Source organism: Mytilus edulis, chromosome 12 (assembly GCF_963676685.1).
Source record: "Mytilus edulis chromosome 12, xbMytEdul2.2, whole genome shotgun sequence".
NCBI lineage: Eukaryota > Metazoa > Mollusca > Bivalvia > Mytilida > Mytilidae > Mytilus > Mytilus edulis.
In genome coordinates, this window is record NC_092355.1 from 39,616,190 (window position 1) to 39,688,278 (window position 72,089).

Here is a 72,089-nt window from a genome sequence, read left to right on the forward strand (position 1 = left end):
TTTCATCAAAAGATTCAAGAATTTCAAATTTATCGTATCTAAATTAACGGGATCTATAAAGAAAACGTAACGATTTCAATGTGATATGTCATTTGAGATATGACTCTTTGAAGTAATGCTTAACTTAAAACTTCATTTTTTTTATCTATAATTTTTTTTTTAATTCGATCACACGTAAATGCAGTCATGCCTGACTCAATTACATGTTTGTTACACGGATATAATGTACATTGAAATATAAGACGTCACTTAGGACATGGGTATAGGGAATGGATTGGAAAATATAAGCACTATTAGAACACAAAATGCAGAATGAACCTAAGGAAGACATCGGTTTGAAGAGTACAAATATGTGCAAGATACCATCATCAATGCGTTGATGGTTCGCTGTATTAGATCTTAATTAAAAAACAAAATAGTTATTATAGATATAGGAAGATGTGGTGTGAGTGCCAATGAGACAACTCTCCATCCAAATAACAATCTAAACCATTATAAGTAAATGTACGGCCTTCAACACGAAGCCTTGGCTCGAACCAAACAACAAGCTATAAAGGGCCCCAAAATTACTAGTGTAAAACCATTCAAACGGGAAAACCAACAGTATAATCTATATAAAAAAAAACGAAAAACGAAAAACACGTATAAATTACATAAACAAACGACAACTACATCAGATTCCTGACTTAGGACAGGTGCTGCGGGATTGAACGTTTTAATGATACCAAACCTTCTCCCTTTTTTTGAAACAATAGCATAACATCACAACATAAAAAAATACATGATAACATATCAATTGGCAGGCTTAACTCAATCAAAAAACGTAAATTAATACACTATGAACGAATAAATTTGATACATGTACGTTATCTAGGGTTTATATCTCTTGCAAAACACAGGACCTGTGATTAAGAATGTTATCTAGGGTTGATATCTCTTGTAAGACAAAAGACCAGTGTTATGGGAAATTTATCGTGTGGTCATACTCCTCGAATAACTCAGTACCAGTGTTTAAGTACGTTATCTTGGGATCACATCCCTACAAAAACTCAGCATCAGTGGTATATGAATGTTATCTAAGGTTTATACACCTCGAATAACTCAGTAACAGTGTCATATGAACGTTATTTAGGGGTTATACACTTTCTAACAAAAATCAAACTGGGAGACAAATATGCTTGACCAAGTAAAATCAAGTGGGGACACGTATGCTTGTCAAAGTAACATCAATTTAGGACACATATGATAGATTCTTACTAAATGAGGACCTTGTTTGTGGAATTTTTGAGAAAGCGCGATTCTTTATTTGTACGTTTTGTATAGATATAGCTCTGAAAAAGGGTCAATTCAAGTCTTATACAAACATGATTCCAACGACATACTCCTTAAAAATTAAGTACAAGTATCAGTGTTATATGCACGAGAACGAGAAACGAGAAACACGTATAAATTATTATATCTGAAAATAAACCGTCTGTTTTCTGAATCCAATCGTGACATTTAAAATTGAGAATGGAAATGGGGAATGTGCCAAGAGACAACAACCCGACCATAGATAACAGCAGAAGGTCACCAACAGGTCTTCAATGTAGCGAGAAATTCCCGCACACGGAGGCGCCCTTCAACTAGCCCCTAAACAAATATAAACTAGTTCAGTGATACATGTAATAAACGCCATACTAATTTCCAAATTGTACACAAGAAACTAAAATTAAAATAATACAAGACTAGCAAAGGCCAGAGGCTCCTGACTTGGGACAGGCGCAAAAATGCGGCGGGGTTAAACATGTTTGTGAGATATCAACCCTCCCCCTATACCTCTAGCCAATGTAGAAAAGTAAACGCATAACAATACGCACATTAAAATTCAGTTCAAGAGAAGTCCGAGTCTGATGTTAGAAGATGTAACCAAAGAAAATAAACAAAATGACAATAATACATAAATAATAACAGACTACTAGCAGTTAACTGACATGCCAGCTCCAGACTTCAATTAAACTGACTGAAAGATTATGATTTCATCATATGAACATCAGGCACAATCCATCCCGTTAGTGGTTTAGTATCATACCATCATAACATATATGAGAAGAACATAACCCGTGTCATGCCAACAACTGTTTTTTGAATAAATGAGTTTAGTTCCGATGCAAAGACCCTATAAGTGAATCAATATTAACGCCAAAATATGCAATCTTTAATGACTATATTAAGGGAAAATAATGGCATAGCAACACATTATATTTTGAGAGTAATAACAAGTTAAGAATTTAATTGAATTGGTTGATGATGTGTTCTCATCGTTTTGACCGTCGAGATTGTGTTTTCATATGAGAAATATGGTCACACTAATATTATTTGATTTGAAGCTTGAAAACTGTCAGTAACTGCGAGTACTCTAGCTTAGATCTGTACTGTGTGTCTTTTTTGTTGTTGTGAGATGTATAAATACCCTGTAACGTCTGATCTGTGAGAGATGTATAAATACCCTGTAACGTCTGATCTGTGAGAGATGTATAAATACCCTGTAACGTCTGATCTGTGATTTTCTACTTTTAATCGATCTGATTCATTAAGCACATTTGAACTGATTTTAATAGTTTGTTCTTATTTTGTTCTGTTACACCACTGTCTCGGATAAGGGGAGGGTCAGTGCCTTCAAAAATGTTTAACATCATCTTTAAATGCCTGTCCCAAGTCAGAAGACTGTAGTTTAGTGGATATCGTCGGTTCAATCTTTCATATTTGATTTTCGTAAATTGTATTGTTACAAATTAGGCCGTTAGTTTTCTCAATTGAATTATTTCATATTTTCATGTCGGAGCCTTCTATATGATATTGGTTTTTTCTCGTTGGTAAATGTTGTACGATTACCTTAAACTGCTTATATCCGTCGTTTCATTTGATCGGTGGTGGAATGTTGTCTCATTAGAAATCATATCACAACTTCATATATCTACATATTTCAGATTTTTGCTGAAGTATCTTAAAGTTTGTGTTTTGGGGTTTACTGTCTTAATAAGCTTATATCTACATCTCCACATTTTAACATTTTTTCAGTTTCAATTTTTGGAAAGGTCTTGTTCTCAATTCAAGTTTATACTGCAGTTATCTCCGATCAAAAGACCATAAGAGTTTGCTTTGACTGGTTAATGAGTAAAATCATCATTAAGTTTAATTTAAATATCCTGGGATTAGAGGTAACCCTTTCCTTCCAATTCTTTTTTTTTTCACAAACGATTTGTTGCAAATGACTTTTGTGTAAACATTCTGTCAATAGGTTTCTGAGCACTAAATATAACTAGCGAAAATATTATTAATTTTTTTTTGTGGACGAACAGTCCCAAATCAAAAGATCTAGGTCTCTATAATAATCAATTTGCGAGTTAAAAATTTCAATTCACTAATGTCATATACATAAAGGTACATTATTCTCATATGGAACTTCATGATCGCTTCAGTCAAAACTACTGGTAAGTGTGACACCCTAAGGCTGTGGCGATTTATTTGGGTCACCAAATTGTCAATATCTTTCATGGTTGTGGAGGGGTAATAAAAAGAATAGGAACAGTGTTTTGGAAGATACCTTTTACAATCAAAAGTTTTTTTCATTAAGTAGTGTTGATTCTAAAAGCGTATTAACAGTTTGATATCATGTACCGAAATATGTGAGTAAGATCTTGCAAAAAAAAAAAAAAATAAACAAGAAAAAAATATGCGTAAAAATAACTAAATGTTCAGAAAACAATTAATGATCTTTCATAATTATCATATTCGATCAGAAAATCTCGGCGAAAATATGAGCTTCTGGTTTTAGAAGGTATGTTATTTTACACGAATAAAAAAAAATACATAGATAAAGTTACCTGTTTATTGAATGAGGGAATAATGAGCAATATCAGTTTTTTTTTCAATGTCACTTCCGGTGCAAAATCATTTTTCGCCATGTTTTCTTTAGTATGTTTTCGACTTATCAGTTTGAATGTTCTTGTTATTTCGCCTTTTTTTTTCTAATAATATAAAAATGATTCGTTTGCTTTAGATCTTATTTAAAGAATCTCATCTTTTTTTTTGTGCGGCGTATAAGTGTTGCCTGAAGCACATTTTGTGGAAGCGCGTCATGCTAAAATGTGCACACAATCAACGCGTTTAGTTTTACTGTATAAAAGACAAACAAAATGCATTCAACTTATATAATTCATTATATCCTATAACCATAACATTAAATCAAGCTTTTCGTTTGTTTTTTGGTTGCTATGACATTGTTATCAGGATCACGGGCAGTCATAAATGTTGCATTTCAGGGAGTAATAAAATATAATTGAAAAAATATAGTGGCCATTATTTGTGTGCAGCAAGCGAACTATGTGTCCATATTAAAGTTAATGCCTTAGGGAGTACCTTAACGCGAAGAAAATGGCATTCGTACAGCATGAGGTATTTAATTACGCGTTTCGTCAATACAATTACAATGATACTCTTAAACAAATGTAATCGTAACATCAGTACATAACTGTGAGATATGAACACATCAAATTTTGTGTAAAAAAGGACAGTCCTATCTTCTTCTCTAACGTTTAAGATATAGATAATCAATACTGATTAGTTTTTCAAGTTGATGAAAGGTTAATTGAGAACACTTCAAGCATAATTAGAACTAGGTTAAATACTTGAAGGCTTTACACAAATGTTTCGACCCGGATGAAGGGTGGGCTGTTTTATTAGCACGGGAAATATAGTGGCCATAATTTGTCTGCAGCAAGCGCACTACGTACCTTCTATTTAAGTTATTGCCTGAGGGAGTACCTTGATATGAAAACAAATTGGCATTCTTCCAACATGAAGTATCGAATTACATTTTTCGTCAATATAATTGAAAAGATGCTCTTAAACAAATGAGATCGTACCATCAGTAGATAAATCGTGAGATATGTACAAATCAAACTTTACGTAAAGAGAAAGACATTCTTATTTACTTTTCTAACTTTTAAAATATATATACTGATTTCCTAGTGTTCTAAAAAACATGAAATATTTGCCAATGGATATTAATCAATCAAAGCAATAATCAAGCAATCAACTAATTTTGTCTTATTTATTTCACTGCATCTATTTATTGAATATCTATTTGTTCTGTAATCATTATATTTTTTATTAATCCATCTCCATCACAATTTATTCGTTATCCGTTCGTGAATGACAGTATGATTTTTATATCACGTAAATTATTAATGCGTATTTAGATACAAGAGGTTTGTTTACATTATTTTCTGATTTCAGAATGATCGGATGTAAATACTTATACATTTTCAACCACTTCTTATAAAGATGATGTAATTTATAACCAGCATTCGAACTTAAAACTTAAAAGACACAGCAAAATATCAAACGAGAAAATGAACGTCCTTTTACTTTTCCATATTGCTGGATTTGTCACTTCTGTTTTATGCGGAGACGACAGTTCATGTCAAACAGAATCATGTAACAACAAAATGACAGCGCGATTGCTTGATAATCAAAACGCACCTCTTGTAGCGATGATCGACCTGTCGAAAGCTGACGAACACGTCAAAGAATATGTCAACAGAACTATAGAAACAAAAATGACAAATCTCGTTAAAACCAAACTTGAAGATGTTTTCAAATCATTAAAGCTTGAGGAAGATGTTAAACTTTATGTTGACGAAGTTAAACAAAATGTGACATTAAACATCACGGACGATATTAAACTAATCATAGAGGAGGTTCTACAGGGGAAACGTATGTAATTTAAAGTTATTTTTTTGTCTTGATATTTAAATAAATATTTCTTATTTTGAATTTTTTGTACAAAGTTATATACACATAACAATAAGTTAAGGTGGCTCGTGGGTACAAAAACTACAGCAAAAAATTAAACCTTTATTTTTAAATTACAAATTTTATTTATTACATTATTAGTTATTACTTAATTATATGGTACAAAAATCAACCCAACAAAACGATTCGGTTTGGTCCCAGATGCCTTTAAAAATGTTTAAATCATTGAAAAAGCCTCAAATTATCTCCCTTTGGTACAAAAATGCCATTTTTTGGCATTAAATTTGAAATATCTTTTTTAACTCATCGGTGACCTATATTTTTTATTATTGTTTTCAAATAAGCTGAACATAAATTAAATAATTGTAAAATTTAAGCGATTTCTGTAATAAGGTTATTTTTTTTATTTCGATATTACCTCTATTTCTCCTATTAGCTCAAAAGAAAAAAAGGACATTAACAATAATGTATGCTTTTCCCTGAGGCAGATTGTGAGCTTAAATGAACGGTGACCCCATGTTTTTATTTCATTTTTCTTCTAAGTATTTGATAAGGTTCATTTAAAAAAAAATATAGCGAAATCCTATATTAGAAAAAAAAATTATTTATACCCAGGAGTCCCCTTAAGTTATCTAAGATGTTTTCCCAACTATTGATATACAGTGAATTTCCAGTATTAACTAACTTTCTTACTGCATATTTTTATGACCACGGTGTATACTTCATTCGTTTTATTTGAGAGGCAAAATGCGTTGACTGTTTAATTTTGTGTGATATAAAGTCACTGATCGTATAATTCGCCTACCACTTTGAAATTTATAATGAAATGTATACACTTCCGCTAGGCGGTCACTGACATAAACCCGTTTATCCACATTTTTCCTTACAACAATCATACAAGAATATATTTTCTTCTTTTTTATTATTTGATAAAGTTGTTTAATTTCGTGATATTTATTTCTTTTTGTTGATATTCTGATCTGAAATCCGCTGCACTTGTTCTTCCAACAGCATGAGTTGCATGATTTTAACATCGAATTTTAAAATATGACAATTTCACTCTGGCAAACTGAGAGGCGTTTTCTAAGGTTAACCTATAAAAAGGGGTATAAAACTGTTTGAGATTGCAGTATAAAGTCAAGAATAGTGTAAAACGTATTTTTCGAAATACTAAGAATATTCTACCCAAAAAAATAGGTTACCATAGCTGTATTTGGCAAAGCCTTTCGGAAGTTGGGTCTGGTATCTATGATGAGTTTATTTACAATCACTGGATCAATGCCACTGCTGGTAGATGTTTCCTCTCCGATCCGATGGTTTCACCACCCCAGTAGTCAGTCCTGCTGTGTTGACTAGAACTATCATTGATATGGAAATAATTATAAGTTAACTGTTAAGAAAACTTTTTTTCTTGATTTCTTCCCCCGAAAGAGATTCCATATTGGTGACCTTCTGTTTTTGTTTTTTCCATGGTTGGGTTGTTGTCTCTTTGACACATTCCCCATTTCCATTCTCAATTGTATACCTTATCCTTATTTGACATAACCTTCAGAATCTTGGGTCTATAACCTTTTATTTTTTTTATATTCAAGCGTCACTTGTGAGTCCTTTGTAGATGACACGCGTGTCTTGTGTGCAAAATTGTAAGCATAATACCGATGGTGAGTTTAATTATTGATTGACATAATAACAATATAAGGTGTCGGCATGAAACGTAGAAAATGCATCACATTTCCCCGTTACAAAGCCGTATTCTTATACCGTTATTATGTCAAGTAAATACACTAGTATTGTCCATTTATTGACCAAATAATCATCTCCCAAAAACGTAAATGACCAGGAACGAAGCTGATTTTCAAATTGGTTTTGGGATAATAATTTTAGAATTATGACATGATCATGTAAAATTTGCTACCCCCCCCCCCCCCCCCCCCCCCCCGTCTTTGTTTTAGAAAAAAATCAATAACTCTAAATTAAAATAAGGAATCATCACGACAAAGTATACAGATCTTCAGATCAATATAACTAACAAGTGTGTGAAGTTTTATGCAATATTCATAAATAGTTTCTGAGATACGACGCTACATGTGAACCCCCCCCCCCCCTTTTTTTTTAAACCCAATAACTCTAAAATAAAATTTTGAATCATCACCAAAAAGTATACAGATCTTAAGATTAATATAACTAAGAAGTGTGTGAAGTTTTAAGCAATATTCATAAATCGTTTTTGAGATACGGCGCGACATGTGAAAAAAACCCACTCCTGTTTTAGTTACAAAGTGCCGTACCTCAAAAAGTTTTAATCTGATTTTCACCAAAAAGTATACAGATCGTTTGATTGTCATAAGAAACAACTATGTTAAGTTTCATGAAATTTTGATAAGTTGTTCTCAAGTAACGGTGTGACATGTGCACGCTGGACAGACAGACGGACGGACGCCGAACATTTGTATACCATTATACGTCCAGTCAAAATGTTGACGGGCGTATAAAAAGGACACTAACCCAGTTGACTAATTAAGCCATTACACATTCTTACTGGTATAGACAAGGCAAACAATATTACCGTTTTGCACCGGGCCTAACCACTGAATAGTTTAAATAAAGCCTGCACAAGTTTAGTTTAAATCACTTCTTTCGTATACAGCCAATAAAAACGTAGAAATTAATAAAAAAAAAAAGAAGAAAGAAAGAAAAATCAGAAATTATACACTATGATTAAAGGGTACTATATTGACAACGAAAATAGGGGTAATTAATTGTGATATTAGGCCAGTACCCATTCGATTAATCATATATGAATACACGAGAACTATTTATAGTATATGTATAGCAAAATTTAAGAGCTTTAATAATGACCGTGCTGGTAAAGTTTTGGTAATTATACAAATTTATATCAATAAAGAACAAGAAGGACTATCAAAATGCCAACACACGTAAAGCTATGATATACTACATAGTGTCTTTTTCTCTTTCAGAAATGAAGCCTGCTTTCTTTGTAACGTTAAAGACCAATCAAAACCTTGGAAGAAATGCCGTGTTAAAATTTTCAAACGTAGTAACCAATATTGGAAGTGGTTATGACGTCAACACGGGAATTTTTAGAGCACCAAAGACGGGTGTATATGAGTTCTCTGCAAATTTCTTTCAAATGGTAACAACTGGTTAGAGATAACCTTAATGAAGAATGAGCATTTGATAGCTCGGGGTCATTGTGCAAAGACACATGGCGTTGCTGGAACACTGCAAGTAATACTGGAACTTCTGAAAAATGACACGATATATCTAAAACATCTGCGAGATTCCGGATCGATTTTCGGTGCCGATTACTCCATGTTTTCTGGACACATGCTTTGATAAGAAGAATAACTGATCCATGAATTAATTTGATACCATTGTGTTGTTGTGTTGCACATTTATTTGATTGCCATTGCCTATAATATAACGCTTTGGTACTGGCATGATTTAACTGTAATTTTTCATTTTATGAATTATGGAATTGTTTGAAAACTGAGGTTGCAGACAAATTTGATCATATTCTGTTTTTATTTAGACCTGCTGTTGACGTTTGTCAGTTTGACTTTTTTTTTAACAAACCTTAAGAATGATTTTCCTTAAACATGTTAAAGAAGTGTCTTTCGCACTACAATTGGTATACTATTAATGCCGAATAAATGTATATATCTATATTAAAGATCAATCTGAAACTTTTCCTCTGTTAATCGAGATACTTAAAACAATTTATATTCACAGAAAATCCAGTTGTCTATAAGTTTCAAATACGTCAATTGATCAAGACAAAAAGACACACGTAATTACATTTAATATTCTAAGTATATTGCTCATATTTCATTATGAACTTTTTATTAGATTATATTTAGCGTCATATTCAAATTCAGTTTGATAAATAATCTATTCCTTCTGTTCAGCATTTTAGAAGACGGACAAAAGATTAGTTGTTATGATAAAGTTGATTTAAAACAGTAATAATATTATTGTTGCACATTTAAGAGCTAATTATTTGTCAATGAATAATATTTGTAAAGAAAATTGGTTAGAAAAATGCCTTCGCTCTTACAAGCGTAAAATGAGGCAGTATATTAAAACATTTTATTAAAGACATCCATCTTTGTTGAAATTAGTTCATCTACTTAGCGCTGAAAATGTCAATGATCTGTGAAATTTTGGCTAAATCTTGTTTATCAATATATTCACATGATTATCGGAGGACTTATGTGCTAAAAAACAAACACTTTTTTTTAATATTCATATATAATGCATGCTTTTCTGAAGAATTATCGCAGGTAATGTAATATATTGTGTTGATAATGTCATGTACTAATATGCAGTCGCATTGGGAATAGATCCTCCCCGTTTATTTCAAATTTTCCAATAAATCAGATAATTTATCAACTCCAAAAATACAAACCTTTTCGTTTTTGTTTTTGTTTTTTTTTCTTTTTTTTTCTGGTAGATGGTTTGTATGTTCAATCACTCAACAAGCTAGAAATTACAAATTTTAAATGCTTGATAGAATTTTTTAAAAATAAACAAAAAAAGGGGGTCCATTCCCCAACCGCCTGTGTTCTAATAAGCTTCATCTGTTTGAAGTGATAATTAATTGAAATGAACTGAAATATCTTAACGCCATACATTGTATTAACCACTTACTTTGAATACATCTTGTAACTAGTTGGTATAATGTAATAAGCACACATTTTTAATAAAAACATTTGTAATGTCATACCAATGAATCATCGGGAGATGCGGATATCATAGATTGATGCAAATTATGAATACAAGTACTGAATTACATAGAATGATCGTATTAAGGATACAATCTTCAAAATGAGTAATTGATGATAAAAGGTTACAAAAGCACTAGTACATGTACATTGTATCATCTTGAAGATATATACAGCATATACAATCGCTGCTACATAGAAATGGAAAGTTTGAAATGCGAAAGCAAAAATCATCCCTTGTATCGTAAAATTGTGTTTTCAACCAAAAAAATGTACAATATCTAAAAGTAAACCAAGAAAAAACAGTCATATCTGGGTGGTGTCATTTATTTCAAATTCGATTGGATGATGGCATTCAAATTAATGCTATGCTATTTCTCAAGGGCTATAATATAAGTATTGATTTGCATATAACTGTGTTTAACACTGTTATATTGATTAAATTCTCTGAAATTTGCATAATGTCGCATTTATCATTCTTGTATTTTATTTTATGATTAGAGAGGGTCTTTCATCCTTACTTCAGTGAAAGTTATTGTTTTTAATCTTATAATTTCGAAATCCTCCGAAACAGTTGTGACACCTGTTTTACCACACACAACAAAGTACTTGTATGTTTATTTTTATTCATTTCTATTATGTCAGCCGACAAAGTGGTTTGTGTGAAATTTTCTTATCATTTACTTTTCGTCCATTGTCCGTCGTGATTTTTTTTAAAGATCTCCTTCGTTACCGGTTTCTTTGCTAAAAAAAAGTGACATGAGACATTTTCACTTTTTGTGATGAATGTCGTATAGTGACCTTTAACTGCTTACATTTACTACACTAAACTCTGGTTCATGATTGTCTCATTGACAATGATATCACATCTCGATAGTTTTATGTACATGTTGTACAGCAAAGACAAATTTTTGCCTAATACGGAATGACGAACGGACGACCTGATGGACAGACCAAATAACGACCGACCGAAGGACCAGCGAATAGATGAACAATTGCACAAGTCATGTCGTTCTTGACTGTCCATGGCGTTAAAGGACTAAATCCCGAGGATGTGTTTTAATAGATTCTTGTCCCTGATGCATGATTTTTTTTTTATTTATTGTTTTTGGCTTTTAAATAGCTTTCAGTAATTGCAAGTACTCTCAAATCGTAAGTTCGTGTTAATTTGACCTGATTACACAATTTGTAATGCATTTCTGTAATTTAATAGATATAGGAAGATGTGGTGTGAGTGCCAATGAGACAACTCTCCATACAAATAACAATTTAAAAAGTAAACCATTATAGGTTAAAGTACGGCCTTCAACACGGAGCCTTGGCTCACACCGAACAACAAGCTATAAAGGGCCCCAAAATTACTAGTGTAAAACCATTCAAACGGGAAAACCAACGGTCTAATCTATATAAACAAAACGAGAAACGAGAAACACGTATATATTACATAAACAAACGACAACTACTGTATATCAGATTTTACTTATTTTTTGTTATAACTCGTCTAACTTTTTTAAATATGTACCACGTTTGATAAATATTTTTCACTTGTTTACTCGTACCGTGAATAACAAATTATTTTTGTAAAAATTGTATCCTTTCTCCTAACAACAAAATTATTTACCTGTGTACGTTGTTTAATGCCATTTTGTCCCAGGTTAGAGTTGTCTTTTTGACACGGTTCCCACATCTCTTTTTCATTAATATTGTATCTATATTGTGTCATAGATCAAACTTGTTCGTTGTATGTTTACTTGTTTTTGTTTAAATCTCTTTTTGATTGAGTTAAGACATTTTAATTGATATTTTATAGTGTGTCTTTTTATGTTGTAATGTAACACTACTGTCCCGGGTTTAGGTAAAGGTTGGTGCCTGTTAAAACGATTAAACCCGCTGCGTTTTTATTCCTCTATCATAACTCCGTAGCCTTTTGTTCAGTGGTTGTCGTTTGTTGGTGTGGTTCATAAGTGTTTCTCGTTACTCGTTTTTTTTTTATATAGATTAGACCGGTGATTTTCCTGTTTAAATTGTTTCGAATTCACACTAGTCATTTTGGGGCCCTTTATAGCTTGCTGTTTGGTGTGTGCCAAGGCTCCACGTTAAAGGCCGTACTTTGACCTAAAATTGTTAACTTTTTATTCATTATGCATCGGATTGAGAGTTGTCTCAATGGCACTCGTACCACATCTTCTTATTTAAAACTAACATACATCGGGTATCGACTATCGTACATTGTCAACAAGTACAGGCTACCAAAAGACAAAAGCGGTTTATAGAAAGGGAATATGATCAAACTAGAATAAACCTGGATTGCTAACTAGACAAATTCACCTTATTTATCAAAAGAAATTCAATTATGACAAAAGCTGCTGTTTGTATTGCCTTCTATGTCCTCAAACTACCAAAAACATTTTACCTTTTAGTTGCAGAAGAGAAGAGTTTTGATAATTTTTAATTAGAACATACGTCTTTCCTAGTAAAAACGTCTTAACAAAAACACCAAACTCCAAGGTAAGTTCATAAATGCGGACAATATGCAATGCTCGACTATATCAAATCTTCCAATCAGCTGTCCTCTACCGTTTCCGAACAATCTGCGATGCAATTTTGGAATTTTTTTTTACATTGGCCAAACAAAATAAAGATTGCCGCGGGCATAATGTTTTGAGAGAAGCAACTCACAGGTGATTTCTTAAAAATGGCAGTAGAATCAACATCTTTTCTTTCTGCAGCCAAGCTTTACAAATAGGCAAAACAAAGTGAAAATTTTAGGGATTGTGGGTCCTCGATATTGTTCAACTTTGTACTTTATTTGGCCGTTTTAACTTTTTTTATTCGAGCGTCACTGATGAGTCTATTGTAGACGAGACGTACAAAATTTAAATTCTGGTATCTATGATGAGTTTATCTATATCATTCATATAAGGTTTCATAAAAATTGTCGAAGTACAAGTGCAAAAATGTAGAGTCTCACAGAATACGAGTTAACGTTGGATCAACAACTTTGCGCAACAGATGACACAAATGTTGTCATTCCCTTAACATTGAATAACATTGAATAAATGTCATTTGTAAAAGGTCTTTCGATCAAAGTTCGAAAAAAAGCATTTCGCCTTGTACTTTATTTGACCGTCTTAACTTTTTTTTATTCGAGCGTCACTGATGAGTCTATTGTAGATGAGACGTACAAAATTTAAATTCTGGTATCTATGATGAGTTTATGTATAACATTCATAATATCTATGTAATCTTGTACCTCCTTGTGTACAAAGTACAACCAACTACCCGTTGAGAAATGGTCATGATATTATTGTTCCATTTTGTAGACTTTCCCTTACTACTGAATCGTTTATTCCCTCTACTATACGTGAATGGAATAAACTTGATCCAAAAATTCGCAGTGTCGACTCTATTTCTAAATTGAGGAAAGAATTAAAAAACGATAGTCTATTATGCAAAATTGAAACGTTTTATTTGTACGGCCCAAGGAAATTAAATATTATCTTAACGCAATTGCGATGTTTCGTTTCATTCTTAAACAATGACCTATTTAGAGCTAACATTATAAATGATCCTTCTTGCCATTGTGGGTCCGATATTGAGGATGTCTACCATTACTTCTTCGTTTGCCCAAATTACACACTATGTAGAAAAACCTTATTCCATAACCTTAACTGGCTATCTGAAAACTTTGTCTTAGATACAAAACTATTAATTTGCGGACACTTGGAACATTCGAACGAACAAAATATTCAAATTTTCAAACATGTTCAAAATTTCATAAAAAGGTCAAACAGATTTCTTATGCCTTGATAGAGCGTTATTATTACTGACACGGAACGTCATCGTTGTCATCAATTCACAAGTCATCGTCACAGAATTATACGATTTTTCAAACTTTCGTTTTCTCTTTTTACTTTCTCTCCTCTTTGTTTACCTATGAAAGCTAGTATTATATTGTATAAACTGTTTGTTTTATATGCATGTCCATTATATTATACTATTATTGTAACTTTATATTGTATTATGGAGATGACTTCATAAGTATGATTTACTTGTGTCTAATCAATTTTGCTTTAATTCAGCAAATAAAATATGTTTAAACTAAACTAAATAAGCGTTTCGTAAAAATATTTACAAAGATACGCGTTAAATATGTACATTTCAAATTTTTTGTAAATAGAAAGACAGTCCTACATGAAATACTTGCCAACGAACACTTATCAATCAAAACAACAATATGGCAATCAATCTGACGTTGTCTTATTTATTTTAATGCATCTATGTATTGTGTATCTTTTTATCTTTATTAAAAAAAAATTATATACATTCGAATCTTCATTCATTTGATTTCAGTTTTTGTATAAGGGTGTGATTTCCTTCATAAAATATGAATTATTAAAAAGTATTTACACACAAGAAGTGTGTTTACATTACCTCATATCACGCAAATTTCGGATGTATGTATTTCCGACCACTTCAGAAAAATGTGATATAATTTATAATCACTTTGCACTTGGATTTAGAACTAACAGCACGTAGCAAAATTTTAAACGAGAAAATGAACGCCATTTTACTTTTCAGTCTAGCTGGATTTGTCATTTCTGTTGTATGCGGAGACGACGGTTCATGTCTAACAAAAGCATGTAACAACAAAATGACAGCACCATTGCTTGATAATCAAAACGCACCTCTTGTAGCGATGATCGACCTGTCAAAAGCTGATGCACACGTCAAAGAGTATGTCAACACAGCTTTAGAAACAAAAATGGCGAATCTAGTTAAAACGAAACTTGAAGATGTTTTCAAATCATTAAAGATTGAGAAAGATGTTAAACTTTATGTTGACGAAGTAAGACAAAATGTGACTTTAAATATCACGGACGATATTAAACGAATAATAGAGGAGGTTCATGAACGAAAACGTATGTAACTTAAAGCATTTGTTCTGTAATTGAAGAAAGTTCCTAGTGTGTGTATTTTCTTTTGTATAAAAAATTATATTCATTACACCTAACCATAACTTATCTTAATGCGTTTCCCATTTATTGATATACAATGATTTTCCAGCATAAACTAAGTTTCTTAGTAAACTAAGTTTCATAATGATCAAGGTGTATACGTCGTTCTTTTTTTTTCAGAGTCACATAGGATTTATTTTTATATAATATAAAGTCATGGATCGAATATTTTGTCAGACGATGCTTTCGCAACCGACGACACTTTCGCTAATCGGTTGTTATAATAATTTTCAAAAAGTTAACACAAGAAGAGTTTTAATCTGCTTGAGACTTCAGTATAAACATGATAAAGTCAACAAAAGTGTAAAACATTTTTTTTTTTAAACTTAAAATATTTTACCAAAGCAATGGGTTCCGGTAGCTGTATTCGGCCAAAATTTTGAAGTTGGGTCCAGTACATGTCTTTATTACAAGTTTATTTGTAACAAATGGATTGAATTCGCCTCAAATGGTATCACAACCCGCGCTTTATAAAACTTTGAATGTGTTTTTCTACCCAGGAAAGAGATTATATTATCTTAATTTGACATAATCTGCTGAATGTTTGGTCCTCAATTCTTTTCAACTTTGTACTTAAGTTTATTATTTTAATATATTTTGGCGTCAGTCTATTGTAGACGAATTGCATGTCATGCGTACACAATTGTAAGCATTGTATGTTTGGTGAGTTTGATTGTTGATTGAATGACAGGTAGACAACGCGGGATTTTCTCGCTGTTATTGAAGACCCATTAATAGACTTCGGCGGTTTTCTGCTCTGCGGTCGGGTTATTGTCTCCTTGACACATTCACCATTTCTATTCTATTCTCAATTTTATTGCATGTTTTCCCGTTTGAAAGACGTAGCATTAAAACGTTTCATGTCCTTATTTGTTCTTTGCACGTGGTTTCATTGATTTTGATAAGGCCAAACAAAAATGTATAAAAATGACAAATTAGGTAGGTGGGGATCTTTTTTTACATTGAATCTATAGGAGCAACATTGTGACTTTAACGGTGCTTATTAAAAAAACGGCCAAACAAACTTTTGGGCAAGGGATAAAAATTAGGGTAGTTAGGGGTACAATTAACACACTTACTTTTTTGGCCTAAGCCAGATTCTAACAGTTAGAAGGTTACAGACCAAAATAAGTTTCCTTTATTTGTTTTCTATAATGTTTTGTCTCAAATTTATATATCCTGTTAACGATTTCTGTATTTTTTGGGGTGAATTTTGCAATTTTTAGTATAAGTGCCAGAATCTACTTGAAATTTAGAAACAGGACACTAATCGATCCCAGTTGAATGATTTTGCCAAAACACATACTTTCTTGTATAGACAAGGCAAAATATATTTCGAAAACTGTAGATATTACCATTTGGCACCAGGCCTAGCCACTTACAGTAAGAATAAAGCATACAAAAGATTAATTCAACTCCCTTCTTTCATTTTCACCACAACAAAACGTAGAAATAAACGTTAATAATAAAACTCTCTGATTAAAAGTTTACTATGACGACAACGAAAATAGGAGGCACTAATTGTGATCATAGGATAGTACTTAATCGATTCATTATCAATGAATACACGGGAAGTATTATAGTAAATGTAAGAGCTTTCAATAATGACCGTGTTTATTAATGTCTGGTTATTGTATCAATAAATACTAGAAGGACTATCAAAATGCTAACACACGTAAAGCTATGATAAATATCATTGTGGTTTTTTTTTCACTTTCAGAAATGAAGCCAGCTTTCTTTGCAACATTAAAGACAACTCAAAACCTTGGGAGAAATGACGTGCTAAAATTTCCAAACGTAGTAACCAATATTGGAAATGGTTACGACGTCAACACTGGCATTTTTAATTCACCACAGACGGGTGTATATGAGTTTTCTGCAAATGTCATTACAAATGGTGACATGTGGCTTGTAATAGACTTAATGAAGAATGGACATATTATTGCTCGGGCTCATTGTGCAAAGACACATGGCGTTGCTGGAACACTCCAAGTAATACTGGAACTACAGAAAGGTGACACAATATATCTACAACATCCACGAGATTCCGGATCGATTTTTGGTGGCGATTACTCCATGTTTACTGGACACATGCTTTGATAAGAAGTATAACTTATCCATGAATTAATTTGATACCATTGTGTTATTGTGTTGCACATTTATTTGATTGTCATTGCCTATAATATAACGCTTTGGTACTGGCATGATTTAACTGTAATTTTTCATTTTATGAATTATGGAATTGTTTGAAAACTGAGCTCGAGGTTTCAGATATATTTGATCATATTCTGTTTTTATTTAGACCTGCTGTTGAACTACTCTAAAGTATTTTGTCATTTTGACTTTAAACTTTTTTTCAAACAAACCTTAAACATGTTAAAGAAGTGTCTATCGCAGTACAATGGGTATACTATTAATGCCGAATAAATGTATATATCTATATTAAAGATCAATCTGAAACTTTTCCTCTGTTAATCGAGATACTTAAAACAATTGATATTCACAGAAAATCCAGTTGTCCATAAGTTTCAAATACATCAATTGATCAAGACAAAAAGACCCTAGTAATTACATTTAATATTCTAAGTATCTTGTTCATATTTCATTATAAACTTTTTATTTGATTATATTTAGCGTCATATTCATATTCAGTTTGATAAATAATCTGTTCCTTCTGTTTAGCATTTTAGAAGACGGACAAAAGATTAGTTGTAATGATAAAGTTGATTTAAAACAGTAATAATATTATTATTGCACATTTAAGAGTTAATAACTTGTCAATGAATAATATTTGTAAAGAAAATTGGTTAGAAAAATGCTTTCGTTTTTACAAACGTAAAATGAGGCAGTATATTAAAACATTGTATTAAAGACGTCCATCTTTGTTGAAATTAGTTCATCTAATTAGCGCTGAAAATGTCAATGATTTGTGAAATTTTGGCTAAATCTTGTTTATCAATATAATGATATATTCACATGATTATCGGAGGACTTATGTGCCAAAGAACAAACACTTTTTTAATATTCATATATAATGCATGCTTTTATGAAGAATTATCGCAGGTAATGTAATATATTGTGTTGATAATGTCATGCACTAATATGCAGTCGTATTGGGAATGGATCCTCCCCGTTTTTTTTTCAAATTTTCCAATAAATCAGATAATTTATCAACTCAAAAAATACATACCTTTTCGTTTGTTTGGGTTTTTTTTGTATTTTTTTTGTAGATGGTTTGTATGTTCAATCACTCAACTAGCAAAGAATTTTTAAAACATAAACACAAAAAGGGGATCCATTCCCCAGCCGCCTGTGTACTAATAGGCTTCATCTGTTTGAAGTGACAATTAGTTGAAATGAACTGAAATAGCTTAACGCCATACATTGTATTAACCAATTACTGTAAATACATCGTGTAACTAGTTGGTACAATGTAATCAGTACACATTTTTAATAAAAACATTTGTAATGTCATACCAATGAATCATCGGGAGATGCGGATTTCATCGATTGATGCAAATTATGAATACAAGTTTTAATTAATTTTAATTACTAGTAGATGAACTAATTTCAACAAATTTTATGCTTAGAGAGGGTCTTTCTTCCTTACTTTGGTGAAAGTTATTGTTTTAAATCTTATAATTTCGAAATCCTCCGAAACAGTTGTGACACCTGTTTTACCACACACAACAAAGTACTTGTATGTTTATTTTTATTCATTTCTATTATGTCAGCCGACAAAGTGGTTTGTGTGAAATTTTCTTATCATTTACTTTTCGTCCATTGTCCATCGTGATTTTTTTTAAAGATCTCCTCCGTAACCGGTTTCTTTGCTCAAAAAAGTGACATTTTCACTTTTTGTGATGAAGGTCGTATAGTGACCTTTAACTGCTTACATTTACTACACTAAACTCTGGTGCATAATTGTCTCATTGGCAATGATATCACATCTCAATAGTTTTATGTACATGTTGTACAGTAAAGATTAATTTCCGCCTGATATGGACGGACGAACGGACTACCTGACGGACAGACCAAATAACGACCGACCGAAGGACCAGTGAATAGATGAACAATTGCACAGGTCATGTCGTTCTTGACTGTCCATGGCGTTAAAGGACTAAAGCCGTGGTGTAGTGGTTAGTGCATCGGACACAAAGGTTCCTGGTTCGATTCCAGTCTGGGATGAAAATTTCAGGGACTGAATTTTCGGCTCTCCCTTGACACCATTTGCGAGTATGGTCTTGAGGAAACGACGATAGTCCGTCGGAAGGGGACGATAAATGGCTGACCCGTGTTAAAAGAGAACCATATATCTTGCACGTTAAAGACACCCTTCTAGATTTCGAAAAAGAGCAGGCTAATGCCGCTACAAGGCAGCACTCGCACCCGCAAAGTGGAAAGGGATTTATATAAGTTGCAAAACTTGTTTCCGAATCCACTATAAATGAATATGTTTAAACTAAACTAAAAAAGGACTAAATCCCTGGAATGTGTTTAAATTGATTCTTGTCCCTGATGCATGATTTTTTATTATTAATTGTTTTTCGCTTTTAACTAGCTTTCAGTAATTGCAAGTACTCTCAAATCGTACCTTTATGTTAATTGACCTGATGGCACAATTTGTAATTCATTTCTGTAATTCAATGTTTACTTATTTTTTGTTATAACTCGTCTAACTTTTTTTTAAATATGTACCACGTTTGATAAATATTTAGTATGACGATAAATTTTCACTTCTGTACTCGTACTGTGAACAACAAATTCTTTTTGTAAAATTGTAATCCGTTCTCCTAACAACAAAATTATTTATCTGTGTGCGTTGTTTAATTCCATTTTGTCCAAGGTTAGAGTTGTCTTTTTGACACGGTTCCCACATCTCTTTTTCATTAATATTGTATCTATATTGTGTCATAGATCAAACTTGTTCGTTGTATGTTTACTTGGTTTTGTTTAAATCTCTTTTTGATTGAGTTAAGACATTTTAATTGATATTCTATAGTGTGTCTTTTTATGTTGCAATGTTACACTATTGGTTGGGGTGAAGGTTGGCGCCTGTTAAACGATTAAACCCGCTGCGTTTTTATTCCTCTATCCTAAGTCCTAAGTCAGTGGTTGTCGTGTGTTGCTGTGGTTCATAAGTGTTTCTCGTTCCTCGTTTTTTTTTTATAGATTAGACCGGTGGTTTTCCTGTTTGAATTGTTTCACACTAGTCATTTTGGGACCCTTTTTAGCTTGCTGTTTAGTGTGAGCCAAGACTCCACGTTTAAGGCCGTACTTCGACCTAAAATTGTTAACTTTTTATTCATTATGCCTTATTAACCACATCTTCTTATTAAAACTATCGTTCATCGTCAACAAGTACAGGCTACCAAAAGACAAAAGCGGTTTATAGAAATGGAATATGATCAAACTAGAATAAACCTGGATTGCTAACTAGACAAATTCACCTCATTTATAAAAAGAAATTCAATTATGACAAAAGCTGCTGTTTGTATTGCCTTCTCTGTACTCAAAATACCAAAAACATTTCACCATTTAGTTGCAGAAGAGAAGAGTTTTTAAAGTTGGTAAATTAGACCATACGTCTTTCTGGTAAAAACGTCTACACAAAAACACCAAACTCCAAGGTAAGTTCATAGAGTCCATAAATGCGGAAAATATGCATCGCTCGACTATATCAAATCTTCCAATCAGCAGTCCTCTACTGTATTTCCGAACAATCTGCGATGCAATTTTAGAATTTTGTTTGACATTGGCCAAACAAAATAAAGATTGCCGCGGGCATCATTTTTTGATAGAAGCAACTCACAGGTGATTTCTCAAAAATTGCAGTATTATCAACATATATTATTTCTGCAGCGAAGCTTTACAAATATGCAAAACAAAATGAAAATTTCAGGGATTGTGGGTCCTCGATATTGTTCAACTTTCTCTTTATTTGACCGTTTTAACTTTTTTTATTCAAGTGTCACTGATGAGTCTATTGTAGATGAGACGTACAAAATTTAAATTCTTATATCTATGATGAGTTTATCTATATCATTCATATAAAGTTTCATCGAAATTGTCGAAGTACAAGTGCAAAAATGTAGAATCTCAACAACTTTGCGCAACAGATGACACAAATGTTGTCATTCCCTTAACATTGAATAACATTGAACAAATGTCATTTGTAAAAGGTCTTTCGATCAAAGTTAAAAAAAAAAAAGGATTTCGCCTTGTAGTTTCAGAATTAAAAAAAATGTAATGTTCTTAATTGGATCATCGGAATCATAGATTGCATATGTTCTTCAAAACAAAACAATATGTATAAATACCAGCTTGAGACTTTTACATTTATTTAAAGATGCCGATTATTTAATGTCATATATTTTTGGTAACAATTTATCAGTGTTATAATTAGACATGAATGATCGTTTTATGTTGTTACTTTTCTCTGACTTCCTTTCTTCGCACCTGAAAAAAATCGAATTTGAAAATCATTATTTTGCTTTTTCCTTGCTTATTAAAATGAATGTACTGAATAAGAGATATTATTTTATCTTTAAATAAATATTTAAAGCTTATGTTTATCTAAATTATGCAAAGGAATGAAATAGATCAATATGACGTGTTCCACCTATGGGATAGGACTTGCTTATAATTTCCGGAACACTAGAGATCATTGGCGGTTTTTGATAAGGTTTGTTTTGCCTTTAGATTTTAGGTTGTTTTTGTGTAAAAATGTTTGGTTTTTTTTTTTGTCGTTTTGGGGGAATTTTTTAACACGATGTTTTCAAATTGTCTTTAAATAGTTTGATTAAAAATCCCATTGGTATCTTCCGCCCCTCTTTTCCTTTTTTCTTAACATGATAGAACAAATACTTATTTGTTTACAAATTCATACCTATATGTATTGCCACCATGGGATCATCTGAACTACTCCTGATATTGAAATGAGCGGTTCCATCTCCATTTACATGCACTTCTGTACCAGTGCATTTGCTACCATCATAACTTCCGGATATGACATCACAGTAAGTGCCTTGTGGGAGTCCAGTTTGTAAATTTCTATTCAAATCAGATGTTTCTACATTTATCGCAATGAATCCTTTATTTCCTCTGGAAAACGCTATTTGGTAGTTACCATTATCCCACCAATGTTGCATATTGGTTCCCATTACAACATTTCTGAATGCCACCATGTTATAGATTTCACGCCATCTATGCTCGCATACCTGAAAAATAATCGATGGTTGCATGGTTTGAGGTCAACTGTTTAATGACAACTGCGGCATTATTATTTAAATGACCACGTTTTTTTCAATCTTTTAAAGTTTTCTTTTAGTGTTGTATTTGTTGGCCAGTAAGTAACCACCATTTCATCTTCAATTGGGGCGCATTTCTATAAATTAGTTGATTACAGATGTCTTTAAAAAAACATTTCAGAAGCGAGGAAAAAAACACAACAGTTTGTTTTCATTTATTAACGAGTTACAAAATAACCTGCTCCTGTACGTTTATGTAAAAAAGCAATTTGTTTTTTATTAAAGTGAAAACATATCGTTTGCTAGTAGAAATAATGCCATGCCCTAATAAAAATGAATGAGCAGTCGGAATAGCAGTTTTAAAGCGAATTGTTTGGGTTTTAACCTAACTAGTTTTCGAACATTATGGCACAATGGGTACTTCTAGTTTATCATGTATATTTTTGCAAATGTCCGATTCAAAGTGGAAACAAATATATAAAAGAAAACATGTGTCCCAGGTATGAAAGCTTAACCTACAATGCACATACAGATTGTAATTTGTGCTCTTATGAATTCATTGGAGAGGATTTCTACAAAAACTAGTATACACGCCGATTTATCCTTATTAAATTATACACACGTCTTTTATAACACATTTGGATAATGCAAGTCAAGTCATCATTCGATTTGTATGATTATAAAAGCAATTCATCTGAATCATTTGTCCTGTACATACATCATGTACATTTTCCCTTTGTAGTTTGAAATTTGTTGACAAATAACCCCAATTTGCGTCAGTCTTCGATGTTAAAGTAGAACGGTATCGACGACTAGCAAATCGATAAAACGGACCATCATGAATGTGACTTACCGAATTAGACTATTTACTGGATTTGTAATCACATAAGCAACACGACGGGTGCCACATGTGGAGCAGGATCTGCTTACCCGTCCGGAGCACCTGAGATCACCCCTAGTTTTTGGTGGGGTTCGTGTTGTTTATTCTTTAGTTTTCTATGTTGTGTCATGTTTACTATTGTTTTTCTGTTTGTCTTTTTCATTTTTAGCCATGGCGTTGTCAGTTTGTTTTAGTTTTATGAGTTTGACTATCCCTTTGGTATCTTTTGTCCCTCTTTTTGTACTTGAAGCGCGATGTCACATTGTGTTTTCTTAGTGAGGTTCTCGCTGTAGCGTAATGAAGAGATGAATAACAGCAAGGGCTGTTACATCTTTTTTTTTGCTAACTTTATTAGATATTTTGTCTCTTGAATATATACACCATTGCTCTTCTTATTTCAATTATAAATCTGTTATTTCTTACGAGTTTGTAGCCATAGTTTTATTATCTTATTAAAATGTAAACATAACATACCCAACCATTGCCACAGCTTAAGTCTGATATCGATCCCCAGTTAACATTCTTTGTAGACATATCTCCGTTATGAGGAGGTCCTTCGTCGGAACTATATAATATATATATGATCATTTTATTGTTTTTCTCATTTGCCTAAGAAATTGTATTAAAACAATCAACCAAAATGCATGTAGTTGTACTTCAGATTGTAAAAAAAAATCAAAAGAAGCACAAACAAGCAACACTGTCAACATTTTTATGAGCGCATCTACGTTTTACCTCACATTATTTTTTTTTAAATGAATTATTTACATGTTGAGAATATAAGTTTAGGCAACTGTGGTTTACCGAGCGTTTTCTACTATTCATGCACCATCTGCAAAAAAAAAAAAAAACTCATTTCGAATTTCCCAATCAGGAATAGGGCTAAAGTAGAGATATGAGGGCTATTCTAGATTCTAAAGACCTACGTCCGAAAAAACTTGTCACTAGTGAGTCGAGGCAATAACACATCGTATCGGTTAACCAATTCGTGATGGTGACCTGAACATTTATGAAGTGGCCGTTTCAGTCGTTCTTCCTGTGTCATTGTGTTTGAAATTATGAAGTATGGGTATGCAAGACTCGATTATATATAACATGTAAAATCGCTCCATGTTGACGTAATCTATTAACCGTATTTTCTAAGAAAGTTGATAAACACTATTTTGTGGGATAGATAATGGTTAAATAAGTGATGAGTCTTATATTGCAAACATGCTTTTTATGCGTGAGACAAAAATGAATAATCCGTGTTAGACTAGAATTTTTAGAAAACAACAAGAATGTGTCCATACTACACGCACTATCATTTTCTATGTTCAGTGGACCGTGAACTTCGGGTCAAAACTCTAATTTGGCATTACAATTAGGAAGATCATATAATAACATGTGTACGAAGTTTCAAGTTGATTTGGGCTCAAACTTCATCAACAAATACCTTGACCAAAAACTTTATCCTGAAGCGGGCACTATATTTTTCCATGTTCAGTGGACCATTAAATTCGGGTCAAAACTCTAATTTGGCATAAAAATTAGAAATATCATATCATAGGGAACATATGTACTAAGTTCCAAGTTGATTGAACTTCAACTTCGTCAAAAACTACCTTGACCAAAAACTTTAACCTGAAGCGGGACAGGCGGACAGACAAACGAACGAACTAACGAACAGACGCACACACCGAAAAACATAATGCCCCTAGCCTATGTGGGGCATAAAAGAATGGTTGATTTAAACTTACCAAAGATTTAGAAAATTATGTAACTGAAATAAGAACTACCTTCTCGATAGAATACTATACAAGATAAATTACACATAATTGTTGTAACTTTTATTTTCCGTTTAGTTATAAAGTTTTGACATAGTAAGCTTCTTTTTTTTTCTCGACACCAAAGCTCAAATGATATTTAGACATGTTCTGTGATTTTTCTATTATTTTTGGGGGCGGGAAAGAAGTCACTGACTTATAGTTTAACGTCCTTAATTTTATCAAATGCAATATTACTTAGAATGGATAGTCTAATCATCATCATTTTACAATTTAATGAAACTGTGGTCAAGGCTAGCCTAGGCATTTAAGTACACAACCCTCCCCTTTTAATTAACTTATTAGAGAATGAATAATGGAACATAGAAAGGGATAATAAAAATGACCTGCCAAAACTGAAACTGCTCATCACTCTTGTGAAACCATAAGGATGTGCCAACATAAAAGCAGTTGCCATTTTATATCTTTTCGGGTCGCTGTGTGTCAGTACACCTCCTGAAAAAAAAACCATATTACTGTTCATTAAATTTTAGGTAGTGTCATTAAAAATAATCTGCACTGATCCCTACTTTTCTTTTCATAATTTTATTACATATAGTTTAAAAAGTCATATTTAAAATTGCTATGAAATCCTTGTTATTTTTTCATATTTTTTTTTAAGAAAAAGGATGCCTGTGTTAAATGTATGAACGGTCTAGAGAGTATAATTTTCCGCCAAATTATCAATGGCTTATATATGTCGAAAACAAGCATACGGTCCATTTAATTTTTTTGGGGGCTTTTTTAGTTATATTCTAATAATTTATAATAGTCTTTGAAAAAGCTTATTGTATCAAAAATATGGTCTGGATCAGACTATGTCTTGTCAATAGGTCTGTAGCAGTCTTAAAACAACAAATTTATGTTTGGTCTACCAAAAACGCTTTAAAATTCAAACGTCATATCGATTTGAACTAGTTGATTTTTTGACATCTTCAAATTCCCTCAAACTGTCAAAATTCAATATATATATTACAATATATTAAAATAACATCTAAGGAGACGTGGTATAAATCTAAAGACAACCATAAGAACAATTACAAGTCACATTACGACTTTAACAATGAGAAAATTCCATATTGGAAACCCATGTTTGACAAAAAGGAACGAACAACTTTATTAATACTTAAGAATGTTCACAACTCTATTTCAAACCAGGCTAAACACACATTCATACAATATATGTTTCATCCAAATTCATAACATGTGCGAAATGTTCATATGACTCAAATAATAAACATTTAGTTCCTAACGAATATTAAATACACATTTTGGTTATACACACCTCCCCCGCCATGTCCTCTCTGGTTGTCATGGTTGTCAATGAATACGACCACGTCAGTTGTTTTTGGCATACTCCATGCCTCTCCCCAGGTCCGTAAATATTTTGCCGCATTTTGTCTTCTGAACACTTGCGCAAGTTTAATTCCAAAGATGAAATTCGTAACACGTGCAAATCCTGTGTATTCCGATGCGCTGATAGCTTCATTGCCCTGATCAATTACCTCTTGGAAAACGAAAGGTCTCGGGGAACCAGGGAAATACTGTGAATTTAAACCATGAAGCTTTCCATATATAGCTTGTAGGTCACCGGGCCACATGTGTTTAGCAGCATCCACTCGGAAACCAGCAACACCTATGGAGATAAGGTGGTTCATATATTCTGCGATCTTGCTTCGTACGAATTCTTTTCCTAGTTTTAAGTCTGTCAAGGACACCAGACGACAGTTTCGTACTTCATCTTTGTTGTCATAGTTATGGATATTCATATCTCCAGAATGGCATTCATTGTTTCCGTTGAAATCCCACGATGAAAAAGGAACGCCTGGGTAACTTAGCGCGCCACCATCCCAGTGGGATCCGCCTGTTCCTGTTCCCTGCCCACCGGCTCCTGTCATATGGTTTATTACAGCATCCACGTAAATCCTAGAGGAAATTTAAACATATTGATTTCGTAATAGTTTGCCCATTAAGAACGCAATATATTTAATTTCGTTTGATATTCCTCAATATAGAAGAAATAAACAATGCAAAAAGCCAAAAAAGTAGATGCATGCTATTCCCGCATGTATATGAATTTCTTTAATAATTCGTATGGATAATATGGTGTATTGCCAGTCAAACAATCATTTTAAGAAATACTCCAGAGATCAACAAGCTTTTGATTACGACATGAAAGCTTGTAAATAGTGTAAGACCTGTAGCTAAAATAACATATCCATCCATGTTATCAATTGGTCATTGATTCATATTTTTTTTTAAGGTTTTATACTATCGATGGAAGACAATCTGAAGTCTACATATATCATATAGTTCCCAAACAATACCGTATGTTGACCTTTAAATCTGTTTGATGGTTTCTGTCTCATTCATTATAAAATAAATGTGTAATTCGCCGTTTCAGAATCTAATGCATCCTGGGTAATATTTTCAAAAGTGTACACCACAACGTCCTGATTGGTTAAAAATGTCATAAACAATGGGAATTTAACCAATGAAGTGGCGCTATTTTCACTTTGGGATACGAACAATGAAATTACCCATGATGCTTTAGAGTCTGAAACGGCCTAATGCTCTTTAGCTCTTTAGGCTTACTAATGCTACTTTATAAGAGCGTATGAATGAAAGATCACAGTTACAATTAGCTTGATAATTTTCTCACCTCACATTAGCTTTATTACATCTCTGTACCATCTCAGTAAATTGAGCCTCGTTACCACTTCTTGTGACTAATTTATAACTGACAGGTTGATATCTTTCCCACCATGGTCGATTTGGTGATGTCACAACACGGTTCTCGTTTGGCGGAGAAACCTTAATACATCATAAAAATATAACAATACTTAAAGATTGATTGAATGGTTGATTAATTGGTTGATATATTGATGTTTTACGCCACTTTCACCAATTCTGTACTATTTCGTGGCTGTCATTTTTTTTTTGTATAGGTGGAGGAAACCGGAGTCCCCAGGGAGAAACACCGAACATTGGTACGAAAATTGATAATCCTAGTCAACTAAGATATGAGTTGAGAGAAGATGTATTAAAATTTAATGTACTGATACATGTATAAAAATGAGATGTGGTATCAACGTCAAATGAGATACCAATTCACCAGAGACCACACAACTGAATGTAAGACAGCGTAGGTTTTCGAACTGCAAACACCAATGTGTAAAAAACAGTACAGTATTGGGTATAATAAACCCCGACATAACAACGGCCCAATTTGTGCTTGAACAATAATCTAAAAGCAAAATCTGAAAGACATTTATCAACCACAACAATGATTGTTATACCTTACATATATTACAATCAATTCTATTTGGTAACACGTTATCATGTGACATGGATAATTCTGAAAGACATTCATCAACGACAACAATGAATAACAGACTCATTACTTTGGCCTGGCTTCTGAAGAATGTGGTTGTATTAAACCAAACTCCGAAACAGTGGTGACGTTGCTTCGCTCAACTATCAAGTTAAAGTCAACGTAGCGTAGTAAAGAGGACGTAATCACTGTTTCGGAGTTCGGTATTAAACGTTTTCAATCCTGCCCTTACCGGGTAAAGTAATGTTTACAGCACAACATAAAAAAAAATTATTTTAAATTCAAAGAGTTGGACACATCAGGTCTAAACAAAGCAGATAAAACGACAAAAAGAACAAAAGACACTACGAACTGGTGTATAGAGTACAAGTAGTTCAAATAATTAATTCGAAAACTTTGACGTGCGCCATCACAAGTTGGTTGACCGTTGTGGACTAAAGATTACGACGAATATGTTCTAATTGTCTAAACCACTATTCCGTCCTTTTTTTCTCGAATGTGACTTAACGAATTCGACTTAAAAGCGAGTTTGTACTTACTTGAGCAACACTACGGGTGCAAAATGAAGAGAAAGATCTGATCACAGTTCCGGATCACCTGTTGTTTTGTTATGACATTGTCAGGTTTTTTTTCGACTTATCAATTAGAATATCACTTATGTATCTCTCGCCTCTTTTTTACTGAAAGTCAGGTTCACATTAATTTATAAATAAATCATGTTTTCCTATATAAGTTCACCAATCAGAACATACCACATAGGTGATCACCTGACAAATCTGCCTAATAACTTTATAAATCAATTTATTTAACTGATGTAGTATACCGTCATTCTTAATTCGATCGTAATGCAACGTTTACATTTATTTCTAATCATAACATTATAATTTAAAGATGTATTGAATTTGATAAAACGGTAAACTTATGTTCCTTCTGATTTAAGTTTACCAGGTGTACATGTACTAGATAGTGCTTATCTGAATGAAAGGTTAGAAAGTATGTTTGAATTAATACACTTGATATTTCTCACTGACAGACTTATCTTTACATGATCACTGACAGAAACGGAAAAAATGTGAATCTACCGAAGTGTGTCCTTTATTTTGTCACTATAATACACATGAAATAAAATAGCTATTAGTAAATTATTATTATTCAAATTATCATTATAGTTATTATTATTAGTAGTAGTAGTAGTAGTAGTAGTAGTAGTAGTAGTAGTAGTAGTAGTAGTAGTAGTAGTAGTAGTAGTAGTAGTAGTTGTAGCATTATTAGTATTATAATGATCATTATTATTATTATCAATTAGGAATTACACGAACTCAAAATTGAACGAAATTGAGTCAAATTATTTTGTCATACCAATCCAGACTCAGTAGAAGATGTCAATACATAAACATAATTAATACAAACTAACTTACCAAATAAAACCACCCTTCAAAGCCGAATATATATGTAAATATATAGAGGATAATATAAAAAAAAATCAATAAGAAACCAATCGCAAAAACAGGCAATAACACATATTGGTTTATTCACAAAAACAAAGTTTCGAAACATATCGTTTGTCTGATACGTACTGAAAATGTTGTTCGTTTAATCTTAGTTGTCTTTTTTTCTTTAATTAGCTATTATCAATTGCAACTGCTTTAAACTTAATATTTCTTTTAAAATGAATGTTCTTAAATTTAAGACTCCTAAAACATATCAAGATTTGTCTGCATTGATCTTTTGCTGTTTTTTTTTTTTTTTTTGTTTTAATTGCTTTGTACATTTTAACTGTACCTGTACGCCACAATAACCGTAAGGTCCAAGAAATCTCTCGCATTCTGCTGCAATATCCGACCATTTCCATTCAAACAGATGAACAATGGTGTGCCGTCCAGGAGCACAATTAGGATTACTCCATGTTCCAGCAAACACTGGTTAAGATAAATAATTTGTTAAGGTGGTACCAAACACCTTCACTAAAATTAATTTGGCTCGTTTAATTTTTCCAAACCACTGAAACTGTATTTCAGTGGTTGCTGTCAGTTGGTACCTTCCATATTGTATTTTGTTAATTGTATAAGAACTATTCATAACGTTTGTTTTCTTATTCTATGGATATTCGCTCCTCTTGTTTTTAAATTTTTGCCAGATATTCGGAATCCTCTGGTTTCATCCGTTAAGTGATATTAAAAAAAATTGCCAACATACCCCTACTTTTCTTTTCATATTTTTTTTACATGTAGCTTAAAAGGCCATAATTGAAAATCTTATAAAATCTTTTTTTTTTTGTTTTTTAAAGAAAAAAGGTACCAATGTTTTAATTGTAAGAAAAATCTAGAGAACATTTTTCCCGCCAAATTTTCGATGTCTTATATCTCAGAAACATGCACACAAACCCTCAATTCTTTCTGGTTTTTTTTTACATCATTTATGTATATACTTTCAGTTTATAACAGTCTTTCAAATAGGCGTTATTTTAAAACAGAGTAGCGAACATCCTTAATAGTTTCACATTTTTTTTTTCATTCCGGGAGTTTTTATAGCTTACTATGTGGAATGTGATTTGCTCATTGTTGTATTCCATAATATGTTCTATAAAAGATGTAATAAGTGCAGCATACCACATCTTCTTAATTTTACATTGTGTTTAACAGAAAGTGGTAGGAAAATAATTAAAATTATATATTGCTTACGCTCATGCATATTGACATGTTTTAGTTCTTCCTTTGTTAAAACGAGCATCGAGCATGACTTAAAATAAATATCTTGTGAACTGATATTTGATGACGACAACATATGTTCTTTCAAACCGACGTGAATGACCTGTACTTTCAATTTGAGTTTAATTAGAGACGACGTAAACACGTAAAAGTAATTAGATCATGTCAATCTTCTGTTAATTGTTACATGGTGAAACATCACACAACTAAATTATATATTCATTGGTACACTGTAACTGGCTATTTTGTCAATTGAAAAGGAGCACTTTTGTCGAATAACTTAAACTTGACCGAATAGTTACTGCTTGATTTCTAACTAGTTATTTGTGGATGCATCATTTTGGTTCAATGAAAAACCCTAAATATATGTATTACCTGAGGAACAAATACTAAGTAAAGATATCCAGGTAGCTAACATGGCGTTCAAAAGACCTGAAATTCCGGATATTGTAAAGTTCTTATCAGACCTTTGTCTGATATGCAGTCGATCGATTACGAATATGGGACGAAGTCAAACGGCTTTCATGTTAACAAATTTAAAATTATAGGTTATAAGTTAGGTCGAAACATAGTTCTGCTCGTTCTAGTTTTTAACAATAATGATGAAGATCATCAGCTGATCTTCTAAAATTTTCATATTTTGAACTTTCAATGCTTTGCATGTGCCTTATCGTTTTAAACAAAACCAATTAACATGCACTCAATTTTAGAAGCTAACATACATCTACACATGCTATATGCTACAGGGAAAATCTTAGTGAAATGCTATCACAAAATTCATCCTGACTTGATACGAACCACTTTTTAAATAAGTTATTTTAATTAAATGAAATTGAGAAAGGAAATGGGGAATGTGTCAAAGCGACAACATCCCGACCATAGAGCAGACAACAGCCGAAGGCCACCAATGGGTCTTCAATGTAGCGAGAATTCCCGCATCCGTAGGTGTCCTTCAACTGGCCCCTAAAAATATGTATACTAGTACTGTGATAATGGACGTCATACTAAACTCCGAATTATACACAAGAAATTAAAATTAAAAATCATACAAGACTAACAAAGGCCAGATACTCCTGACATGGGACACGCGCAAAATTGCCGAAAGGTTAAACATGTTTATGATATCTCAACCCTCCCCCTATACCTCAAGCCAATGTAGAAAAGTAAACGCATAACAATACGCACATTAAAATTCAGTTCAAGAGAAGTCCTAGTCCGATGTCAAAAGATGTGACAAAAGAAAATAAAAGAATGACAATAATACATAAATAACAAATACTAGCAGTTAACTGACATGCCACCTCCAGACTTCAATGAAACTGATTAAAAGATTATGATTTCATCATATGAATATCAGACACAATCCTTCCCGTTAGGGAATTAGTATCATACCATCATAACATATATTTGAAGAACATAACCCGTGTCATGCCAATAACTGTTTTTTTTTTAATAAATGTGTTTAGTTCCGATGCAAAGACCCTATAACTGAATCAATATTAAAGCCAAAATATGCAATCTTTAATGACCTGACAACAGTATCGTAACTATATCCCTTCTTAATAAGTCTGTTTAAAGGTTTTGTAAGCTTCTGAGGTGAATACTGACATTTTTGTGCTTTGTAAAGAATACTACCATAAAAGATTTGATGTGAAATACCTGAACGTATAAGATGTCTGCATGTTGAGCTATATTTACGAATTATTTCCTTATACCGGTGATAAAATTTAGTAAATGTTTTGACCAGTTTGTGATATCGAAAACCCTGGTGTAATAATTTTTCAGTAATACATAAATTTCTCTCGCTAAAATCTAATACGTTGTTACATACATGAGCGAATCGTACAAGTTGAGATATATAAACACCATAAGATGGTGACAAGGGAACGTCACCATCTAAAAATGGATAATTAACGATAGGAAATGAAAAATCATCTCTTTTATCATAATTTTTTTGTATTAAGCTTCTCTTTAATGATATAGATATCAAGATCGAGGAAAGGGCAGTGGTTCTTGCAAACCTCTCAAAGTGATTAAGCGATAATTTTTTTCATAAAACAAAAAGGATGAATGCTTCGGATATATCAGTTTCAAATATTGGCCTGAAAGATTGTGGAAACGCATATAATTTTTTTTAATCTAACAACACCTAATGTATGTTAATTTTGGAAAAGTTTTGTCACTTTTTCGGAAAACTCCGCCGTCTTTAATGAAAATATCACTTGTGAAGTATGGCAATATTACTATTTAATCATGTTAAGATAGCCTGTCTGTCAGAAATATTAAGTGTATAAGTTCACACGGACTGTCTAACCTTTTGGAACTAATTGTATTATTGATACAAATAATGTTCATTTAGATAAGCAGATAAGCACTTAATATTTAAACGTACGTTTAAACGGAATAGGACTTACGTAGATATGTTAGCCTCAAATCTATACCCGGTCTCAAATGTCCCTTACTCAAATATGTGTCCTTTTTATATTGCATCATATACGTCCAAAATTTATGTCCTTTTTCTTTTCAAATCTGTGTCCTTTTGAACAAATATTTTGACGTGAGAATCAACAAGACGACATTGCGTAAAGGTCATTACGGCGAAGCTGGACACGATCGAAAATGAATGAAACATTTTATCAAGCAATAATAAAATCGGTATGGATTGATAATTGTGTTTTTAGCCTATACTTTAAGGTATAGGTTTACATTATTGATAAAGGCCGTACGATTGGTGACCATAAGGTCCTTATATTCATCTTCTTTATATATAGTATCTGGTAAATGTGTTTTGATGTTTTTTGTTTGTTTTTTGCCATGACAGTGTTAGATTGTTTTCGACTAATGAGTTTGAATGTCAATTTGGTATCTCTAGCCTCTCTTACGCTGCCATTCATTAACCATTAAATCCTGATTAATTAAGGTGGTACCTAACACTACAGGGAGATAACTCTGTAATATCAGCTAAACGTTTTTTAATCACGTTGTATTGTTAAGGATGTTCGCTACTCTGTTTAAAAATAACAAGCTTTTTAAAAGACTGTTATAAATTAAAAGTATATAAATAAAGAAAAGAAAAAAGCAGAAAAAAATGGAGGGTCCGTGTGCTTGTTTACGAGATATAAGCCGTTGAAAATTTGGCGGGAAATAATTCTCTCTAGATTTTTCTTTCACTTAACATTAGCACCTTTTTTGTTTAAAAACTTTGAAAAAATAACAAAGATTTCATAAGATTTTGAAATATGATTTTTTTTTAAAATATGTAAAGAAAAGAAGGGGTTAGTGGGCAAATTTTTTTAATGTTAATACATGGATCAAACCAGAGGATTCCGAAAATCTGGCAGAAATTCAAAAAGTGGAGGAGCAAACATCCTTAAGGAAAGACTAAGCTTCTTAATGATCAAAACTAGTCTTTATCAAACTGCTATGTAACCAGTGTAATTTTTCTGATAAAATGGTTGGTTTAAATTATTTGAAATTTTTTATATTTTTGTCAAAGGGTCAAAGTAAATACTTTGTCAAAATTTTATGAAAATTAAACGAGCCAAAATAATTTTAGTGAAGGTGTTGGGTACCACCTTAACTACGAGTACCCAAACTACTAATACATTGATGTCCTTGAATTGCGGTTTTGCTTTTTTGTCTTTGAACTCCAGGAAAAAACCCGATGTTTTCAATTGATTTATGGCTGCCGTGGCAATGCTTGATGTCGCAGGTCTTATTAACGTTTAAATTTGTGAGTGTGATAGTTGTCACAAAGTGAACACCTCTTAGTAGATAAAAGTTGTTGGACACGTTTCAGCGGGAATTATTAATGAGCACTTTTTGAGGGAAGCGAAATTGGACACGTTTGTGCAATTTGTTATTTTAAGGACACGTAGGGATGGACACACGGAAAAGTGATGCATACATGGAACGGATGTTTGGGAATATATGCCGATGAATTAGTCTATTTGTTACTTTATATTCAAACAACCAATTTTGCAATTGAAAATCTATGTTTTACTTGTTTTCAAGGAACCCATCTTTCAAAGTCAAAACCTAATTTTGGTTCTACATCTTATAAATCATACTATAAGCAGACAGAGTAAATAAAATAAATATAGCAACACCCAGTGTAGCTAACTTTTATGAATTTCGTCTATCTTATATAGGTAATTAATTCCTTGGCGTGTTGTATATCTATTGTTCGTTCTTATCGAGGCTGCAACATAAAAAAATATTCAATTACCATTTATATGGTATGATAGCTAATGAGTTTAAGATGCTGCGTACGTGATGTTGAACATGAATACCAGCATACAAAGGTATAAAGGTTTCATTATCTCTCTGTTCACAAATTTCCGTTCATTATTGATATCGCTTGCTTGAAAATATGTTTTAAATGAGGATGTAATGGGAGATTTTGGATAGTATACGTCAATAAAATAAAGAAATAATTGGCCTTGGGTTTGGACATATGTTTTTTTTTAAGACCGTTTGTTAATCTAATATGTTTTATATCAGATTTTAGTGTGCTGTTGCTATCACAATGGCAAGATTGTGGTATAGTATGGCGATCCGTTCTCGTCAAAACTATGTTTAAACCCTTTTTTCGAAAACAAATACACACTTAGATTTAAAAACCTAAAATAACACACTGAGAAATCGAAATTACACACTGAAATTTAAAAAAATAAAAAACACACACTGAGAATTCAAAATTACACACTGAGATTTTAAAAAGACACACTGAGATGAAATAAATTGAAAAACACACACTGAGAATTGTTAAATACACACTGAGATTTCAAAAATACACACTGAGATTAATATGCAAATTACTAATGAATATTCATGAGATGAATAATTCAACAGATACATATCTTGATCTCAAGAACTCTTGTCATTATAATGAAATGCAATTCCTTCAACCAACATTCGTAATAAATTTCAAGACTTAATATCGCTCATATTCATAAGTTTGTTTCCTATAATTCAGATCATTACTACCAGTGTATCGGGATTTTTTTTTACTTAAAACCGTTTAAGCATGGGTCCCTTTTCAAAAGCCTTCCAACTGTTACCCTGATTTCGCAAGGTAATCTTTTATATTTTTGTTACGTTTATATGCTATAATAGACACTTGAGTAAAAATTTTGCATTCTTTGTTTTTTTGCAGATTGTTCGAATGTTTTCTGATAATTTTAATAAAGTTTTTCGCCATTTGGTTATATTTTGTAATAAGAGTAAGTGGGTATTTTTCTTATTCTTGTATTTCAAAAGTTTTTTTATAAATAATTTGGAACCAAATCAAAGGACTAACGAGTTCTGTCCCCTAGTTGTTTTAAGCTTGTAAAAGATTCAGATTAAGTATGCTAATTAAATATGCGCGCACAAAAAGTGCGCACAAATCTCAGTGTGTAATTTTAAATTATCAGTGTGTAATTTTAAATTCTCAGTGTGTAATTTTAAACTCTCAGTGTGTAATTTCAAATTCTCAGTGTGTGTTTTAAGTTTATTTATTCTCAGTGTGTCTTTTTTTAAATCTCAGTGTGTAATTTTCAATTCTCAGTGTGTGTTTTTCATTTTTGTAATCTCAGTGCGTCTTTATGAAATCTCAGTTTGTAATTTTTAATTCTCAGTGTGTAACTTTTTATTCTCAGTGTGTGTTTTGAAGTTTTTAAATCTCACTGTGCTTTGTTGTAATTCTCAGTGTGTAAATTTTTCGAAAAATGGTTAAAACATAGTTTTGACGAGAACGGCTTGCCATAGTATAGCAAAATCTCCTTTAAGGAAAATAAATATATACCTGTGTGGGAATGTTTGTGTCTGTGTGTGTTAGTTAAAATGTAAACATACGACAGCCGTATCTCGAGTGAGCAGATGTAAAATACCAGTCATTTGCATTACATGTTGTATATGGTCATTCGTCTCAACTCGGTCGATTCCGTACCATTGAAGGAGAGTAGCGGATTCTACCGAGGATTGCCGAATAATACGGTTAGTGACGCTCGTAGAGTAATAATTCCTTACTCGACTAGAGCACAAGAAATCATCTCTGCATTCAGAGCTAGATTCATATCGTTTAGTACTCATGTTTTTTCTGCCCATGTTTTGGTTCCATTCTTTGCCTTATCAACATTTTCGTTTTAGCCATTCTGTCGTCTGTAATTCAATTAAATAATTAAGATTGCACAGTTCTTATCTTCTTGTTATTCATTTATCCCCCCCCCCCAAAAAAAAAATCGTCACTCTATTGGTAGAGAATATCATTCCGAACTCAAATTTAGGGAAAACAAATGTTGGTACGATTGGAATTATTTTCTTTGAAACAACTAAGAAAATGTATTAGATGAATAATAACGAAAACAATCCTTTTTATAATAATATTTTAGGACACAAATATTTTTTATGAGAATAAAGACAAAATCACCGTGGCAATCATGCTTAGATTAAGGATTCCTATCAACGTATGAAAAACGTGTGATAACTCCAAAACATTTTATTATTATAAAATATAAAATTATGTAAAAGTGATTTATTACGTGGTAAAATACTGTCAATACACATTTGATTTACACGAATATATGAAGCAAAAGAAACATAACATTTCCAAACACAGGCATTTTCAATTAAATTGTTAATTTCCGTTTAACAATAACTTAATCATTTTCAATGAATTTGTGAACATAATATTAGACATTATAAAGAAATAAGAAAAAGCAATAATGCCTTCAGGAACCTCAATTGAAACGCTTTGCTTACGTAAATGCTTCAAAGTAACAGGATACTTTTAAAAGGAATTAATTGGATGTTATTTTTGAAATGCATCCTGATGAACATTCTTCCAAGAGCATGTGTCAGAATTAAATGTTATTTTGCAACGTAGATGAGGAATCGTTGTCTAGAACGCGATAAATTATGGTTTGTCTTTACAAAACCAACAGTGAATCTTATACTTAACAATAGATATAATATCTGTATCATTGGTAGTCTAAGAATGAAGAGCGAGCTATTTTCAATACTCCGAACACAAAGGAAACAAATTAAATAGATACTAAAACGTAGTTTATTAAATATCAAAACAGTTAATTTGAAATTCATATTTGAATATTCAGATCTCAGTGATTTAACGACTGGAATATCTGTACAGTTACCATACAAGCAATTTTCAATAAATATTGCAGACTTCATAATCGCATGAAACAAAAGTTAACTGTTATAAAATAGAAAACAGCCATGGTTTACAGTACGATTCCCTATATGCATGTTGCATACGTCGTACTTGCGTTATCGTCTTGTTCAACGAACGGACTGCTTGTTTGGATTATATTTCGGAAACGGCGTCTTCGCACGAATAGTAACATTATCATTGCCAGTCTATCAATCAGCGATTTCTTATTAGGAGCGACAATAGCACCTGTAGAAGTAGCCCACACTCTACAGACAACCTTTACTATTGTTGGGTATGGTTGCTTAGCACATCAGGTCATGATGATATACATACCACTTGTATCCATACTTCATTTGCTGGTTGTTGCATTGGAACGATTTGTGAAAATTGTGTACTCGCTTCGTTATGTTAATATTATAACAAAAAATAGAGTTGCCGTATTGATTGTCCTTGCTTGGACTTTTCCACTTTGTGTGTCTGTAGTACCCTTTACAAATTCAGACTTGTTTTCTACCGGAAACGCTTCCGACCAATCATGCTCTACGCTTGATCTACTTTCCTGTCCTTATATTGCATTTGTTTTCACAGTAATTGGCACTACTTGTATACTAATGACTGTCTTATATGGAATAATATTAAAAATAGCTTGTCGTCATGCCATGGAAATTCGGTGTATAAATGTTCAAACCTGTAAACAGAAAAGCACTAACAACAAACGAGAGTTGAAAATTGTCGGTGTATTAATAGTAACTGTCGGGTATTTCATAATATCATGGACACCTTTCACTGTTGCTGTTTTTGAACAATGTATTTCATCCAGATATCCACCATACTGGTATCCTGTTGTGTTTCTTGCTTATTTCAATTCTACAGTTAATCCGATGATTTACGGGATAGGAAACAGGGATCTGAGAATGTCATTGATGGAGTTATGTTTTGGTAGGAAGCATGATGCACAAATTCCTAGTAACTTGACAAAAGTTACAACAATTGCAAAATACGAGGACTCCATTGGAGATACAGCTTTTTAAATTTGTAAAAAATTAGGAAATATTACAAGGTGTATGTAATAATGTATTATGATAAGATTGAGTTTATGTAGGATCCGTATTGTTTTATTGCTGTGTTTAAGCTCTAACCCGGAACATGTGAAACGAAAATGTTGGGATTATATGTTACCAGAACAAAACTATATTATCATAAGCAACATTTGTTACATGAGGTTTTTTTTTAAATGCATTACATTATTGAAAAAATTTCACCATTATTATACTGATTTTAAGACACAATTCTGTCAGTACGTGTACATGCACTTTTAAGCTGTGGAATATTGATTTCATAGAAATAGTAGATCATAAACTTAAATTTAAATACTATCTTGTTCACTCAGTGGCATGAAGCTATAATGGACAACTCAAAAGAATAAAACACCTTTCTGGCGGATTAATATTGAATCATTATGGTAGATAACTCATACGACTGTACTTGAACTAGTTGGTCTTGACTGTGGAAAGGAGGAACAGAATGTGACTGTTTTGGGAGTACTGAACACCCACCTAGCCGGATAAAGTGGTGCAATAACATAACGCACATAAGAATAAATCAGGTTGAAAGTTCTTGTCTCATCTTTTAACGTAGGTACTGAGCACATACATAACTAACCATGCTAAGAACACATACAATGTACTGAAGCAATCTCCTTGTAAAAATTTGATATTAAATGCATTATTTTCATTTCAACAAGAAAAAAAAGTCAAAAACGGAGCAGTCGTACAATTGCAGAGATGGCCCAAAAAGTCACATAAAGAATAACAGAAAAAACCTTCAGTGACATTTATAAAACACATTTAAATTGTATAAACTGTAAATTTGCTCGGGTCCTGAATATGCACAAAATATTTGCCGCCAGACTTAAATCAAAACGTCATCAGTAATACAACCCTACTCGTAAAAAATTACCAATGTATAAAATAGTTAATAACATATTGGTAGTGGAAAATGCAATGGAGCATAGATTACCTTTTAAATAGAAAACATTTATATTGTTTGTGTAAAATTGATTAAAAAACATTTTACCATGTTGAATTACCCTTTCATAGCACCCTTGATCCGCCATGATTGTGGTGATATTATATTGTGATTTCACAATCATGACAATGCAATGTATATCCTACCAAGAAGTGATCTGTATCATAAACACTGAATTTGTTTAGGGGCCGACCATTTGATTCGGGGGCGGGTGAGGGGGGTAGTTTTTGGGTCACTTTTTGAGGAAAAGCAAAAAAAAAACTCTGGCTCTGGTCTAAATACAAAAATAAACAATATGGTCGCATTTAAGTGGAAATAAATATTTTGACTTCATTAAATTTGCCATCCTCCCCCTTTAAATGGTCGTCCCCTATATGACATTCCACATGTTCCAGGCTACTCTCAAGTGATACATGTAACGAATCACGTTCATAAATCATAAGTAAAGGTTGACATATTGGGTATTTACAAAATAAGGAGATGATAGTCAATTTTGAAGAGGACACGTTTCGGGTGTCTTACACATTGCAGTAGGCATTATTGGGCGTAGAGTAACGACATATGAACACGTTTTAGGGGATGGACACAGTTTAGGGAATGGCCATGTTTATGTTTATTTATTAATGAAATGCACATTTATACAATACAAAACAAATATATACACAATGCAAAATTCATAAAATATTAAACATCATATATAGTGGTAGTAAAACAAGTAATAATATGTATGCTGGTGTTGTGTCCATTCTCTATGAACGGAACAGTAAGCCGTAAGTGCTACATATTTGTTTGACGATAATGCGATCCTCATATGACTTACCAGTTTTAAGTAATGATTGACTGCCATATCGATCCTTGACTTGTTACTAACACTATTCAATCAAATATACGGGTTTCGCATCGTTTTAAACATGTTAAAAGTCCATTTTCTCATTTCCGACATTGTTTCTAATTTTAGATTATTGTGGCAAAGGGACACGCCACCAAGGTAAGATCTACTGTATCCTTGTCTGTATACATAATGTATTTGTATGACTAAATTGACACTCATTCGTTTATATTAATACATTAATACACTTTCTTTCCAATCATATCAACTTTTTATACATGTACCATTCGACTAAACAAAACAAGACAGAACGAATTTGGTGGAACCATAGAGAACGATAGAATAAACGACCTTTTGTAAGCCTTTGAATAGATGGCATTTGCAAGTTTGCATTATAAAATGTTGAATAATGATAATCAACCATCAACACTGAAGAATCGTAAACCATCGCTGACAATCATGCCACCACTTTCATATATACAAACTCTACAAAATAAATTGTAGAAACAGTTTGAGAATACTAACTAGCAACCATAGTTGAAGCCGTTATATACAAATAATGTAAATGATGACGTACAGCGTATAAAAATAGTAAGACGTGGTATAATTGCCTATGAAAGAACACTCCACCAGCGACCATATAACGTAGAAATTAAGCAATTATTGGTCACCGCACGGCCTTCAACAATAAGCAAAACACATACTGCAAAGATAGCTATAAAAGGTCACGAAATGACAAATGTAAAATAATGCAAACGAGGAAACTAACGGCCTGGTTTTTTTAACAAAACAATAAACGAAAAGACAAAATCATATACAGCAGCAAACGACAACCAATTAATCACAGGCTCCTGACAGGGTTGGCATACACATAATTTGGCGGGGTTAAATATTTTTTGCGGGAACGTGAACCCTTCCCAAAACTAGCACTGTGGTGTAACAGCACAAAATAAGAACAAACTATAAAAATTACTTGAAAAGAAGACTTTTTAAAAGTCTGTAAACTAGGACTTCATTAAAAAGGTTCTTTATTAATTTTATCGATAGAAATGTTTGTAATTGGTGTTTTATTCGATTATCACGTTGACTGAACTATTGTGAAAAGTCACTACATTCTTAAGTCGCTTCCTTTTTAGTTTGTACAAGAGGGACGAAAAATACCAGAGGAATAGGCAATCTCATAGATTGAAAATAAACTGACAACGCCATGGCTAAAAATAAAAAAACAAACAGACAAATAATAGTACAGTAGACACAACATATAAAAACTAAAGACTAAGCAACACGAACCCCACCAAAAACTGGGGTGATCTCAGGTCCTCCGGAAGGGTAAGCTCCTTGAATTGGGTATTTTTCTTCAAATGGATTGAATTGAAACAATGCAAGCATGAAATCAATACAAGGTTTGTACTTTAGTCGCTTCCTTTTTAGTTTCTGATTATAATTATTCTTTTTTTTTCTTACATCAAATTTTGTCCTTGGGTTAAATTTTTGTTTCACCATATCTCGCTTCGATATTTCTTGAATTGTATGGTACAGTTTATGCGCTTTTAAATTTCAACCTGCTCAGACGAACAATTTTCTTTGTAAGAGTTAAATCCCCATTTACTGTTTATCTTGTGTGTACATCTCCTTCGTAACAAAAAGATATCGACAAAATTCTTTTTCTAAATTGTTTGTTACATCCTTTTTGGCTGGTGTAGATTGAAGCGATCCAGTGAAATCTTATTGGAGTTATCTACATTTACCATATAAATTTGTCGTATAAAATATGAGTCTTTTAATTTGAGGTCATTGGGTCCCAACTAAGAAAATGAGGTCAAGGTCAAAGTCAAGATCATGTTCTCAATTTTGACTTTTGCTTGATTTTGCAGTTTCTCTGACACTTTTAAAGATATATCTAAATGAACTTGTGCAAAATGTTTGCTTTATTGTGATGAAGGTAGAAACATTTAGTCTAAAACAATCTATTGACATCTAAAAGGAGTTATTGCCCCTGAAATGTTTTAATATAAGGTTAACTGATTATAACTTCTACTTTGTTCATTATAAATCCGTTCAGTCTTTTACAAAATGTTGGGTGACATATGACCTTGAAAAAATATCAACTGAAAGTAATCCTTGAGTAAACTGGAAGTAGTAATTATTGCCCTTTTTTCATGGAAAAGTATATAGAAACCATATATTTTTAAAAAGGCATATATAAGCTTATCATTAGAGACCGTATGTGACCACCAATTAACTGGAAGTTGCTAATTATCTCCCTCATTATAAGCAAAAGTAAACAGAAACCATATAGTTTTGGAATCAGTGTATACAAAGCTGTCATATGATACCGGAAGTGACATTTTCTAATTTTCAATAGTTACTTTAAGTAAACCGGACGTAGCTTCTTATCAATAACATCGATAATTGATATGGAACGACCTTCATTTGTTCTCTGAACATTTGGTTTTTAATTTCTATTTTCTTTCGATCGAAGTACACAGAAATATTTCCCTGAGGTAAATTGTAATATAATTTGTAATGTAATTGATCTGTCAGTCTCAATTTGTTTTTAATTATGCATAAATAACATTTGTTTAACTATTAACAAAACACAGGAACCTTTTTGCATGAATAAAAGAAATGTAAAAGAAGGGTATTCGTCATATGGGAATGGTCCCCTTAAAACAGAAAAAAAACTCAGACAATCGATTTCCTGCATTCTTTCACATTTGAATTTCAAACTAATACACCATTGTCATAGTTTTTCCGTCTTAGGGATAAAACTCGTCTATGCTTGTTCTCACCCTTACAACATACGAGTATCTTGGTTACCTTTTTTGTCCATAATATCTGCCAAATCAAAACAGATGAAAGGCAGGGGAATATTCTAACGTCTCCTATGCCAGCGGATTCAATTTGTCTGTACGGGATGTAAAAATACACAACCACGTTCGGTCGGAATTTGCACGTTCAGTGCAATGCATTTTGTAGGCATAGAACCACGTTCTGTATACATTAAAGAAACCTTGCATCATCTATTTGACAGGTACCTAACTGATGTTTTGCCAAGCAAAATTTTAACCCCTAGAAAAATCCTTTATGTCGTACATTGCTGCAAAACCTACCTCATGCATTTATTATCTATTATGCATGGAACATTTGCCACTGAGCATCAAAAGATCTAGAGCAACAATCATCCATCCGTCAAAAGATGTAGCATTGATATCATTTAGGCGATAATATGTTTAACATCAGAAAATCCCTCATTATTAACATATTCTAACTATAACAATGTGCGTGATGAACTCATTATACTTTTATACCCATTAAATAATTTCCTTTCTTGTTCAAACCGTCTTTGAGAATTAAATTTTCATTGCTTTTAAAGATGTAAAATTTAATTGATGATCTTAATATATATAAATTACCTAAACGTTAAGCTTTGCAACGGAAAATGTCTTGAAACCAAAACCTATCAAGCAGAATCTTTATATTCAGGATCTGATTGACGAAAATAACTATTTGGGTGATAAGCCAATGCGTTTAATGGTTTGTTGTGTTCATCAATATTACTTCAAAGACATCGCAATTATCTTGCAGAAAATCAAAATATAGTTTTCAAACAATGAAGTAATAACAAATCAAAACAAATCAGCAATTTGGTGTTTAAAAATAATAACTTAGAGTTCATTGTAATAAATATACTGTTTATTCATTAGTAGGGCTAGTGAACAAACAATTTAAACACACTTAATGTAAGCAAACTTGAACATTATCATAACTTATAATTTAAGGTTTATTTAAAAATTGCAGACATCGGCTAAATAGTCCAGTAAACAGTGTCAGAATTTTCGAAACTTATTCTTCAGAACTACTACACGGCCATATAAAGAAAATGTGTGTTCTTTAAAAATCAATTTGGTCATCAAAAGAAAATATATTTCAGTTTTTCAGAAATCAAGATCAAAGCCACTAGTCATTCTTATGAAGAAAAAAAAACATATATAATTCTAATTTAGATACTCTCACGCATCAGAATTATTGCAAACTTGTTTCTGTTATCATCCTTATTCAATTGCTCATCAAAAAAGGGGAAAACCATCATCAAATGACTTTCCCGATGAAAACATACGTCAAACTAATAGGCCACGCCCCCGTTAAACTATTTCAAACTGGCTTCAATTGTTTTAAACATCGTTGAGACCCGAGCTTTGTAAAGGTAAATCACTCAAGCAAAACAACCTTGATTTATGTTTCGTTTATCTTTTTTCAAATTTTATCAAATTTAGTTAAATGCGTGTATTGTTAGTAAAGTCGCATGCTTCACAATTTTTATCAAATGAATGAACAATACACGTGACATTTAAGAAATTTAAATAAAAACATTAAAATATTGATGCACGGTTTAAAAATGTGAATCTGTTGAAAATAAAATAGTAAGATGTATAACATAATTTGAATTTGCCAAAATGCAGTAGATCTTTATCTCACATATTCGTTTTAAAAATTGGTAAGTGCTATGAGAACTCGTGGAATGTAAGTAACGTGTGGTCCCTTGCAATTGCTTACGAAACTTTAGGTATTCCTATATATTTACCGTTTCTGTTTTTCTGTTTAACTATATTTTACTCGTAAATTAAATATGTCACGGAAATAAAAGTAACTTTACAGAAATTATTCATTGCGTATATAATTCAAATCTTATATTTTCGGTAAACAACAAATATTCACTAGCTGTATATTAATATATGAAATGGCTTGTAATGAAAAACAATGTTTTGTTAATAAAATTGATGAAGATAATGTTGACATTTGTTGAATTTAATAAACAGTTAGGTCTTGCTCAAAATTGTAAATGAAGTAGCAGCTCAATGAACTTTTAAAACTGTGTTAAATTGTTATACCGGTCGCTGGAGCAAAACAGGCGTAAATTGTGGAAGAGCAGCAAAATCAAACTAGCATATTGACGCTTTGTTACGATTCTGGAAAGGTATATTATCGTGCTATCATGCACCGTGACGTACAAAAATTCTTGTAATAAATGAACATATATCCTGAATATATGAGATAAATTTTAGCTGGCGATAACAACGGGTAGGTTCAGGTTAAACGATCTTGACTTGCTATTAGTCGGCATTCTCTTACGCCTTTTAATACATTTCAAAAAAATGATTTTGACGTTTGGGACATCTAATTCTACCTTATAAATTAAAATGACCATACACATTGTAAAAAAACAAGAATGGAAAAGAAACAATTTTGCAATGTTGCTCTCAAAATATTTTATTAGCTATATTTAAGCGGTAATTTCTTAATAAAAACTAATATTTCATCTAGGTGCTCTCGTTGAAGTTCGCGTTACATATTGAAATGAATTTCATTGGTCTGAAAGTTTGCAAACTTTCAATCTAGATGATCTCATCGAGGTCCGCGTTCATGTTTCAATTTGATACGTAATATGAAAGTCCAATATAGTACAAATGGACTCTACGATGTCCGAGTTCTGGCCGCAAAAATAATTGATAGCATTTATAAGACATAATGTTAAAATATTTGTCTTGTGTTGAAGTCGACACGTCTCCCTCTAGATGTCTTTCGGTTATTTCTGTAGTTCGGTTGCTGTCTCATTGGCGTATACCTTACATCTCCTTTTTTTCATGCATCACTTATCATTTGCACTGATGGCTGAACAAAAATGTGATCATATACATCTGATAGCACTGCCTGTCGCGTTTCTTTTGCATCAAATAGAGCGGTTTGATTTGGATTTGAATGTTTTTTACTTAACGTCTAGTGGCAAATATTTCACGCATAATACAGACATTATGTCAGTAAATCCAATGTCAAAGCTAAGGCACATCTGACCACAGATTACAAATTGTGTTTTTACTTAAGTTTATTAAAGAATGATATGCTGCCTTATACTCTAATATCAGTTACTATACTTCTGAGAAAATCCCTAGAACAACAACGTCATAAACAGCACAGAAGGCCATATAAATGAACGAGGATCTGCATGGGGGAGGGGGGTCTTTCAATTTTGTATTATTTATTATGTTCATGTAGCTATTTTCTTTATTCTTTATAAATTTAGCCCATTATTCTCTATTCTTTATTCCTTTATTCTTTACACCTGTACTCAATTGTTTGTCCTATTTTTCTCTATTCTTTTATTTTGAGTCCCATATGTATCTCCTCTGTTTTATTATGCACGTTTCATCCACAATTCCCTATTCAGTAAACCCCATCCAGATCCTCATATTATGTGCAATGCACTGCCACTTATTAAACTACATAGCCTTGTAAATAAGGTAAATGCAGGTAAATAGTATAAAACATATATTTAAAAATAGACTTTTGATAAAAAAAAGTTTTTGTTTGCAAAATTGAATATATTCCTCAGAAATCAGTCGACATTAAACCACACAAGTAGTGGTATAACCTTAATGAAACACAGATATGTTATGTAAATAAACGTTATCATATACCTAATATGAAACATTAAAGAAAACAGTTTACACTGGAGCTATTCTAAGCATTATGCAACTATGCACCCTCTAATTGAACGTTATTTTATCCAAATAATTAAATGAAATTAATTGTATATTTAATTAGATAAACTAAAAGAATAGCTTTGATATTTCTTTTTATCAATCAATAAATTGCAGAACTAAATGGAATACAGCATAATTAAAAAAACGTACAAACAACTAAAAGCATTTTAAAACTTCATAACGCGGATGCGTGAAATTTATAAAATGTCGTTTTGTGATGGAATCAAAACGTAGGGTTGTGAATGATTTTTTTTATATGTGCACTACTTCCGGCCTTCTGACTTTAGTGCAAATCTGCAGTTGTTTCGTGTATTTGAAATGCAAATTATCACAACTCTAGATCTAAAAGGATAAGATGGATGAATTAATAGCTTATCGTTTAACGTCCAGTGGCATATATTATAGATTCATCAATAGGGGAGAACAATAGTTATGATTCAATCATGAACATTGGCATTCATACCACATCTTCTTTTTTGTAAGGATGTATATGTTTGTCTTTTTCTTTAAACGACACAATCCCAGAAGTCAAAGCCGAAATTAAACTTTAGTTTTCTGCGACCTACAGTTTATTGTTAAACCAATGCAAAGCAAAACAAATAATACTGTTTTGAGCTATAAAACAAAGGCAATCCTTATACAAGTCAAAAGTTGCTGGTAGGGTGGTCCATTAAAGTTGAAAAAGTTGGCTTTGTCACTCCATTAAATGGAGCTGAAACCTGAATTTGGTTACGATTCTGTAAAGGGATTATTGAACAGATATATCATGTTATGGAGGGGTATTTGCGAAAAATACCAGTCAAGGGACTGTGAAATTTCCCGAGCCGCCAGGCGAGGGAAATTCTGTCCCAAGACTGGTATTTTTCGCAAATACCCCTCCATAACATGATATATCTGTTTAATTACACCGAATAGATTTGGATTGAAACTCTCTGTACATGTGCAGATAAATACTATCAAGCTGCAATTCATAAACATGTTTATGCATAATTTAGGGTATAAGTGGATATTATCATAGAACCGCGGGAATTATACATGTTCTAATACGCGTTAGCTCGCTTTCATTATGTAACGTCATATCCGAAATCTTTTGGCGGGAAGCTGCTCGCGAGGGTAAAAAAGGAATATCCAAAATGGCAAATACCATGGTATTTGAGGCAAATTCACCGGCAGTGTTGAAAAACAGGCAAATTCGTTTGAAATGAGGAAAACATATTAGAATATGCGAAAAATACACTGGCTATCAACCAATCAAAATCTTGCTTTCCTATATAAAGTGTAATTATGTGCTAAATGCACCTTGACGTACAAAAATTCATGCAACAAATAAACATGTATTCTGTTTATTTGAATAAACATGTATTCTGTTTATTTGAGATTAATTTTAGTCTGCGATAACGATGGGTAGGTTTAAGTTTATTAACTATCTTGACTGGTTCCTAGTCGGCATTCTCTTACGTCTTTTGTGGGATTTCAAAAAACTTATATTTACGTTTGGGACATTTAATATAAGTCTAACTATCAAATTAAAATGAACATAAAGAAAACAAGAATGGAAAAAAAACAATTATGCATTGTTGCTCTCATATAATTTTATTAACTATATTTAGAGGTATTTTCTAAATAAAAACTAATATGAATAAATAAAATATTTCATCTAAGTGCTCTCGTTGAAGTTCGCGTTACAAATTAAAAAGAATTTCATTGGTCGAAACGTTTGCAAACTTTCAATCCAGCCTTTAATACATTTAGATATTGTGAAAGTGTCGCTTGTTCAATCCAAAACTTAGATAATCTCTTAGCTTTTAAGCAGGATAATTTGATTATATCGCACTAACTATGCCAATAACTTATCTTTAATGAGTAATTCAGACCTCAAATGACATCTGTATTATCATCAAGGTTCTGCCCCTTGGCTGGACTATAATTTTTCGTATGAGCAAGATGCTTAATGTGAATTTGCATAGCGGGCGCAGGATGCACGGCATAAAACGCTTACTCTGTTAACACACCCGGTCGTGCTCCTTTTGGAGTTTTTGGTTGACTTGGCGATTCCCGCTTTTTTTTTTTGGTCATTTCCTAACTGATTTGCGAAATTTGAACTTCAGTTAATACTGTCGCCTTAATTGAGTTCCATTTTGATGTACGTCAAAATCGGTTCAGAAGACACCATAGCCTAAAAGGATTGTTAAGTATACATTATGTTCGTTTATTTCTTTCAAGAATGTAGTAGGGAAAGATCAATTGAATAGAGCTGTGCCAAAATTTATTTGACAAGGTTATTAAAAAATTATTTAACCACCCATCTTTTCTAATTGAATTCGATGACCAATTTTGAAGCCATGTGGCATCTGAACGAAGTCGATAGATTTGCTTTATTCATCTATTTTCCTATTTAAGTACATGTGCATTAGATTCTGTCCCAAAACAGTATCTTATCAGGACTTTGAATTTCGTACTTAAGTCCTTTCAGCACAAAGGTAATCAAAATCAAATGTACATTGTATATTTTCTGAAACGTTGATTATTTTTTTCAGACCTCATAACAAAATAATTACCTAGTTTATTTATTTTAGGGATTTAAAGATTTAAATTACCAATTATTCTCCAAAAAAATTCCCTGTTTTAAAAAGACACTTTTATGAAAGATTAATTGAATAAAGCTGTGTCCAAATTTATTATTAATACAAAATATACAAACATTACTTAACCACACTGTTTTTCAACTGTATTCGCTGACCAATTTTGAAGCCATATCGCATCTGGACGAAGTCGATAATTTTTCAAAATTTTATGTTAACAAGATAAGTATTGGACAAGTTTATAAACAAGATGAATCGCACTTAGCAACAAATCACTCTGTATCAAACAAAAATTTCTCTGTCACTGACATTGTCTAGATGCTTGATTTTTTAATTGACAACATTTTTGTTACGTTTGGAGGACGTGTTTTTCAACAAACTATCGACATTCCCATGGGAACCAACTGTGTTCCTCTTCTCGCCGACTTTTTTTTTATTCATATGAGACTGACTTTATACAAGACCTTCTTATGAAAAATGAAAAGAAGCTAGCAGTATCCTTTAAATTCACTTTCCATTATATAAATGAAAACCTCTCACTTGATAAGTTTGGTGACTATATTTAACGCATCTATCCCAACGAACTTGAAATAAAGGATATAACAGATACAGTTAAGGCTGCCTCATATCTTGACTTACATTTAGAAATTGACAATAAGGGTCGCTTGAACAAAAAATATACGACAAACGAGATTATTTTAGCTTCCAATTGTAAACTTCTATTTCTATATAGCAACATTCCAGGGGCGATTGCATATGGAGTATATTTATCCCAGCTTCTACGATAATCTAGGGTTTGCGTTCCTTGTCACGATTCCTTGATAGAGGGTTCGTACTCACAAGAAAGCGATTGAACATAGAGTTATAAGTGATAAAATTGACACCATCCCTTTGACAATTTTATTGGCGTCATCACGAGTTGAGTGACCGTTACTGATTACCTGACAGAAACACTATCCCGCCCTCCTTTTTCTCGGATGTGACCTGCCTAATTAAACTGCTTTCTATTTTCATGAACAACACAACGGTTGCCACATATGGAGCAGGATCTGCTTACATTTCCAGAGCACCTACGATTACCAGAGATCACCTCTAGTTTAGTTTTAAAGGGGTTTTGTTGCTCCTACTTAATTATTAAGTGTTGTTCTTTGTGTTTTTTATCTTTTGAATGCATGTGACGTTTATACCGGTAACAGTACTATATAGCATTTGTTAAGAAACAGTTGTTTCAATTTCAAAATGTCGCATTCGGTTATGTTTCAGGGTTACAAAAATTAAATGATCGATTGTTTATGAATGTGGTGATGTCTTAGGGTTAGATTAAGAGTATATTACCAATCCGCTATTGCGTGATGCCTTACAACTTGATATGACGTATCAACATATTTTATAGGAGTAACACGACGAGTGTCACATGTGTAACAGGATCTGCTTTCACGTCCGGAGCACATAAGATATCTCACGGTTTTGGTAGGGTTCGTGTTTCTCATTCTTTAGTTTTCTATGTTGTGTTTAGTATACTGTTGTTTTTTATTTTTTTTATTTTTTTTTTTTTTTTGCCATGCCAGTTTATTTTCGATTTATGAGGTTGAATGTCCCTTTGGTATCTTTCGCCTCTCTTGTACAACTTTTATTTTATTTGAAAGGATGAACTTTTTCAATATTGTTTAATTATCAATTATGTCTTAATTATAGGGCAAGTGTGTATTTGAACACAATTCTCAATTTTGCAAAAATATATTTTAACAATTATTTGACAAGCATCGATATGATTGACTCATATGACATGTGCATCTATTTAAATAAAAACGAATTCTACAACCAAAAGTAGAAGTTAAACGGTGTAGCCCAATGCCCTATATATTGTTTTTTCTTATCTGTTTATAATTTTGTTCTTTTTCTTACTTACTTTTTTTTACTAGTTTTGGTAGGAAAACCGAAGTTGTTTTCGTTATTTATTATTGGTTCTTTCACATTCTTTAAAAGAAAATAATTACGGTTGTGATGTTTTTTGTTCGAAATTTCATATAATCTAACAAATAATAAGGTATCATCTATGCATGTACAAAAATTGCTTTGGACGGTTAGCTGAAATTTGACTTAGAACATGTTCCTTTCTTAAAATTAAGTAAAATATCTATACATAAAAAGTATGTCTTATTTTGCGAATTATGGATATATCTCTGAATCATAATTATTCAATGCAGTTTAAATGCGGAAGTGCTAGTTCAAAGAAAAAAATAAAACAAAAATTAAAATTTGAAATAATAGAATATAGTCAAGCATGTTTCTACATCGCCAATAAAATTAAGCCATTATTCATACATATTTTTTTTATTCGATCGAGAAAAGATTTCCATTGTAGATATTTCTGGCTATCATACATCGAAAACCGTTAATTATATTCACTTTCCATCGTTGATATTCCTATTTAAAAGTTGTATATTGAAAGACAAATGTATCTAATTTAATAAAAATCTTTTAATACTTATGCCTTTTTACTACATGTATTTCAAATGACTGTTTAAATGTTGAGTTTCTAAAAATTTGCGGTGGATATTTTTTATTTTTTTATTTCTATTTTTTTGTTATGTCTCTTTATAGATTACCTTAGCTGTATTTGGAAACACTTTTAGGAATTTTGGATCTAAATGTTCTTCAACCTCGTACTTTATTTGTCTTTTTTTTTTTTTTGATTCGAGCGTCACTGATGAGTCTTTTTTAGACGAAACGCGCGTCTGGCGTATATATGAAATTTAGTCCTGGTATCTATGATGAGTTTATTTAAAAGTCATTGGTTTTGTTTGTCGCGATTTTACTATTTGTTTTAATCAAACTTGAGTTTAACTTAGTGAATAACAAATATATTAGTAATACAAATATCTCTATAAAAAAAACGTAACACCACTGGGTCGATGCCACTGCTGGTGGACGTTTCGTCCCCGAGGGTATCACCAGCCCAGTAGTCAACACTTAGGTGTTGACATGAATATCAATAATGTGGTCATTTTTATAAATTTTCTGAAAACAAAACTCTAAATTATTTGAAAAACTAAGGATTTTCTTATCCCAGGCATAGATTACCTTAGCCGTATTTGGCACAACTTTTTGGAATTTTGGATCCTCAATGCTCTTCAACTTTGTACTTGTTTGGCTTTATAAATATTTTGATTTGAGCGTCACTGATGAGTCTTATGTAGACGAAACACGCGTCTGGCGTACTAAATTATATTCTTGGTACCTTTGATAACTATTTACACCACTGGGTCGATGCCACTGCTGGTGGAAGTTTCGTCCCCGAGGATATCACCAGCTAAGTAGTCAACACTTAGGTGTTGACATGAATATCAATAATGTGGTCGTTTTTATAAATTTCCTGAAAACAAAACACTGAATTTTTTGAAAAACTAAGGATTTTCTTATCCCAGGCATAGATTACCTTAGCCGTATTTGGCACAACTTTTTGGAATTTTAGATCCTCAATGCTCCTCAACTTTGTACTTGTTTGGCTTTATAAATATTTTGATTTGAGCGTCACTGATGAGTCTTATGTAGACGAAACGCGTGTCTGGCGTACTAAATTATAATCCTGTTACCTTTGATAATTAATGGGATACAAAGCTGCATTCGTTAGAATTTGTCCTATTATCCGGTACTACAATGGGCATGTTAGATTACTCTGTCTATAAATAAAGAAATCGCAAATTCAGTTTTTGGACGGACATGCCGTCATTTCAGATAACGAATGGCTTCGTGAAATGTAAACGGAATTAATTATGAACTATCAATAACCTTCCTAACGCTCGAATCTGTAATACCGTAATTTGTTTACTTTAATTAGCTAGCCCAGTGATAAAAAAAGATTATATCCTGTTGTTCGTAAAATTATATCTATCATCTACACAGTAGTATTTCCGCAATAATATGAGATGAGTCATCATATTTCACTAATTCCTTTGTTAGCAAGTAATGTTCATTTTGGACGTACGTAAAGTGATACATAATTGGAAAATGAAAAATCAAAAATAACAAAAATATGATGAGGTCGATGCAATTATATATCTAATTTAGGATTTATGACTTGTTTTTGAAAACAGCCTCTCTTATTATCATTAAGTAGATTTTAATTAAAAATTGATATGCCTGTACCAAGCCAGGAACCCGACAGTTGTTTGCCATTCGTTCTTTTGTTTGACATAGTCTGCCTGTACCAAGCCAGGAACATGACAGTCGTTGGCCATTCGTTCTGTTGTTTGACATAGTCTGCCTGTACCAAGCCAGGAACATGGCAGTTGTTTGCCATCCGTTCTATTGTTTGACATAGTCTGCCTGTACCAAGCTAGGAACATGACAGTTTGCCATTCGTTCTGTTGTTTCACATAGTCTGCCTGTACCAAGCCAGGAACATGCCAGTTGTTTGCCATTCGTTATATTGTTTGACATAGTCTGCCTGTACCAAGCAAGGAACATGACAGTTGTTTGCCATTCGTTCTGTTGTTTGACATAGTCTGCCTGTACCAAGCCAGGAACATGATAGTTTTTTGCCATTCGTTCTGTTGTTTGACATAGTCTGCCTGTACCAAGCCAGGAACATGACAAATGTTTGCCATTCGTTCTGTTGTTTGACATAGTCTGCCTGTACTAAGCCAGGAACATGACAGTTGTTTGACATTCGTTCTGTTGTTTGACACAGTCTTACGTTTGATTTTATCAGATTTCATAGACTTTCCCCTTTTTCAATTTACCTTTGAGATCGGTATGTTTTCTTCATCTGGTCTGTACACATATACTTTTGAATATTGTGAAGTTCATAAAGCATCAGTATTCACATATTTTTACAAAGGAACTAAACAACAAAAGAAACCAAACAGAGTTGCACCTACTTTAGTTTTAAAATATTGAGATGATACGTTTCATGAGTACCACATATATATGGTATCACTACCGAACTCTTTATGCAGATATATATTCTCTGCATTATCGTATGATAGCTACGAGATGAGGAGCAGTCATCATAATCATAATCGATTGGCTTGGTCATTCCCATTTTTTGTGAAGCTGCTACCTTTTCTTGATCATTGGTTACATAAGAATATGTATAATACATATTTCATAGATATATCATGGGCCACCTTAGGTATGCTACCATACCAATAACTGAATTGGTATAAGGCTAGATTGGTTAAATTTATGTCATCGTGGTCTTTTTTATACAGTGATTATGAAAGTTGCGGACAAAAATGCCAAAAAAATAATAGTTATATTTGTCCCAAGATCAAAGGGTTAAACTTGAAATCGTCCAAATTGAAGGTATTACTTGTATTAGGAATGGAAGTGATGCACTTTTTCTTTTCGTGGGCTCCCTTTAATGTATCTATTAAAAAAATGTGTATGTGGAAGAGAGACGCTTATATTTATTTTAGTACATGTTTTAATTGATATTGACTACATCATTTTGACTCCAAGAATCAAAGAAGTCAATAAACAACTAACTTATTTACTGTTTACATTATATATATATTTATTGTAGCAAGCTAGTGGTGAAACATGTTTTCCCTAAATATAGACCTTTACCCGATTTCGGCACTTATTTCAATATCTACTATGGAATTCCATGTAATCTTGAACTTCATGAAAGGTTATTTGATATTTTGGGAGGGAAAGGTTTTTTTCAGAATTGACTATTCATTTGCATATGATGCTACGCATCCTTATTTTTTTCACTTTCATACACATTTATCTCCATTATTTTGTGTTGCAGAATATTCATTTTCATCCTGTATTGGGCAAAATTGTTATTTGTCAACTCTTACAATTCTTTGATATTCATTTTCAATTTTCTTCTGCTCCACTCCCCTCCCTAAAAAATTGAATAGTCGTCCCCAAAATAAGTTTTTTAGTTGGGTTTTGTTTGTTGTTTTTTTTTGTGTTCTCAAAGGGCTAGGTCCCCTCGATAACCCAATGTAATATGTGAAATGAAGATAAATATAATAAAAAGAAAATAGTCAAAAATTGCAAGAAAACCATCGAGAAATAATAAAAACAATCTGTAAATGAAAAACAAATTTACACCCATCGTGTTGATAATGCGAAAAACATATGATAAATATCAGTGAAAAGGATTTCGAACCATAGTTGATATGTAAGTAAATGTGTCATTTCTCAGCCATATGACATGACCAAGTTCGAAGATTGAGTAAACAAACGATACTTTTCAATTGAACAAACAGACAGAATAATAACAAATCACAACAAACAACAAATAACACAGAAACCAGGTTCATAATTTGGTAGGAAAGACGCGTGTTTCGTCTACTAACAAGTCATCAGTGATGCACGCATAATAAAAGTAAAGGGCAAATTAAAGTACGAACATGAAGATCATTGTGGACCCCAAATTTCGAAAGGTTTGTGATCGTTTGTCTAATAAAGCTAATAAGTTATATATTCGGGGGTTCAACAATCCTTAGTATTTCGCATAATTCAAAGTTATATTAACAGTTAATCTATATATATCACCATATTAGGGATATTTTATGTCAACACAGAAGTGCAGACTATAAATATGCATTATAATAGTAAACAAATTGGAACATGCTTTGTGCTTTAGAGGTAACAGCCGAAAACAACTTATTCTTTTTAGAGGAATGTATACTAAGTGTACATTATAGCAACTACTTTCCTAAAAAGTGACACAGTTGTCATTCAAATTGTTGGTTCAAAAGATAATGTATAACTTTAGTAACTTCAACCATCAACAATTACCTCATGAACATGACTACTTTAAATTAAGAAATGTTTACGATGTTTTACCACTGCAGGAAAAGCGACGGGGTCAATTTTGAAAAACAAAAACATTCATTTTGAATTTTAATAGCATTGACTAATATTTGTATTTAAATTTCTGGATGTCAGAATATTTACTCTCGCATTTGTTTTGGAGCTCAAAAATCGCAATAATAAATGCACTTCAAAAATTCGAAATTGACGCCGAATTTTATTAAAAGTAGATTAATCTGTAGTGTTTTCAGCGAAAATATCATATCATAAATATTAAGAAAAAGGGGTATCAAACTCAACGATTCATAGATCTAACGGTCACTTACCAACCTTAAAAGTCGTAAACGTCTCAATGAAATGTGTGTATGGTGGTGTTATAGGTGTTATATGTTGTGGTGTAACAGCGTATGGTGCATCGGGAATAGTATTTGGTTCATTGTGAATTTTGACTTGCTTTTAAAATTTAGTTCGTTTGATTTAAGATGTATTGTCAATAACTCAAAACAAGTTATATTGAAGGTAATTGTGTATGGTACAAATTGTGTATCAGTCAGATTTAAAAGGAAAAAAGGTAAATGATTAATGGTGTAAGGGGTTGAGGAAGGGGGTTGTCGGCTGTAATATTTCTAATGCATGATCGAATGGTGTATGGTATACTTTGGACGTTTACACCATTCAGGGACTGTACTATGATAACTGTTACACACTGTATATTATTATCGTACTCACTACATTTGGCTTTTATAAGGTCTTTTTTGGTCATAAAGCTCTTCAACTGCTTCGGTTCTTATATATCCTTCGCTTTCGAATAATTGGCCTTAAACGTTCCTAGTGAAGATATATCCAGAAAAGCGCGGCGGATGCTTGCAATTCATAACTAGTTATTTTTACTTTTTAGTACATTGGTTAGCAAAGTCAACTAAGCATTTTATATAAATCGTGAAATTACGAATGAAAATTGGACTATTTGCCAATATTTTATTAAAGAAAGCATACATAAGTATAGAGATAACAAATATTTGCGTTTCTAAACTTTTGAATTTAAAGACTCGTTAGAATGTTGAGATATATGAACAAAGATTTATACGAAACAGGAAGAAGTCAGAGTTGTTGCTGTACAATACTAATAATGGGTGTGTAACTTCCTCCACTACTAAAACAAAACTTATATGGTTGGCAACGGATGGGTTTGACATCAAGTAGCTTTATAAAAATGCAAACCGTTATTTATTTACTATATGAATTTATAATTATATTGCCTTTGTTAAGAAGGCTCTGATAAAATAATTTCTATGCTTTGTCATCTCTGTTGTTATTAATATCCTCTATTCACATGAGTATTAGTATTTCATTAACTATACTTGATTAGTTATCACATTTCTTATTAGCACTACGTAGGTAAAAGGTTAACTAAAGACAATAATTAAAATATCCAATAACAAAGAATACACGGCTGATGTTTGCGTTATTTTTCAGCTAATTAAGGATTTGTCACGTGATCTTGAGATGATGTTTTTATAATCATCATCACATTCCATTTTATTTTAACAATAATATAGTTACAGGATTGAGTGGTTCGCTTCATTAAAACGTAAAAGAAGTAACGTTAATATATATATTTGAAACTGTCACAGAAGTCCCTGCAAATATACTGATTCCCATAGTAATTGATACTTTTGATTTCACAAATACTGCCTAAAGATTGTTAAGGACAGCAGCAAAAGAAAAAAATGGCTAAGAGTTTACCGTATATGTATATTGCTTTTATCATATTAGGAACAACGTCGTGTGCGGCCAATGCAACCCTTATATGGATCATACTCCGAAACAGGAATTTCAGAACAATATCTAATATAATCATTGTGAGTTTGGCTACAAGTGATTTCTTATTAGGGTTTATAGTATCTCCTATGGAAATGATGCATCATTTGTTGCCAGATTTTGACGTTATTGGATATGGATGCTTAGCCCATCAAGTTGTAATGATTTTTGTGCCACTTGTGTCCATCGTACATTTGTTGTTAGTTGCAGTTGAACGATTTGTTAAGATTGTATACCCTCTGCATTATCACATGATAGCCACGAGATCCCGCGCAGTAATCTTAATTATCTTCACTTGGTTATTTCCCTTTTCTGTGAGTCTTCTACCTTTTATGGGGATACACCAAAACATGGAGTCGACTAACAACACGGATAGCGCATGTTCCGGCTTAGACATGCTACCTTGTTCATACTTGAATACTGTACTGGGCATGATTGGTTTGATTTGCGTCTTCATGACCATTCTTTACACGGTGATTATGAAAATTGCATACAGACATGCCAAAGAATTGAGGAAAATTCGAATCCCGAAACAAAAGGGTAAGATTTTTAAATCGTCCGAATTAAAGGCATTACTTGTTTTAGTAATGACAGTGATGTACTTTGTCTTTTCGTGGGCTCCGTTTAGTGTATCTGTTATAGATGAATGTATGTCTGGGCAGATATCCTCTTATTATACACCAGCGATCTTTATAGCTTATTTTAATTCGACCGTCAATCCTTTGATATACGGGATAGGTAACAGGGAACTCAGAAACTCCTTCCTTGCAACTTGTAGTAAACAAAAAAGGAACGAAATAGCACCTTTTACCACTGCAATAACTACTATCTCAGCAACAGATGGACATAAACCAGTATGTAAGGACAGAGCGACAGAAACTAGTTTGTAACGACAGAGCGACAGAATCCAGTATGTAATTCAAATGGAAAAAACTAAACCTATGAAATACAAGAACTTTGAACAAGGATAAATAAGTTTACACAAAAATGCGATAAAGTAGTTATGAAATACACTTCTGGCAGTACAATGTATTTATGATTTATTGATTGTAACAATTAAGCCATCATCTGTGCTTTTAGTTTTACGTTGTTTATCTTTTCAACGGTACATCATTGATTTCTGTTTTACTGTATACTCAAAGGCAACACAAACAGAGGTGAAAGGTTTGGTACAAATGCCTAGTTTTCAAATTCATGATTTTTTTTTTGGTTCACTGTTAACCAAAGGCAACATAATAAGACGTGATTGGTTAAACACAAAGGAACATCTCTTAGTTCTTTTTTTCATCGGATTTTGATAGTTTTATAGCTCAAAAAGGCGACCTATGGTCATTAGATATTTATTTGCATTTTTATTATTGAAATATATTCCAGCGTCTACTGTTTTGTTATCTCTTGAATTGTCCTACTATGTTATAATGAATGCAATTTTTCAACTTGGATTAATGTTTTGTAGCGGCTCCAGAAAGGTTACTGTAAGGTTCAGAAATTATTGCGAGGTTTTTATTATTGCGAATAATGCAACTGAGTTGTAAACGCAATAATTAAAACTCGCATTTTGTAATATTTCAACAGAATTAAGCATGACTTTTCTCAAAATCGTAAAAATTAAAATCGCATTCAAGTGTAAAATGACAAAATCGCAATAATAAATGCACGCAATAATTTCTGAATTTACAGTACCTAAGTAATAAATTGAAATAAAGATAGCCACGATATTGTAGGGCAAATCATTTCTGTCCAAATATCTATGGAAAACATAAAAAAAAGATATCAATTTACAAGAATATTGTTAAATCATCAGCTATCTCCTTTCTTGGTGTTTGGGTCATTTCAAATTTGTCCAGTATACGAGGCTTATAATGGGATACGCAAGATGCGCGTTTCTACAATTAAAATCTGGTCAGTAGTACTTGAATGAGCAAAATGACGATGAAATAATCCTTCTGCTCGGACGAATTAAGGTGGTACCCAACACTTTAACTAAAATTAATTTGGCTCGTTTAATTTTCCTAAATTTTTTACAAAGCATTTACTTTGACCCTTTGACCAAAATATAAAAAAATTAAAAAAATTAAACCAACCATTTTATCAGAAAAATTACACTGGTTATATAGCAGTTTGACAAACACCAATTTTGATCATTGAGAAGCTTAATATTTCTTTTACAACACAACGTAATTAAAACGTTTAGCTGACTTTACAGAGTTATCGCCCTGTAGTGTTAGGTACCACCTTAATATTATAAGGTGTTATTTTCTTTGTCTAATGCAACCTGTTTTTACTAGATTTGGATTCAGGTATTGTCATGACATATCTTATGTATTTCTAGATGTCTTTATGTATGGGCCGGTGTTGTCTTTACTTTCTCTTAAAATCGGAAACTTTTTTTTAATTATTTGCATTGGGTCATGATAATGTCACTTTATACAATTTGTCAATCATGACTTATAAATTAGGTACTAACTTGGAGTTATATAAGAAATAGTTCACAGCAACAAATGATTATGCCGCGTCATTAGTTGTGACTTGGAAGGAATTATAACAGGATGGTCATCTCTAGTGCAACAGGAACTGTTTATTTCTTCTGATGACATTTATCAAACCCTTTTTTTTGGTAGAGGTCGGTTAATCATTTATTAGCGTTCTGTGTAGTGTTTTGTAGGCTGTCCTTTGTCTTTGTGTTGTCTGCCTTTCCTTGATTGTATAATTTTTTCATTGCCATTGGTATATAAATGGTTGAATGTTGTTTTTTTTTTTATTAAAGCTCTTACCTTGACAGAATACAAAATTACATTGGTATGTACATATTAAGCCTTCTTTACTTGAACAAACAGTATCCAACCATGATGATGCATCTCAACCTTTAACTTCGAAAAACGATTTAAACACAATAGTTTACAAAAGACAAAACAATGCTCAAGATTAAGTAACAAGAACACTCAACAAAAACAGAGTTTATATCAGGTCATCAAAAAGTGTAAAAACATTTTGTTCCATATGATACATCCATCATGTTGATTGTGTAAGACCAAACTCGTTGATAAATCTCGTTCGGTGATGGCACATTCGTAGAAAAGGTGACGAGATTACATCCATCGTCGTCTATAAAACAGATTGTTCATAACGGTCAATCAGGCCGTGATGGCGTCCGTTATACATTTTCGTGTATTTTAAGTTACTAATTTGCACAATACGGGTTCGTTTAGAGCTGGAAAATACGTTTGTGTTTGTATTTTTGAAAGGATGATTAATGTTTACATTATTTTATAATATTAATATGGTATTTTCTCACTAAATAAGTAGATTTTTTCTAAATACATGAATGGCATTGAAATATTTCCATCTTAACTTACTCTTTCAAAAAAATGAAAATATCACGTCATAAATGTGTTTGGACATGTTAGACTAAATCACTTAACTTATTTTACTTTAATGAAATTTGCTCATATTCAAATGATTAAAAGCTAAGCATTTTTAAATGCATGACGATCTATATAGCCAAAAGAAGAATTAGAATAGCAAGATCAATATAAGGTCGTCTTTACCATGTTTACTTTAAGAAGTTGGAACCTTACTTTCTTATAAATGCATGTACCAAGTCAGGAATATGACAGTTGTTATCCATTCGTTTGATGCGTTTGGGCTTATGGTTTTCCCGTTTGATTAGGGACGTCTTTTCTGGTATCACCAGCCCAGTAGTCAGCACTCGGTGTTGACATGAATATCAATTATGTGGTTATTTTTATAAATTTCCAGTTAACAAAACTTTGAATTTTATGAAAAACTAAGGATTTTCTTATACCAGGAATAGATTTCCTTAGCCGTATATGGCACAACGTTTTGGAATTTAGGATCCTCAATGCTCTTCAACTTTGTACTTGCTTGGCTTAATAACTTTTTTGATATGAGCGTCACTGATGAGTCTTATGTTGACGAAACGCGCGTCTAACGTACTAAATTATAATCCTGGTACCTTTGATAACTATTTGAGCCCTTTGTTTTCCATTTGATAAGGGACTTTCCGTTTGCAAGTTTCCTTGGAGTTTTGTGATTTTGTTTTATTGATTTATCAACATAATGTTTTCTTAATGTTTGTTATGAATCATTCCAGTGACGAAACATTGACTTCTTGCTTTATGTATACACCTAAAGACTAGCAGTTCAATAGCAAAAGTTAACCAATCTAATGAAAATGAAGAAAAACACTTCATAACGTTGTTGCTTCCGGTCCTTTTCTGGATTTACAGTATTACTTTAAAAAGCGTGCATTTCTTACCAATTAGTCGTTTTTAGTACCGTCAATCGATTAAAAAGATTTTAATGGTAGCATGATATTAAAACCCGTGATCTTTTCGAGGGATTTTGGATATTGTTACGTATTATTGTCTGCACGTGTTGTGTGTTAAACACTGCAGGAATAAGTTTTACATTTTCTACATAAGGAAATACCTGTACAAGGTCAGTCATGTTACAGTGTTTTTTTGTCGTTAATTTGATGTTGTTGAGTCTTTTACTACGCCATTTATTAAGGGATTTCCAGTTTTTAATTTTCATAGGATTTTGCCACTTTTTATTGTTTACTTTAAATGTTATCCCAGTATATGTTTCTTCTTTGGGCATGTACATGTATGTATCATTTTGTTTAGTCTCTTTCGATACCTATTCTAACATCGGACTCGGACTTTTCTTAAACTGAGTTTTACTAGGCATATTGGTGTGTGTTTTTTTGGCTAGGGGAGGGTTGAAATATCAAAAACCATATTTAATCCCGCCGCATTTTTTGTGCCTGTACCAAGTCAGGAGCATCTGGCCTTTGTTAGTCTGGTAGGATTTTTTATTTTAGTTTCTTGTGTATAATTCGGTATTTAGTTTGACGTCCATAATCACTGAACTAGTATACATATTTGTTTAAGGGTCAACTGAAGGACGGCTCCGCATGCGGGAGTTTCTTGCTGCATTAAAGACCCATTGGTGGCATTCGGATGTTGTCTGCTCTATGGTCAGGTTATTATCTCTTTGACACATTCCCCATTTCCAAACTATTCTGTAGGAGAATAATCAGTCATTGCTTCAAAAATATCAGAAAAACACAACGCAATATTATTGTTAAAAGTTTCTTGTTATATAAACTAAAGCAAAATAAGTCTAATCTAAAGTTCGTCCCGGGAAAAACTAATGAGCGTCACGAAAGACGAATGGCTTTCGTATACATAATATTTCTGTGTGGTGGTGAACTATATACTTTTTTGTTTCGAAGCTATTTAATCCTGATGTAATGTTGTTTGACTTAAATTTCAATTTACGAAATACGGGGATATATAAAAGAGTATTGAAGCGATCTGTAGTAATCAGGTAACCTTCATCGTGATATCTATGTTCATCGTTGTCGTTGGTATACATATGAAGGTCAAAAATAAAAGTCAATAATAAAAGGAACATCACTATGTGTGCTTATGTGTAAATACGTTAGTGTGGTGGTTGCGAGGATAGAACAAAACCAAAACAATACACAATTTACACCCAAGGGTCTAAATGAGGATTTTTTGATTTTTCTTTAATTTAAGATCTTTTTTCTCTTCCGATGTTTTGGCATTTATTCTCCATGTCTCACGTTTTCGCAACCCATTTTTCTCTCTTCGCCTTTTAGCGCCCCTTTATTATATGTTTAAGCACCCTATAATTCTATAGTTATACCGTGGCACAGTACTTTTCCATCCCAAATTAATTTGTTGGGTTTTGATGTTGTGTTATTTGTTGTCATCGGATTTTGTCAAATGTCTTAATGTTTGTAGTTGTAAATCGTATTTTTTCTGTTGTATTCGTATGTTGTGTTGGAGATAACTACTTATCCAGTTCATTTGATAGATTTAATTTTGGATCAACGAAATTTACACGATATATTTGGATTGCACTTCGATCAAAAGAAACACTCACACAGCTAGATAATACAATTAATTATCTAATTACTACTAATATTGAATATTAATTAGTATTATGATTTTCACTGTTATTAATATAAGTTAGATAAGTCATACAAATCTAATCTTGAATTTCATACAAATCTAATCTTGAATTTCATGCAAATTATTTCTTAATTTTCGGAACACGTTTTAGAAATTTATATGTGACGTCACTTTGGGCGTTGCATTGATTATAGCTAACAGGGCTGTGATTTTGTAATGTATTCGTTTTTATTCTAACTAGTCACCACTTCAGTTTAATCATGTATATCTATTATTTCGTCATTTTATCAAATTTACTGTTTGCAAAACTATGTATTATTCTTGATTATAATGATGTTTTTGTCCCAGGCGGATAACCCTGGCCTTACGACTTTTTGGAATTTTTGGTCCTCGACGATCTTCAACTGTGTAGTTGTTATGGCTTTCAAACCTTTTGTGTGGAAGTAGCGCGCGTGTGGCATATGCAAATTGTTGTTAACCTGTAACCTTTTGATGGCTATTATTCGTTTGATTCTCTCTCCTATATTTTCTACCATTTATCTGTTTATGTATTGTAACCCTGTCGTGTAATGTTGTCATTTTAATGTTATAATTAACACTGCCATTAAAGCGGGAGGTTTGGCATGCCACATAACCAGGTTCAACCCACCATTTTGTTCATAAAATGACCTGTACCAAGTCAGGAAAATGGCCATTGTTACATAATAGTTCGTTTCTGTGTTTTAAATTTCGGTTTTGTTTCTCTGTTGTGTCCCAGTTCTCTTATATTATAAACGTTTCCCTTCGTATTACATGTAATAGTTTGTAACCCTGTTTTGTGTTTTCTCTATCTATTTATGAATTTTGAACAGCAGTATACTACTGTTGCTTTTATTTATAACCCTTTTCTGTTTGGCATTTTTTTTTGTAAACCTATAATATAAAGATGAGACTTAATAGTGAACAATAAACAATAAAATAGCAATCATAGAACACAAAATTACAAAATACTGACCTCTGGTCAACGTTTGAAACGCAACGATCAATCTGAGACTAGACAAATTATAAATAAACCCACATCAGGTACCACCAATATCTTACATCATTAACATATATATTTTATATTATGGACGATTGTGAATTAGAAGATACATTTGGGTTTTTTTCCTAAATGTCAGTGACAGACCAATTTATTGAACAATTTAGCATATTGCAAGTGAATGTTGTACGAGTTATATTTATCTGTATTAAATACGTTGCATTAAGTTGGGTGTCCGCCGGAAATAAACTTCATCAGTTAATCTACAAACCAATTTAGATATAAAGTATGACAGTCATGTTAAAGTTAAACAAAAAGAAACAACCACCACACACATCGGATTGGCATTTGTAATACGCGTCCAACATGTCAAACTTGACATAAAATTTCTAAACACCTAAGAGAATAAATAAATGATGTATAATAACTAAGTTATATCATGCAGACGATCAAAAAATCTCACAGTGTGATTGTGTTCAAGAACTGTGTATCATTCATTGTTAAAAATAAAGGCAACAGTAGTATACCGCTGTTCAAACTCATAAATCCATGGACAAAAAACAAAATCGGGGTAACAAACTAGAACTGAGGGAAACGCACCAAACATAAGAGGTGAACAACGACACAACACTACAATGTAACACACACAGAAACGGACCAAGCATCAGACAAAATCCCACAAGAATAACAAATATAACATCAAAACCAAATACATGAATATGGGATAGACAAGTACCGTAACACGTCTTATTTTTCAAATTTGAAACCAGGTCAAATTTTGCCAGGTATGATTTCTCTTAAATGCATTCGTCAAGGTATAGATTAGTCTGTTTAGATTATGCTTTATCACCTTCTACAAAGGACATATACATATATGGGTCTAGACGGGCATACCAGAATAGACAATAATGCCAAACACATCATGCTCATTATGAATAGAAGAAGAACATCGACAAAAATAAAGAATACAGAATAATTGGTGGAGAATAATGGAAAACAGTAATCGGTACAAAAATAAACGATGCACAGACTAAGGAAATCATCTATTTACTGGAAAATGTAATAATAAAATCTTGTTCATGATTATTTACAGAATAAGAGACTTTCAAAAAAGGGCTTTACAATGGTCCCAAGTCCCCAAGCTTTCATTTGGGCACATACTACCCAAATATTTCACATAGGAACTATTTGTTTAACATATGTACTACTTTCTTTCCAACCGGGCCTGCATTAATGGGTCTATACATTAAAGATGAAGAAAAATGCTGTAAAAGAATATAGAATACAGAAATTAAAGATCCCAATCCAAACCCTCACATTTATATATGTATATCAATTATAACTACTTTAAATATCAGCACAATGCCAAATCTGCAAGTTTGCGGAAGCAAATGCTTGTTTTTCCCTCGCCAGGATTCGAACTCATGATATTGGGTTATCGAGACAACATCGTTTTTACTGTGTTCAGCGCTCTAGACCACTCGACCACCTAGACTTAACTGTTTATTCGGCATTCGGTTACCTACCTGTTCACGCCAGTAGAATCTAGAGTTGTAACACAGAAAATGTTATATTAGACATGAAGATGGAATTGATGGCAGATTGCAAATAAATGTTTATCGTAAAGGATCGTATGATACAGTCACAGAAAAATTTATATTTGACAAAGCAGTCCAGTATACTTGAAATATAGCTTCTTTTAGATCAGATTCATAAAGTACGATTAGTTTTCAGATAGAACCTAATGACAGTACATTTAATTCCAGAAAATTATAAGTCACTTTGGATCAGTTCAAAATCACAAAAAAGAAAGAGACTTCATCTCTAAAATTGTATGATCATGCTGAGTTTACCATTTCAGGAAGCTCCCCACTTTACAGGTTACAGGAAACGATTCTTCGTAAAACAATAAAAATACGTTATGTTGGACTTCATAGGTACAGTTCAAACTAGACAAAATAGGGCCCTGTTATGAACAAAATCTAAATAACAGATGATTTAAATATGTCATGAGAAAAACTTCGTCAATAGCTAAATTTGCAGGAAGTCGGCCTCTTCACAAGAATAGATTTATTTATGAAAGCATACAAACAAATCAAATGTTACATCAACATGATGAATGAACAATAGTTCACCTATAATAGAGCAGACAGACATACTAAATGTACTATAACCTTTTGAAAACTTTCCTGGAAGCAAGAAACGATTTCTAAAAAATTCACGCAAAATGAAAAAATTGAAAGTGATTTAAAAAATAAAGCTATTTACATTAACATGTTTCTTGTGTACTATTTGGAAATTAGTATGGCGTTCATTATCACTGGACTAGTATATATTTGTTTAGGGGCCAGCTGAAGGACGCCTCCGGGTGCGGGAATTTCTCGCTACATTGAAGACCTGTTGGTGACCCTCTGCTGTAGTTTTTTATTTGGTCGGGTTGTTGTCTCTTTGACACATTCCCCATTTCCATTCTCAATTTTATTAATGAGTTTTCCTGATTTGACTTAAAATCATTCAAATGAAAGTTTATGAAAAATGTCATTGTCGCTAATAAGATAATTAAATGGACGAGTTTATGGTGCTAAAAAGTAAAAAATTTAAAATTCCGAACATAAAGTCCAAACAAATGAAAACAAACTGTCATAATCCTGATTTGGTATGGCATATTCGTATGTATGACATTTGTCATTCCGGGATTCTTATGTAGAAACGGGTAAATTGAACCTGGCTTCATCTGACTTATATGACAATTGTATAAAGTTACATTATATTGACAACAACTTGTTAGCAAAACAAACAGACTTTATATGTAAAAATGTTTATAATATAGGTACAGCTGTCAACCTTGTGTTATATTCTTAATCGCTATACAAGCAAACAAACATGAAACACATGAAAGAAGAATGAAATATAGACTAAGCTTTTCAAAAAAATAATAAAAAAGGATGGTTCTAATACGCTTAAATTCGTATATTTATATACATTATTTATATCACATTACTATAAGACGTGTCACGGTACTTTTCTATCCCAAATTCATGTATTTAGTTTTGATGTTGTATTTGTTATTCTCATCGGATTTTATCTAAAGCTTAGATCGTTTCTTTGTGTGTTACATTTTAATGTTGTGTCGTTGTTCTCCTATTATATATAATGTGTTTCCCTCACTTTTAGCTTGTAACCCGGCTGGGTTTTTTTCTATCGATTTATGAGTTTCACAAAGGCGGGATACTACTGTTGCCTTTATTCATTATGCACACAGTATTTGTATCAATAACATCTTGTACATTTGCAAGGTATTTAAACTTTAACGTGTTTATTATAGCTAAAATTAATTTAGTCAAAAGAAAAAAACAACCACTGCGGCAGGTATAAACTTTTTATGTATCATCTTGAGTCTGAAGGTATGCCGTTCCATTAAAGTTATCCCTTTCTGTATTTTCATCCAGTATAACGTGTATAATAAAATTGAGAATGGAAATGGGGAATGTGTCAAAGAGACATCAACCCGACCAAATAAAAAACAACAGCAGAGGGTCACCAACAGGTCTTCAATGTAGCGAGAAATTCCCGCACCCGGAGGCGTCCTTCAGCTGGCCCCTAAACAAATATATACTAGTCCAGTGATAATGAACGCCATACTAATTTCCAAATTGTACACAAGAAACTAAAATTAAAATAATACAAGACTAACAAAGGCCAGAGGCTCCTGACTTGGGACAGGCGCAAAAATGCGGCGGGGTTAAACATGTTTGTGAGATCTCAACCCTCCCCCTATACCTCTTCTGTTATGTTAATCTTTGTAATAATTAACATTTAAATGAAAGACAGTACTCGATACATCTTACTTATAAGCATCAAAAGTGGAGTGGTATATTAAGTCGCTTAGTTTAAGAGTTTGATGGACCGGCATACCTTTCGGCTGAAAATCTACATAATGATAGAATGAACATTATATACAATTTTAGCAATTTTAGCACTATCGTAGAGTTTTTCTATGTTTCAGGTTATTTTTTAAAGTGTGACTTTCTCATTTTATTTGTTATGCAGACCAATGTGAAAAACAGTTCACGATCCTCTCAAGTCAATAATTTGATTTATCTCCGTCCGAAATTTGTATTCCTACTTCTTTACTATTTGTTCCTACATCTCTAGTTAGTAGATAACAATTCTTTTCATATTGAAAATTATAACAATGCACTGTTATGTGATACTGTACGGAAACGCGTAGCTTAAACACCAAGTCAGAGGATGTGATTGTATTGTACAAATTCGAATAAAGAATGGAAACGGGGAACATGTAAAATGTGTCAAGGAGACAACAACCTGTCCAAAGAGCAGGAAACCGCCAAAAGCATGTATGTCAATTAGAATGTAAGGTGTTCTATATTAGTTGTGAAATAGGTCCCTTGTGTAGTAATTCCTTGTCACAAATTGAGCAGCCTTGTACATTTTCTAGCTGATGGATTAGCTGATGTTGGTATGGATCCCAGCCAGAGCTGGCATACTCGCAGACAGGCCTTGTGAATATTGTGTAAGCCTGGCTTTTTACCTCCTTATGACACTTCCTGAGTGTCATGAGGAAGAATCATACTGATGTGGTGCTTTTCGCTGTCGTCTTGTTGATGTGTGATCGATACAACAGATCACACCAAGGGTCTTCAAACCTGGTAGGCTTTAATAGGTAGGACGATTATGAATACGTTAGTAAATATTGATAAGCTGCGTTTCTTGTGGATGTGTGTTGCGGTTCATGTCTGTGTGTGAAATGCCAACTGCTAATCTTATTCCCATTTGTCTAGTTTCATTTTGATGGAGTCGCTGATAGATCTAAAAGGCTGATAGATCAGGCAAACATCAACAATGTGACCCTGGCATCGACAGATTTAGGGAGTTCGTTTATAACAAAGGGAAAGAGCATGTGTCCTTTGGTAGTACCCTGTGGCTCCCATCAAACTTACTCTGCTTCGTGTAATGATGTACTCTCAACTAGGACATGATTATACGATTGTCAAAGAAGCTCTTATCATATTGTATATACCTGTTCACGACGCATGCAAACTTATTGAACCAGCGATGCCTAAATAGACAGCAAAATGACAGTATATAGGCGTAAGAACAAAACACTCTTATGCATGTTATGTAACAAAGTCATTATATTGAACATATGTTGTAGTGGTGTAGTGGTGAGATAATTCATTTGTGATATATGTGACACCGAAATCAATGCTAAATCAGTACATAGTGGTCTTAATAAAATGTCGGTGCTATTTAACGAAGCTTTCTTAGTGAGTCTACCCCCTGCAGAGGTATCAATCAAAGAACACATTTGTTGCGTTCAGATAAATGCTATAAATACCACAACTTACATGACTTAGTTCAGCTTTTGAATATGGATGGAAAATAAGGAATACCTCCAATATTCTAGTACTTTTGTTACAAGACATTGTTTGTAAATGCAAAGGTAAAACTATATGTAGCAAATCTTGTGTGTTGGGGTGCTATTATTGATTACATTTTTTTTTATTTAAGGAATGACTGTAATATTTTTTCTCTCTATGAAGAAATAACATAAAAAAAATTGGTGCACACTGAAAAACGCGCGTAGCGGGTTATTTAACAGTGTTCACTACATTTTTTATGTTATATCAAATAGACAGAAAAAATATTACAGTTATTTTTTATAATTATTATAAATTCCATTTTAAACCGTAGAAAACCATGAAAAACGTTGATGACGTCACGGTAACGTGACTAAATTATGTCTATGGGCTGGTAACAAAATACCATCAGCCAATCAGAAGACGCGTTACATCCAAAATTAAATTATT

General features: G+C 32.5%; 2 protein-coding genes and 1 long non-coding RNA gene across 3 annotated transcripts; 2 read left to right on the top strand and 1 right to left on the bottom strand.

Moving 5' to 3' along the window:
- Positions 1-4,699: 4,699 nt before the first annotated feature.
- On the top strand, positions 4,700-10,543 carry LOC139498443 (uncharacterized). The gene is made up of 2 exons (XR_011657939.1): positions 4,700-5,760; positions 8,778-10,543. It is a non-coding gene; the product is annotated as an uncharacterized lncRNA (long non-coding RNA).
- A 4,507-nt stretch (positions 10,544-15,050) lies between these two features.
- On the top strand, positions 15,051-20,376 carry LOC139498438 (complement C1q subcomponent subunit A-like). The gene is made up of 2 exons (XM_071286822.1): positions 15,051-15,466; positions 17,283-20,376. Exons 1-2 carry the CDS (start codon positions 15,103-15,105, stop codon positions 17,660-17,662), a joined length of 744 nt encoding a protein of 247 aa, XP_071142923.1. The 5' UTR covers positions 15,051-15,102; the 3' UTR covers positions 17,663-20,376.
- A 1,510-nt stretch (positions 20,377-21,886) lies between these two features.
- On the bottom strand, positions 21,887-32,046 carry LOC139498437 (alpha-amylase-like). The gene is made up of 8 exons (XM_071286821.1): positions 31,915-32,046; positions 30,614-30,750; positions 28,160-28,311; positions 26,783-27,423; positions 25,845-25,953; positions 24,167-24,257; positions 22,452-22,782; positions 21,887-22,021 (listed from the first exon to the last, which is right to left on the bottom strand). The coding sequence occupies exons 1-8, from the start codon at positions 31,955-31,957 to the stop codon at positions 21,984-21,986; spliced, it is 1,542 nt and encodes a 513-aa protein (XP_071142922.1). The 5' UTR covers positions 31,958-32,046; the 3' UTR covers positions 21,887-21,983.
- Between the last annotated feature and the right edge of the window lie 40,043 nt (positions 32,047-72,089).

What these genes read in the sequence shown, in the direction of transcription:
- LOC139498438 (XM_071286822.1), top strand. Translation starts at nt 15,103, where the DNA reads ATGAACGCCATTTTACTTTTCAGTCTAGCTGGATTTGTCATTTCTGTT. An exon ending in GGAGGTTCATGAACGAAAAC is followed by an intron (nt 15,467 to 17,282) that starts GTATGTAACTTA and finishes TTTCACTTTCAG; the next exon opens with AAATGAAGCCAGCTTTCTTT.
- LOC139498437 (XM_071286821.1), bottom strand. Translation starts at nt 31,957, where the DNA reads ATGTTAGCTACCTGGATATCTTTACTTAGTATTTGTTCCTCAG. An exon ending in GAGAGGACATGGCGGGGGAG is followed by an intron (nt 25,954 to 26,782) that starts GTGTGTATAACC and finishes TTTTTTTTTCAG; the next exon opens with GAGGTGTACTGACACACAGC. An exon ending in TAAGCTGTGGCAATGGTTGG is followed by an intron (nt 22,783 to 24,166) that starts GTATGTTATGTT and finishes ATTATTTTTCAG; the next exon opens with GTATGCGAGCATAGATGGCG.